Below are 72,089 nucleotides of genomic sequence, written 5' to 3' on the forward strand. Positions count from 1 at the left end.
AAAACCCAAAAATAAATTGATAAAGGCCTTGAATTTTTGTTTTGTTTTGGGTCTCTAAAATGGTTGAGTCGGCTCTGCATTCATGGGAGTGACGTTCGTGAGAGTTGAAGACCATGCTGCAAGTGGTCTTATAACGATCGTACCAAGGTGTAAATGGTTAATGGGAAATCACATATATAAACATATAAATGTCATAAATTTTACTAAAAATAAACCTTTGATTATTCTAGTTTATTGTGTAAATATCAACCAAGAACAACCAATGGCCATTGAGACTATTGGTGGCAGCGACAACGTCAACGTCAACATTGACACCAAGTGGTGGTTAAAGTAGTAGCAGTGGCGGTGTTCAAGGACAATGACAATGACAGTGCCAATAACAACTGTGGCTGGGGTTGAGGCAACAACGATGGCGATGATCGTATATGTCTCGATAGTAGTGGTGGTGGCGAGGAAGGAAGTGAGAGATTTCAACTTTCTTCATTGAATTTCTTAACAATTTTGAAGAAACACTAAATTAACTTACATGTAAGAATTTGTGAAATATTTCCAGCCAGACATGTTATCGCTTGTTCTAACGCGTTATGTGAAACAAATAGGTATGGAATGAAACATTAAATTCTAACAAACCAACCACCATTATAAAAGTGGCTTCAAGGTTACGAAATTTGTTGCTTCTTGATGTCACTTAGCATTGATTAGGTACCTGGTATATACTTTTTTTTTGAACGGCAAATTTGGATCACTGACGGATCATTGGAGTATCATCGTGCCACCAGGGAAACCACCCGATCATATCCATCTCCACTAGGCATAATGACTATACACCAATCCAAGAGGAAACCCAATAAATATGGGAAAAACCCCCTTGTGAGAATCGAACACAAGACCTATTGGTCCAAAGTCTTATCTCACCCCCAAGATACCACTAGGCTATAAAGCCATGGGTGGTACCTGGTATATACTAATTTGCATATTAACATCTCGTTGTATTATAAATATTGTTATGCTTGATTCCTAGGAAAAGGACCAACTACCTCTAAAAATGACTAAATAAGCAATGGACCCAATAGAAATAACTTCGGCTTGAATAAAAAGAAAAAGAACATAGAACTAAATTTGGGGATAATGACCCACTAACCAATACAATGGCAGACTTGAGTACACAGCATTTGGGTCCACTTAAATGAATCGATGTTAGAATGGGCCGATTTAAATTAAATAACATGTTATAATGGATCGTTTTAAAAATTAAATAACATGTTATAATGGATCGTTTTAAAACACTAGCTTAAAATAATTTCAAATGAACGAGTAACACTCAGGTGGTGTTTGTTTTTTGGCCAAAAGCTCTTCTGAGCACTTATGTCTGCGTCGCACAGACGCGCGCAGACATAAGGGTCCTGCAGCTTGTTTGTTTTCTTGAAGATCTGCAGAGCTTTTACCTCTGCCTCACCTCTTCCCCAAGCAGACCCTTCCCCATGTCTTCAAACCTCTGCCAACCTCTTCTCCCTCTCTCCCTCTTCAAAACATCCATCTGCTCCAAAACGCTCCACCTCCACCTGCCGACACCACCTCCACCTGCCGACAACCTCTTCAGCCGGCGACCGGAGCCGCCTTTCCGGTGAGCTTCTCCAGCCGTTCAACACCGCTAAACACCCACCCACTACACCCTTCTCCTCCCTCAGTGTTAGGCCCTAAAGTGTGAGACTGACGCATCAAATTAATACAACGGGCTATGGTTACGAACTGGGCCTTACCGGGTTAGTTTATATTAAGTTGTGGACCTTTATAGGTCACTTGGGCCAAGCTTTAGGCCATGTGGGCCAAGCAGGCCCAAGGGGAGCCCATGTGGGAAGTGGGCTTGTCTATGTATATAAACAAGTTTTCAACTTGTTTTTAGGTTTGAGCCTCATAGTTTCAAAATTTCCTACAGAGAGAGAGAGAGATAGAGGCGATTGGTTGTGAAAACACTTGTACCAGACGATTTTGCTTTGATAGTAATAGAATCGTGTGCAAGTTGAAAAGTGATTTTCGGTATTGTGTTCTTCATATTTCATATTTTTCGGTTTTTCTTGAATCACCTATTTATTGAAGGTGATAGGCCACTCGAGATCCTAGTGCTTGTCTTATATCAGTCATCGTGACAAAGGTGTTTGCTGAATTATCGGAAGTTTGTTGAGGATAAAAATTCAAAGATTTCATATCTTTGAATTTTTGGAAGCTGCTGAAAATCAGGGATCACAGTTACTTTTATCTCACAAATCTGTTTTGCAGGGTCTTGATTCGCAATCAGCTTAGTCTCGACTCAAGATCATCAGTCTCGTGTGCTAAATTCTTCCGTCTCGAGTGGAAATCTCGTTCTTGTCTCGACTCGCAACCGCATCCACCGTTCCGACTCGCAACCATCTCACTGTTAATCTTCATTCCGAGTCTGACGTTTTCGAGATCAAGTGTTCCAGTCTGTTGATCATTCCAGTCATCATCGGACATTGCCATTCACCGTACACCTTCTCCGACAACCATCGACCTCAATTCATCACCACCACCAAGCACCATCATTCTCTGTCATCGTCGTTATCAACACCTCCAGTCCTCCGATCATCGTTCTTCATTTGCCATTAATCATCTTACCGCCATTCATCACCTCCGTCGTGATTTTTGAAGGGTTTCAGTTTGTTTTTATTTTAAAAATGAAGAAGACGTACAGACTGATTCATTTAAGTTTTTATTAAAATAATTATAATATTTATAATCATTAGTATAATCATTACTTTATCATTAGGTTTTAATAATAATAATACTTATAATAATAATAATAATAATAATAGTAATAATAATAATAATTATAATTAGGTTTTCTTTTAATAATAAAAATTAAAAAAAGGGGTTTGTTTGTTTTGGGAGTAAGTTTTGACAGGGTTTTGAGGTGCGGTTTAGAAAGCAGGTTCGTTCTTTTGTGTGCAAAAGATTTGAGTTAGCGAGTACACGGGTTCTTGTTTGGTTTATGTTTTGAGGAGAAGAACAAAAGTATCACCTACCCACTGAAATTATGGCATTCATCACTAAAGAAGAACTACTTTCTGTCTTTTGCACTCCTGAATGTAAGGGCAGAGTAGAATATTACCGGTTACACAACGCTGAGCTAATACAAGATTACCAAGATATTAAAAATAAAAATTTTACTTTATCGAAAAATGAGAAACTTTATAAAGAAAAAATTGAAGCTCAGCGAAAAGACATCATCCAACTCAAAGATGATGTAAGTGTAAAAACAACCCAACTCTTATATGTTCAGGAGAAATTATGCACTGTGACTAAAGAACTGGAAGATATCAGAGATAGATATCAAATAAATGAACTCAATATTAAGAAATTTCATTCTTCCAGCAAACTAGTTAAAAACTTGTGTGATCAACAACTTGCATATAAGAAAAAGAAAGGGTGTGGACTAGGCTACAATCAGGCTCCTCCTCCTTACAATGACAATTACACATATTTACCTTTGACTGAGGAGGAGCTGATGAATGAAAGTAAAATGACTTATGGTTCGAAAAACAATAATTCATTGGTTAATGGCAGACCTGTTGAGAATCCAAAATCCACTCCAATAAATTTTGTTTCCAAAGGTTCAATTGATCCTAACGCTTCGTCTTCATGTGCAGATGAAGTTCCTAAAGTAAAGTGTGGAGATGTACTTGGGAGTGAACCAGTTTTTCATTCTGATTTTTTTGAAACTTATTGTGAACAAACTGAGTCTGAAATTGCCTTTGGAAAAACTTTGTTTGAGTCGTTTTGTGCTTATGTGTCGTCAAGTGAGCCTGATGTTTGGGGCAAGACTGATGATGTTTGTGTTGAATCCTTGAACAATAAATGTGGTGATGATTGTTTTTCAGTTAATACTTGTGATTGTGATGTTTCTAACCCTTCAGTTGATGATTGTGTTACAGGTGAGGTCTCTCAGGATACATTCAGTGAAACCACTGAAACTACTTCTAAAGAAAATCAAGAATATCCTGATTCTTCTTCTGAATCGATCTCAGTGGACGTCCCTAATGTTGAATCTAGTGGGACCCCATTGGTAACTGTAGCTGAAAGTAAACCACAAGTAGATTCACATGATACATGTGTTGACGAAACATGTGTTGATGAAGCTTCTACATCTTCTGAAATTAAAATTGAACCAGATTTTGAAAAAGAAGATGTGGTCACTATAAATGAACAGTCACTAGAAGATGTTTTTGAAAAAGAAGTTAAAGCAGAAACTGAATCGTCTTCTAAAGGTCAAATGGTCCGTGATCTACCAATCAAAGACTTCATGCTGATAGAAAAGTGTGTTGCTTGCGCAAAAGGAAAGGCTCATCGAAAGCCTCATAAGTCCAAGTCTACACCTTCGACAAAAGTCGTGCTTGAATTACTACACATGGATCTTTTTGGTCCTGTAAATGTGGTGAGCATTGACAAGAAGGCATATTATCTTGTGATCGTAGATGACTACTCTCGTTACACATGGGTATACTTTCTTAGTCACAAGAACGAGGCTGCGAGTTTGATCAAACAATTTGTCACTCTAGTTGAAAATCAAGCTACTACAAGGGTGAAAGCAATTCGATCAGACAATGGCACAAAATTCAAGAATATCACCTTAGATACATTCTGTGTAGAAAAGGGAATCGAACGACAGTACAGTGCACCACGAACTCCACAACAAAATGGAGTGGCTGAAAGACGAAATCGTACTCTTATAGAGGCGGCACGAACCATGCTGGCCGACTCAAAGCTTCCTAGTTTCTTCTGGGCCGAAGCAGTTAGCATGGCTTGTTACATCTAGAATCATGCTTTAGTAAACAAACGTCATATGAAAACTCCATACGAGATTCTGGAAGGGCGTAAACTCTCGGTCTCACACTTCCGTAACTTTGGTTGTCCGTGTGTCTTGTTGCTCATGGACACTAATGGGAAGTTTGAGGTCAAAGGGGACGAATGTTTCTTTATTGGATACGCTAAAGGATCCTCCTATAGAGTGTACAATAAAGTAACCAAGAAAGTCGTTGAGTCGTGCAACATTGAATGGCTCGAAGAAAATACTACGGATGCTAGAGTTGGTCCAGATTGGCTATATGATTATGCTGATTTGTTCAAATCCTTTAACATTTTGTCTAGTGTTTCCCCTGATGCAGGTGTGTCGACTCCGAAACAACCAGTTTCGTTTGGTGATACAGAAGAAGAGAAACATGATGAAGGGAGCTCGCGAAATCATACACCGTTGGTACAGAAGAACTCAGAAAAGGCACATGGAACACAAGCAAAGCAATCAAAGCAATCTAAACCCATCAGATTAGCTACTGCTGCTGGATCTTCGAGTCTCCATATATTGAAGCGACAAACATGTTTCAACTGTGAAATTCTTGGACACATTGCTAGAAATTGTGTTCATCGTCCAAAGGTGCAACAAAATGCTAATATTCACTCTTGTGCTGGTGTTTGTGAGCCGGTTCACAACACGCAAAAGGAGCCAAAACGAGCGGATAAAAGTCGAGGATATAAGAAGTCTGCCCATCAAGGACAATCACGATCCCATAAGGCTCGTGACAAGGTGATTGAAAGCTCTAATCAAGGAGAAAAGACGAAGAATGGTGCTCAAAGCAACAAGAATTCTGCAACGAGCAAATACAAGCACCCAAATTCGTCTTCGTCTGAAAGTAAAGTGCAGGCGCATCCAACGCAAAAAGGACCGGTTTGTCCTTCAGGACCTGCTAGAGCAAATCAAGCTGCTCAAAATGTCTTTCCGATGAAAAGACAAACATGCTACAATTGTGGCATTGCGGGTCACATTGCTCGGAACTGCACAAGGCGTCCCTACGTACCCTATTATATGCAAAATCAGAGGGTTACACCAAACGGTAACTACCATTCCAAGCCGATGAAGGTATCTTCACCTAAGGCAATGAAGAATGTGAATCCCAAGGTTAAACCTTCTGATGGGGATTGGAACGCTGCTAAAAACAAACACAAAGCTTTTCAGGAACAAAAACGTTTTTCTAAAACTAACAAGCCTGAATCAGCTAAAGTTGCTCAACTGAAGGCAACAAACACGTTTGTTAAACTGAAACAGATTTGGAAACCCAAATCCAAAGCAGCAATTTCTCCAATCCTTGAAACTAAAGGGGACTTATGTTTAAAGGAAGTGTCTTATTTTGATGCTTCAGGAAATCCCAGGACCACGATGGCCTGGGTACCCATGTCTTACTAATCTCCTTACTTTTCAGGAACAACTAAGGAGGAGCTGTTGACAATCTCTGGAATGTTGATAGCGGTTGTTCCAGAGATAAAAACGGGTAACATTTCACTGTTGCAAAAAGTTCAATTTTTTTTTTTTACAGATGATATGTTTCCTTTGGAGGAGATTAGAGAAGTAAGATAAGATCAACAAAAGGTACCGTTTAAATTCAGTACTTTGATTTGAATTTGATTAGTCTTCAATCTGATGACAGAACGGTTAAGCAAAAATATTTTTTTCTCTTTTTCTTAGTTTATAACTTTGTACATAAAGTGTCGTTTCTCTAGTAAATGGTAAATTTGCTCAAAAATACAAGATTTATGCACAAATTTAGGGGGGAGAGGAACATATAGATAGATATAGAGTTTAGGGGAGAAAACTCAGAAAAGAAAAATTCAAAAAGAGTTTGCTGTATATATATGTATTGCTTTACGGGGAGAAAATGAGAAAAATACAAAAACATTAGAAAAATGAAAAAGCCAAAAAGATAAATTGCATGATATGGGAAGTGAAATAAATGTTTGTGTTAAAGGGTTTGACTAACACATGTAAGGTGCCATAGCTGAAAAGACTAGGATCTACTGCGATATGTCGATAGGCTTGACGCTCAAAAGGATAATAGATACTAAGTGATATAAACATAACGAACTATGTACCATGTGGGTAACATACCAACGGCGTATGATTTTATGGTCTTAAATCTTGCGTTGATAGATAGCCAACGTCTGAGGTTTTGGGTCTTTATATTGTTGAATCATCCGGGGATATCTTGGCTGTCCTTCTGTTGCATCCAGATTATACGCAGACCTAGACACAGTCAGGATATCTTAAAAGATCCCAAAGAGGACAAAAACCTTAAGGAATAAAATCTCAAAATGAGAAAATTCCCAATGCTCAAAGAGCCAAATTCGTACCAAAATGGTATTTGCCTCGCCCTCCTTGGACACAATCATTGGTCGCTCTGCTGTACGAAAATACTGACTTGTCACCAATGGTCTAACGTTGTAAATAAAAAATGTTGACATCAATATACTCACCTGTTACGATGAATCGTTGTGCTTACCTTGATCGCGGGGGTATGCCTTGGAATGGGACACACGGGTATAATAGTATAATATTACCTTAAGCATACCACGAAGTTGAAAAATTGAAAGTTGAGCGTTAAAGTTTAAGTGGACAAACATATTGGCAATCACATAGACCAGTTTGATTAGGTTCGTACTGAAAAGTGTTCTTTAGTCTGCCTAAGAACGAATTTTGATCCCATTACAATTGTAATTGTATATTATGGTAGTTGTTTATATTTTGAGTTCTTATTTGTTTCTTGCTCTTAAAATTTAAAAAAAATAAAAAAAAATTCAAAAATTCAAAAATACAAAAATAGTGTCTTGTTTTTCTATAAAATCAAAAATCCAAAAATAGAGTGCTTATTTGTTTTTCTTAAAATTAAAAAAATATAACCGTTCTTGAAGATTTGACTGATAATCAAAAGTTGAAAGAATTTAAATTGTGAAATTTGATGTACCTAGTGTTCATATGGTATTCTCCCTGTTGCATAAGAAATGTTTGCTTATGAGTTTGTGAGCATGTGCAGAACTTGATTTCAATCAAGAACAGGGGTTGATGAAGATTGAGATGTTGTTTGCTGTTGACGAAGCCTGAAGCAGCACAACAACAAGATGTACCTGAGTCAGAAGAACTGGATACAAAACGTTGTCTGACAGTGAAAGTACATTTAAAGAAGTACCTGTGAACCTGCTTGAAAGAAAAAGACTGAAGAAGAAAAGAGCTGTTGAGAATCCTCCTCTCACATTCTTTTTGACAAAGATTTTCAAGCAAAGCTGATCAAGATCTTGATATGAAGCTAACCACAAGAGCTGAAGAAAGAGACCCAGTGCTGAGAGTTCAGAAGTCAAGAACTTCCATAACATCTGCAGCATAGCGACAACCACAGACTTTGTTGAATACGTTGATGAATTCATGTTATGAAGACAATTTGATGGCATCAGTCTAGGGGGAGATTGTTATGCCCTAAAGTGTGAGACTGACGCATCAAATTAATACAACGGGCTATGGTTATGAACTGGGCCTTACCGGGTTAGTTTATATTAGGTTGTGGACCTTTATAGGTCACTTGGGCCAAGCTTTAGGCCATGTGGGCCAAGCAGGCCCAAGGGGAGCCCATGTGGGAAGTGGGCTTGTCTATGTATATAAACAAGTTTTCAACTTGTTTTTAGGTTTGAGCCTCATAGTTTCAGAATTTCCTATAGAGAGAGAGAGAGAGAGAGAGAGAGAGAGAGAGGGAGAGATGCGATTGGTTGTGAAAACACTTGTACCAGACGATTTTGCTTTGATAGTAATAGAATCGTGTGCAAGTGTTGAAAGGTGATTCGTATTGTTCTTCGTATTTCTTGCTTTTCGTGTTTATTCTTGAATCTCACCAAGTTTGGATTCCGCACAAACTTGGTGATTGTTTGATATCATTGAAAGATCCGGTTTCACGGGACTTACACTCAGCCGCACACAAACATCCCTCCCCTCACCCACTTACTGGCGACGAATACACAACCCCTCCTTCATCTCCGGTGAATCACACTCCACACAATACCCCCATGTTACAGATTAAACGGCCGACCACCATTAACGGTGGCGTGCGGCGGCGACAGTGGAAGAAAGGAGAGAGAGAGAGAGATAGAGAGCGAGATCGGTGAGAGAGAGAGACCGTAGAGAGAGAGGCGGTGGTGTGATGGCGGTGGTGTGATGGTGGTGGTATGATGGCAGAGGTGGTGCGGTGGTGGTGGTGCTATGGGCGGTGGTGGTGACAGATTGTAGAGAGAGAGAGTTTGTAGAGAGAGAGTTCAAGGCAGAGCTGTTGTGTGTATTGTGTGTGTGAAGTGGTTTTTGTAGAAAAAAAAAACAAACCCTCTTCTCCTTGCAGATTGCAGACATTTGGTTCACCTCTTCTTCTGAAGATGCCTGCAGATGTGGTCCGCAGACTGCAGACCTTTTACCTATGAAAAAACAAACAGCACCTCAGGGCCATTGTTGACACCACCTACTGTCGTCACCTTAACTACCTATCACATGTGGCCACCCACCACCACCCTAGCCACCACCATTGTCGGCGACACCTCACCACCCCAACCACAACTGAAACCACTGCCGCGACGCAACCTTCTATGTCGCCATCGCATCTGTCGCCGTCTTCTACGACTCTACCGCTTCGGTCACCCCCACCATCGCTATGGCTTCGGTAGCGACCCATTAATGATAAAATTACAATATCAACTAGGGAGGTACGGACGATCTCAAGGGGTGGTCTGGAGGAGATCTAAAGTTGAAAGACTGAAAGAGTAAAATAATAATTGTTGTTTGAATTATCCTAAGTATTAGTTTTATTTGGTTTCTAATTGTTTAGGGATAAGTACGAGTTCTAGTAGTAGTAGATTTTTTTAGTATTTATATTCCTTACGTCTACGCCCCGCTTGCGGTATGCGCATATAATGTATATATGTGTGGGCCATCGCGCGGGGGGGGGGGGGGGGGCAAAAGTGAAAGTGCACTAATTTTAACGTTATTTTACTAATTTCGTGAAAATAACGTTAAAAGCCGAGGACGGTTAATCATGCATCATGTGGTGGCGTTGATAGCTGAAAGACAAAAGGGTACATGCATTAATCGGTCTTTGTCCCGATTGCTGAGTGTTATGTGCCTTATGTCCAAGGCTTGATGCAAAACTATTATCGAGCCGGGGGTCTCACTGGAAGCAGCCTCTTTATTCGTAGGGGTAGAGGTAAAGTTGTCTACATCTTACCGTCCTCAGAACCCTATCTTTGCTTTGGTATTGGTGGGATTTACTGAGTATGATGATGATGATGATGATTCCTTACGTCATGTATTTTATTCATTCACAAAAACTAATAGAAGGAATTAGTGAATCTCATTTGTATTTACCTCGCTGATCTCGTACGTAGATTTAACAATTATTACCGCCTCCTCCACTAGGTTCTCCACCGCTATGCCCAATACCCGTCACCACTAGCTGCCATATGAATAAATATAGTGCAACCTATTTTAAAACTTTCTTTTTCTAAAACAACTTGTTTTAGCCCAATCAATTTTGACATGAACCATACTTCTACTTTTTAAATTGGCCGTTCTTACCCAAACTCGTTATGACTCGAACCTGTCTTGACCTGAGACCTAAACCGACTTGACGCGTCATCCTGCCAGACATATATAGAACAAAACCAGTGAATTATATAACTCTTTGATTAAACCAGATTCATCCAAAATGTAAGATACCAATTTAGGAGATGAACATATTTTGTCCCCCAATGAGTAAAATAATAATTATGCATTGAAAGTTCAACATCCAGCATTCCAGCCACTTTGTTTGAAAATGTTCCTTTTATTATGATCCACAACTAAGAATCTGGGATTCTATCTTATATCCAGGGTGACATAGTGTTGATCCAATATATATTCAGACAAAATTGTACTAGATCCGGATTAATTTTTATCAATCGGGTCCATCAAGTATTCTTTTTTTTTTTTGGTTTCTTTTAGGGGGGCGCACCCTCTTCTTTGTCTGATAAAGATTAAAGAGACTTGTGTTCTGTACTTCTTTTCACTATGTTTTATGCAAGACTGCAACTATCAATCAAATATAATTTTTTTTTATTTATTATTATTATTATTTTTTTGGGATGCTCGTACTCAGCTAGTTATTTTTCAGCAAATTTTACTATTGGAAAAGCCGATGGTAAATTAAATTTTATGCAAGTCGGTCACTAAATTTAGTGAACGACTTACACGTAAATTTAAACATATCAGTGTCACAAAATTTGTGAGCGTTTCATTTCGGTCATAAATCAGTCCTAAATACAAATTATGAATAGTTATCAAATTCTAACTATAAATAACACAACACAACAGTAATAAACTTAAAATATAAATAATATATTATGTTAAAAAGATAAAAATAAGGGAATCTCAAAAGTGTGCTTTATATAAAAAAAGGTAAAAAAACTGCCATATTTGACTCTGCTCGATTTAGAAAAATATTTGTATAAATGCGTAGCTAAAAAAAATAACTCGCAACAGTGTATTGTGCTATAACTGCATAAAATATAAAAAAGAAAGAGAAACGTTAAAAATATTACAAGTTAAACAAAAGAAAATACAGGACATGTGTCAAGTGATGTACGGTGGTGTAATATACAAAACATAGAAAAATAAAGAAAAAATAAAAATATAAAAAAATAAAAAGAACACGCGTCAAGTGTTGCGTGATGATTGTATTCACAAGCCATACTTTTTAATAGATATAACAATAACGTCAATAGCAAAATGGTCAAGAAAATGAAGAAAACAAATATAGGACATAAATCGTCACTTAAGAAACAACCACAAATGGATCATTAATATGCCATCATAAAAATGTTGTCATAAACCAGTCACTAAAAGTGGTTGATAATGCGATCGCAGGATTTGAGACCAAAATATTAGTGGCAAAATACTTCCCGGTTGCAAATCGATCGCAAATTTGGTTTGCAACCAACATTTTCTTTTCCGCAATTCTAGTAGCAAACTTGTCCCAAAAAAGAGACAACAATACCGAAATTGGGGTAGTAAATATTATTTTTCTTCTAGTAGTGTAAATTTATGATCATTCCTTGGTTTATAAATCTTCTTCTTGTTCAGAAACTTATATTGTGTATCAGGTTGTTCCTGTTTATGTTGTGACTGCAATCTCACTGGTTTCTTATTTAACTAAATTCCCACAAAATCCAATGTGTTCCAACTTCCATTCCAAACACCTGCAGTTAAATATAGGAAGATATCATGGGTCCCACTTGATCCTATGGCAAAGTTCTTCGGTGGGCCCAACCTAAACCTAAAGAAACAACACTTACCAAAGTTATATAATGTTAGAGCATTCTCATCCAAATCACCAAAATCTGTGTGGGGGGTTTTTAAAATATAAGAAGTATAAAAAGTGGTTGTGAGTGGAGGAGAGAGAAAATGTTACTGTTCATCTGTATATTTGGGGGGGACACTGTTCACCCCCTATATTTTTTTAATATATATTGAAAGTGGTTGTGAGTGGAGGAGAGAGAAAATGTAATATATATTGAAAAGGAGAGAGAAAAAGTGTTTGTTTTTAGTGGAAATATATTGATATAGGGGTTGTTTTTTAGTGGAATGTATGTATATTTTTAGTGGATTGGATGTGAATGCTCTTATTTGCAACTTTTTATTTTATAAAAATAAACTTCTTACAATATTCCATCTATAAAGATAAGTGGCACTCTCACTTCACAAGTTACAAAACCACATATAGCTTCCTCAAATCTCCTTTGCAGCCCCCCCCCCCCCCCCCTCCCAAACACACCAAAAAAATTCATTGTTTGTGAATTCGGATACGAATATGCTCGTTACAAGTTCATCTTCATCCTAAAGTGTGATGGAGAGAAACAGTTTCAGGGTGGTGGTGTTGGTGGGATTTTGCTGGTTTTTGTTGTTTGCGGTTTTGAAGTCACGAGGCGCAACGAGGCAAGATGGTTTAGTTGTCAACTATGTGAGCAAGAGACGAGTGCCAAATGGCCCTGATCCAATCCACAACAGGTATGTAACAATATTACTAGAAGTGCGCGTTTTAAGTACATTTTGACAGGCAGTTACATGTTTAAAATGTATGTACTTTTTTGTGTGGTATTTATATGGGGTATGTATATATGTTTCCAGGAGAACAAGAAACACGAGGCAACCTCCTGATCGCGCCTAGGCAAAGGACATGTCGATTTCCTTTCGATTCTAGAGATCCATACGCGTTTATATTGCTTGTTTTGTTGTGTAGAATTTACATGAAGAAAGGTAGTTTAATGGATGTTAAGTTTTTTTTAAAAGTTTTGCATGAATTAATCCAAATATTGTATTAATGTTTATTATTCGTAGTATCACAGAAGCCAAGAATTGAACATGCATTATATCTTTAGGGTCCCTTTTTCATACATTTTTTGTAGGTGGTATGCAAAGATGCATTGTTAAAGGGTTATGGTCTTTGCTTTAGCTTTGAGCTTTGAACTTTAAGAGGGTTGGCTTTATTCCTCTTGTTAAGTGGGTTGTGTTCCCTAAAAAAGCATATTCAATCTGTTAAAGCTTCTCTTCTTTCAAACATATCTTTTCTTTTTTGAATGAAAGAAAGAATAAGAGAGATGATGACCAACTTCTTTCTTTTGAATGTGTATATATATGGTCTTCATTCAAAGCCATCACTATGCTTTACAATTTACATCAACACTATGCCATAGGACACGTATTGGTAATTCAGGTCCCATAGTAGAATAGTGTTTCTCGTACTCGCCAGGCGTTTGCCTTTAGGCCGTTACTCATTATTTATCAGGTTCGTGGGTACCCATGGGCATCAGGTTTCGTCGTTTGTAATCTTATGTGAATACAAATTACCGCTAATATGAAATAAAAAAATCTAAAATTTTCCTATACTAATAAATGAAAATCTCTTATGGACACATCACTTTTTGCTGTTTTCTCATCTTATTTTTCTATTTATTTCTTATATTAAATACTAATATCTCTTATATGAGATAATAATAATAATTTTAGACATAAAAATTTTACTATTTGAAAATACTATTAAACCGATATATTGATCACAAAAGAAATTCAAACTGAAATTATTAAGTAGACAAATGATTAATTTACTTAATATATAAAAAGTAACAAATGAAAAAAATTCTAAACTGAACGAATGAAATAAATAAATCTTCCTATACAATGAAATTTTTTTCTAGACACGTGTCACTTTCTGGTGATTTGTCATCTTATTTTCCTATTTGTCTCTTATATTAAATAATAATAATAATAATAATAATAATAATAATAATAATAATAATAATTTTAAACAAAATTAGATAAGGATAAATACTTGTTTTTCTATAAATAATTTTAAACAAATATTTAGATAAGAATAAACATTTGTTTTTTTATATAATTATAAAGTTATATCCCAGGTAATTTTGTTTTGAACGGCCAACAAAATCAATCCCGAGTACTCTTGGGGCATCCACTAGACCAAACGGAGTACTCTGAGAGTAACCCGAGTCCACAATATACTTTGGAGTTCGGTGATTAAAATTATGCTAAATTAGGAATCAAAGATTCCCATTTGAAACTGAAATGTTATAATAAGTGAATAGTACACCAAAGTTCATTTTTAAAAGATAAATCTTGACGACTGTAAGTGTTAACATATGACATTATATTTAATCAACACGTGCGATACATGAGTTTTTTTTAAATATATATTTTTTATTATTTATTATATAAAATTAAATTTATGCAAGAAATATAGTATAACGACCCCTTTATTGTTGTCTGTATTGTGCGAAGTACGTTTATGTGATTATGATTTGCAAATCATGGGTGGAGATACAATAGGAAGTTTATTTGGCTAGGAAGGCTTGACCATCCATTAAGTTAATCAAGGGCTAAGATTAAATCAGGGAAACTGAAAGGAAGAAAAGAGGCGCGTGAGTTTGTTCAAAGGCATTCTAGTCAATCCAAGCCAATAGTTTCTCTCTCCTCCAATTCCCCCCCCCCATTTTTTAAACGTTAATAACTCTTTCATACGACATTATTTTTTTATAAAAAAGTGCACCAAAAAAACGAGCGTTTTTTTTATCTTTAAAACGAGTATACTATTGCTATATTTAAAAAAAAATTAAAACCCAGTTGCGTAAAACGCAATAGAAAAACCACCAGTTACGTAAAACGCAATGAAAAAAAAAACCTAAAAAATGACATTTTTCTAAAACGCAATGCACCAAAAACACAAAGAAATGACTTTTTTTGTAAAACGCAATGGCCAGAAAACACATAAAAATGTGTTTTACCTAAAACGCAATGCACCAAAAACACATAAAAAGGTGTTTTACCTAAAACGCAATGCACCAAAAACACAAAGAAATGTCTTATTTATAAAACGCAATGGCCAGAAAGCACTTAAAATGTCTGTTTTCTAAAACGCAATGAACTGAAAACACATAAAAAATGTTTTACCTAAAAAGCAATGCACCAAAAACACAAAGAAATGTCTTATTTGTAAAACGCAATGGCCAGAAAACACTTAAAAATGACTCATTCTAAAACGCAATGGACTGAAAACACCTAAAAAATGTGTTTTACCTAAAACGCAATGACTAAAAACACTTAAAAATGTGTTTTCTTCTAAAACGCAATAGCCAGAAACCACATAAAACTCTCATATTTCTAAAACGCAATGGACACATAAAACTGTCTGTCACTGTGAACTGTCTGAATTGTCTACGAATTACTGTCTTCGAAATGAGCCAATTTCTGGAAAATTAATTTTTCTGATGCATTTTTACTACGAATTAATTTTTCTGATGCAGCTCAACCCCAGCCAGGGGCTCTGCCCCTTGGACCCCGCCAGGGGCTGCCACCCCCGGACCCCCGCCAAGATCGTAAAACGCAATAACTAAATAAAAAACCCAGATCGTGAAAATGAAATTAAAGAATTTCTTACATGGATCGAAGTCGGTTTCTTCATCAATTGACGAAATTTGAATCATAGAAACACTTATCAACGCTCGAATCGAACGAATCGAGTGATTATCTCCAAAATCACCGGAAAAAACAAGATTTTTTTATGAAATTAAACTGGGTGTTCTTCAAAAAAAAGCTGAAGGACACGTTGATCGGGTTTTGAATCATTGATTGGTGATGAAAATCGCACTATAATGTAGTGATTATTGAGATAGAAAGTGAAGAAATGGTTGAAGATGGTGGGTTTTGAAAATGGTGGGTTTGAAGTTACTGGGTTTTGAAAAAGGGAGAAGAAGGAGTTGGATTGACTAAAATACTCTTTTTCTTTATTTTAAATGTTGTCACATGTCATAATTCTATGGCTTCCTATCCTTCCTAGCAAAAATTAACTTCCTATTTAATCTTTTCCATCCAAATCATATCCAAATGAGTAGAAAACAGTATATTTTTTTTCTTGCAAATGGATAGAACCTTTTTCTTTATTTAAAGATTTAGATCACATATCACATATAATATTGAAAACGTAATTAGTATCTCAACGAAATGGATAAAAATATACCCGACTACCCGAGATAGTCATGGGGTGGCACAACCATGTGGCAACTGAAGTCCGTTTACTTTGAGGCCTCTTAATATTTAAAGTAATTGATCAAATTTATATGGTTTTTATATTTATTATATATAAAAAACCCATTTAAAAAAATAAAATAATTTACTATTTAGTCATTTTTATGTTCTATTTAGAAAAAAAAGTTATAAAAACTTTTTTTAGAAAAAAAAGTTATAAAAACTTTATAATAGATCGTGTCGTTACATAGTACGAAATAATAGATCATGTATGTATGTATAGTAAATCAAATTATATCATATTAAAACTCCCTGCTCTTGAAATTCAAAAAGTGTATAGATAAGACAATTCTAACTTAGAATTTGTTTTGAGTAATTTATACATAGATTTAATTTATGCATGATCATATATTTTAAAATTGACATATTTAAGTAGATGGTATAAAATTCCTAACCATACATTGAAAGTTAAGAACTTATTTAAGACTAATTACGGCATAAAAATATATGTTTTTTTTTTAACGGCAAAGATTACATAATCACTATTCCTAAATTACACGAAGTTTACCCTATATTAGGAATTATAAAAACAAGTATTTTATAGTTGGATTATATACAACCAAGAGAATTAATATGAAACTTAATGAAGAATTAAAGTAAGGTCTAGTTTTTAGACTCGTTTCATGTCTTCAAATTTTTTCTTCTAGTTATTTTTATTTTTGAACGCCAAACACACCCCTTAAAATCTACTACTAAAAGTCATCTAATACCTGCTTTGTAGAACTCGAATCCACATCACTTTTGTAGGATAAACATCTGATGCTACTAGACCAATACGTTGACATTCTCATAATCATCATTAGAGTTTTGTGGATAAGTTGGTTTTGAGCATGGGGTCTTAACAATATGAATCACTTTGGTAGTCATGTTATCACTTGAAACATAAAGGGAATTGGGAAATGCATGCATCACTTTGGTAGTCATCTTCATTACTACCATTCTACCGAGATATTTATATTAGGAATAATCTCTCTCAAAAGCCAATGTGTATAATGTTGTTTTATTATTATCAACAACTTCCAGTATCGATAATCATACACATAAATCATAATATGTATATGTTTGTATGATGCATAAACCGTCCCTAATTTAATTTTACAATATTTGTATCTTCTTTCCTTACACTCTACATCACTCCTATAATTTTGTATTAACAAAACAAAAACAATAAAAGCATATAGTTCTGTTTTATCATTTGGTTTTCTTTCCCATCTTATCCTTTCTTGTTTTTATTATTTGGGATTTTACTTTTTGAGAATTTGATTTTTCACATTTCAAGAAATATTATTCTCTATTTCTTAAAGTAAACAAGATTCAAATTTTAAAGGTGCCTTTTGTTTTTTGAGTTTGCATGCATGAGTGGTACACATACAAAATAAAACTTACTTTCATCTTCATTTCCTTTCTCATGAATCATGTGCTTCACCACTTTTTACTTTTTGATTATCATCAAAACAACAATACATACAATTGTATTCTTCATTTTACTTTCAAAATTTTAAAACACAAAGAACCCCAATTGGGAATTTATATACTAAATGCATATCACAAAAACCAAATAACTAAACCATAACCGATCTAACCGAAAAAAAAAAAACACATGAAATTAATCTCTCTCACATACATAAACATTGATTAATCTAACTAAACAACACATCTATTTAACCGACACAAGTTTAAACAAACAAAATTTCGGTTAACAGAACAAAAACACTGAACCACCTTTTGAAAACCGTTAACCGAATTAACTAAAACTGATTGGTTATGGCTTTATGATAACCAAAGTGTTCGGTTATGGTTCAGTTTAAGGTAATAGCCTAACCGACACCGTGAAGTAGCTCAGTTCAATTCTACAGTACATATTCACACATACATATAGGTTAAGAAAGAACTTAGAGGTTAAGGAAATCAACATTTATTTAGTAAATTCACTAGGGGGAAAAGTAGAAAATCATCTTTTTTGGGAGTTTATCTTTTTTGACTTCTTTTGAGAGTAGCCTTTATCATGAACTTTAGGACTCAAGCACTACCTAATATACCTTCATAAGCATGCTGAGGCTAACTTTTTGTACCCAAAACACTACTAGTGTTTGACCTTTGACCAACTTCAGGGTCCTAATTATATGATACCAGGAGAAATAATGAAATACGCATGAGACTATACACTTATATTTAACAAATATTAAATGTACCACGACAGCCAGCAAGAATAAGGAGTACATAACTTACAACAAACATACCTCGGTAGAACAATAAGATAACACAAAGCTTTTCGAGGTCGGGTTTGACCATGTGGTCAAAACTTCTTCACAAATCTTCATCACCACGGATCAAACAGTCTCATCCAAATCATTTAAGTTGAAAAGAAGCGGAAACTCATCATAATGTTGTGAGACACCTGGTTCTTTTGCCATGCCAGTCAGTGCTTCAGAAACCCGATACATTGACCATCTTGACCGCGGTTGAGCGGCCACACAATTACCTGCAATTCGAAGAACTTGAATAATTTCGTCATCATGACCCGTACCATACAGATTCCTATCGATGGCATCTTCAATTCTTCCCGAGCTGGAGAGTTGGTTTACCCAATCTACTAAATTACCCTTATACCCTTCTCCAGCAGCAGTTGGTTTAAGGGGATTCTCCCCAGTTGCTAATTCCATGAGCACTACACCAAAACCATATGTATCACCTTTTGCAGAACACTCACCCAAATCGCCTTTAGCAAAACTAATCTCATTTGGTTGATCAGAAGAGGAAGTCAAAAGTCTAGCCAATCCAAAGTCAACAATCCTTGCATTGTAATCCTCGTCTAGAAATATAGCATCAGAACTAACATCTTGAAGTAATATCGCAGGGCGACAACCATGGTGAAGCCAAGCAAGCCCTCGAGCTGCACTCAGCGCAATCCTGAGCCTAGTGGGCCAATCTAACAACTTCCCATTTTTATGCAAAACCGACGATAAAGTCCCATTAGACATGTACTTATAAACCAACAGTTTTTCCTCTTCCGCTATGCAATAACCCAACAAAGGAGTTAAATTAGGATGTCTAAGCTGACCTAACTGGTTCATCTCCACCCGAAACTGTCGTTCATGAATCTTACAACTGTTAAGTCGCTTAATCGCAAGCGTAGAGCCATCAGACAAATCAGCTCTATAAGTTGTTCCTGTTTTCGTCGACACTATAACATTCGCTCTACTAAAATTATTCGTCGCAATCATCAAATCCACAAGCTTTACCTTAACCAACGGTTTCTGAAACAACGAAACTTGAACAAGCTTATACGGTCTCAACTTATCCGCCCAACTACTACTATCATCATCTCTATCAACACCATTTCTTTTCATCCTATTTGCCCTAACACACCACCACCACAACCCGAACCCTAACAACAATGATCCCACAGCCCCAAACACACCAGCAGCAACAATAACTATCAAACTCTTGTTACTCAAACCACCACACTTCCCAACCGGCTTCCCGCAAAGTCCACTATTTCCATCGAAGCTCGATGAATCAAAATGCGACAAACTCGAAGGAATCGAACCGGATAGATCATTATCCGCAACCGAAAACTTATTCAACCTACCTAACTTAGAGAACTGTTCCGGAATCCTACCGGACAACTTATTTCCCGAAAGAACTATCGAATTCAAAAAAGAACAATTACCTAGGGTTTCCGGAATCTCCCCAGTGAATTCATTATTCGATAGATCTAGGTTAACTAAATACGGCAACCAGCTACAAATTTCACGAGGAATCGAACCGGTGAGATTATTACCTGACAGATCTAGGTTCTGTAAGCTCGCACAGAACTGTAACTCCGACGAAATCGTTCCGGCGAGTCCGAAATCACGAAGTGTGAGCGAAATTAAGCGGTTTTCCTGATCGTTCCAGCAGGATGCTCCGGTGAAGCTGCAGATGGATCCTCGAGTGTTGTTCGAGAAGTTCCAGTTCGATAACTCCGATCGTGAATCACTGATCGATCGATAAACACCTCGTAAACACTGAATATCGTCCTCCGCGGCGGTTAACGGTGGATCGGTGGTTAATAACAGCAGAATCGTGATGAATAAGACGGTGAGATGAGTGAATTTGATCGGATTCATGGAGTTATGGAGGTATGGAGCTAGGGTTTTGATCGGAATTTGGGGGTTTTTCCGATGGTTGACTTTTTTTGGGTGTGATTTTGACTTTATGGTGGTTCGATTGGCGGGTTTTAATTTATTTAAGCAGGAATTAGGGAGTAATTAAGAGTTTAAATTCCACGCGCTATGAATGTGGGTCCATGGAATGATTAAGCCACTTGTAGTGTAGTTTGCAATTGTAAGTTGTAACCTATTATTATTGCTTTTGATGATTATATACTTCTTAAACGTGTGATTAATAAATATTTTGGGTTGGTTAGTAATGATTTATGATTAATAAATTGGGTAGTCAGCTTCTTTTTGGAACATGAAGGAGCCTTTGTGTTCTCAATAAGAGCCATTCCAATAATCCCATGACCCTTTAGTGTCTAATACCGTGTTTAGATAGCGATTTATTTTAATACAACTTAATTTAGTAATTCATGCTTTTTTTTTCTTGTTGAATATGGTCCAATCCTTTGATTAAAGTATTTGTCACTTTCTTATCATGATGTTTCTTTCATTCTAGTTTTTTTTTTTTTTTTTTTTTTTTTTTTTTGAAAAGTAACTTTCATTAAACACAAACGCTAACCCAAGATAGGCCAGTTACAAAATACCAAACAATTACATATTTACAAAAGAAACCCAATCTTTCCAAACTACCCCTTTATGCTTCGATCTACAAGAGTACCATAAGAAACTTAACGCTTTAATTTCACTAATTATACTATCAATTCTAACAAAAGCATTAGAAAATTTAACACTGTTTCTTGCGTGCCAAATACTCCACATACCAATCAAAATTATTCCTTGTACCGCTTCTTTCTTCTTCTCCGAACCGTTGATGTCCTTGTACAGTGTGAGAAGGTCCTTGATTGAAAAAGCAAATATATTAGAGATTTTACACCAAGAGTTTATACCGTTCCAAACGTTCGCTGCAACGAAGCATGCGTTAAAAACATGATCCGAAGTCTCCTCCTCCGAGTTGCATAAAGGACAAATAGGATCACCGATGTTGATGTTTCTTTTTCTTAGCGCTTCCACTGTCGGTATTTTATCCATTTCCGACCTCCAAGCGTGAATGTTTACTTTGGCGGGGACCCGCTTGCACCAATCCAAAACAAAGGAGTTGTCAGTATTTGCTTCGACTTTCAGCAAACTTTTGACTGAATTAACCGAGAAAATGACTTCCCGATCTGCTCCCCACTTCCAGCAATCCATATCAGCCAAGATCTGAACCGAACTCAACGCATCAGACAAAAGATTGAGGTTTGCCAGTGATTCAGCATCGGAAATATCCGATCTCCAATGCCAATTCAGCCGTGTTTCGAATCCTTCCTGCTGAAGTCTATCCGCCACCAAACACTTCTTGTTAGCTTCAAAACTGAAGAGGTCCGAGAACTTAGATTTCAGCGGCTCATTGAAGAGCCAAGAGTCGAGCCAGAAAGCAATTTTTCCCCGTTTCCCATTGAACCCATCAAGTAATTCCTTAGTGGCTTACCTTCAACCTTAGTAAAAACAAAATTTTTTGCAATATTAACCCAAACCCCATTAAAAGCTTTTTTGAAAGGAATACATTCCAATCCTGTCCGGCTAGTATGAATAGCGTCAATTACTTTTCTCCAAAGGCAATGGCCTTTTCAGTTAATTCTTTTTCCTTAAACACAGTGCAACAACTATATGTAGAAGGGACTAGGGTGTCACCACCACTAAGTTTCTCTCACTACACCTTTATAACCAATGCAACAACTATCAAAGGTATGTAATAACCGAATCGTTAACCGAAACCGAACAAAAAATCGATAAAATTGAACCGAAATTAACCGAAACCGAATTAACCGAAAGTCGGTTAACGGATATTGTTTTACCATCGGTTAACCAAAATTAACCGAACCGAACCAAATCATTTTTTTTTGTATATTTCTAGCTTTTATACCTCTATTTCATGTATTTTATGTAATAATACCTCTATTTCATTTATTTATGCCTTCATTTCATTTGTTTATACCTTCATTTCATTTAATTATACCTCCTTTTTATGTATTTAAATATCTATTTATGCATTTATACCTCCATTTCATTTATTTATACATCCATTTTATGTATTTATACATCTATTTCATGTATTTATACCTCCATTACTTGTAATTCTAAGCAAAAAAATTAGACCTTGTTTGAATTGGTTATTAACCAAAAATTAACAGAACCGAACCGAAAACCGACAAATGAACCAAATTAACCGAATCAATTAACCGATGACTTCGGTTACGGTTATGGATAATGCTAATAACCGAACCAAACTGAACCGTGCACGCCCCTAACAACTATTGACAAGATCAAGTGTTCAACCAACTTATCCGTTTACTGACTGCCAAACTTCAATATTGTAATAAAAGGAAAAATTACACGTTTTGTCCTTTATCTTGATACTCATTTTCAGGTGATATCCTTTTCAACGAATTTTGATAGGTTTTGCCCTTTATAGGGAATTTTGTTGCACATTTTGTCCTTTGACCCTAACCAAGTTAGGTTTTTTTGTTAAGTCTGGTTACCCAAGGGTATTTTAGTCTTTTTACCCTTTTATTTAATATTATATAAAAAATAAAACAAAACATTTATAAAAATAAAACCACCATCTTTCTCTCTACCACACACTCTCTCTCTCACACACACAACCAACTTAGACCCACAACCTCCCACCACCACCATCAACCCACCACAAATCAGCCAACGCCTCCACCAAAACACATCATTTACTTATTCATTCATATATTGAGAAAAAGTAAACTCTACAAAGATCCAACTGACACCACCACTATTAACCAATCGCCACCGTTCACCACCGTCCCCCACCGTCACCATGGATCCCACCACCACCATCACCACCCCCTCCACAACCTCCCCAATATCCACTCATGCCTCTCCACCATCCACCACATCCTCTCCACTTCCCTCACCACCAACACCATCATCTCCACCTTGGTTTTAATAGCGTGATGCGCTCTGATGCGTTTTCATCCAAAAATCTGATGCACGATGCGTGATGCGCACGCATCACGTATACAAGTTGTTTCTTGTTATAAAAATACTAAAAAATATGTTCACATATAAAATCATACTTAGTCTTAAACAACACACTTAAAAACATACTCAGTCTTAAACAACACACTTATAAAACATACTTAGTCTTAAACATAACAACATACTTAAAAGCTAAACATACTCATACATACTACTAGTCTCTAATTATATTTATCATATCATCATCACAATGCCTAGGTTCATCTCGTTCACCATCATACTCTCCAATATCTTCCTCAATATCTTCCTCAATTTCATCTTCATCATACAAAGCACGTCGTTTTCCTTTGTCCCTTGATAGCCCGAACCAATCATCCCTTGCTCTAACATTTGATGCTCGAGTATTACGAATGGGCTCATTTGCTCCCGTAGTTCTACGTATTTTGCTCCATCTCAAATCTTCACCTTCAAAAACTAGATCATCTTCATAATTAGCATCTTGAGTATCATCTTCCATTTTCCCTATCAACCACTCGTTGCAATCATCAATGTCTCCAATTCGATAGGATCGGAGGTTCCTTCACTTCTATGTCGACGTTCCAAAGCACGCTTGAATTTCACATACACCTAGAGGTGTACAAAAAACCGGTTTTAGAACCGAAACCGGAAAAAAAACCGAAATCGGTTTTTTTTAACCGGTTTTTTATAACCTGTCCGGTTTTATAACCGAACCGCCGGTTGGTGACCGGTTACTATTATTGATCCCGAAAACCGGTTAACAACCGAAACCGGTTTTACGAAAACCGGTTAAAACCGGTAAAAACCGTTTTTTTTTTAAAAGCGGTTAAAAACCAGTCCCAACCAGTTACACCGGTTACTGTTTTGGACTTGAAAAACCGGTTAGTAACCGAAACCGGTTATTAAAAAAACTGGTTTTTGTTTTGAACGAAAAAAACCGGTCCGGTTAATAACCGTAACCGGTTAAAAAAAACGATTTGTACACCTCTACATACACCATGTTATTCAATTTTTCTTGTGCTAATTTATTTCTCTTCTTGGTGTGAAGGTGGTGGAAAACGCCCAAATTAGAAGCCGAGTATCCAAATAGTGTCCACCACTCCGCTAACTTAGACTAAGGGTAATACTCTTGAAATGCTCTTCCACACGTCACTCACATGCCAAAGACCGTGCACATGCAAGTCACATTCATATTCCACCATATACACTGATCATAAGAGCTTAAGATATGTTTTCGGGCAAAAAGAGTTAAATATGAGACAAAGACGCTGGATGGAAATGCTTAGTGATTATGATTGTGATATTCAGTATCATGCAGGAAAAGCAAATGTACTGGCAGATGCTTTAAGTCGAAAGTATCATGAAAAGCCAAAAAGGGTATGTTCTCTTAAATTAAATCTACAAGTAGATTTAAACGATCAGATTAGAAAAACACAAGAGTCAGTAATCAAGGACGATACTGAAAAATTAAAAGGTATGATTAAAGAATTAAAACAAGGAACAGATGGAATTTGGAGATTTCATGAAAAAAGAATGTGGATACATAACTTAGGAAACCTACGTCACCGTATATTAGAAGAAGCTCATAAGTCTAAATACACGATACATCCAGGAAGTGATAAAATGTTTCAGGATTTAAGGAAAAATTTCTGGTGGATAGGAATGAAAAAGGACATAGCAGTCTACGTTTCTAAATGTTTAACTTGTTCACAAGTAAAAGCTGAACACCAGAAACCCTCAGGTTTGTTACAGCAATTAGAAATGCCAGTTTGGAAATGGGAATTAGTAACAATGGATTTTGTTACCAAATTACCCAAAACAAGAAAAGGTAATGATACAATCTGGGTGATTGTAGATAGGCTAACCAAGTCAGGTCATTTCTTACCGATGAAGGAAACTTTTAGCATGGAACAATTAGCCAAATTATATGTAAATGAAATTGTTTCATTACATGGAATACCTTTATCAATTGTTTCTGATAGGGATAGTCGTTTTACCTCTCATTTTTGGTCAAGTTTCCAAAAATCAATGGGAACCAAGTTGAATCTAAGCACAGCTTACTATCCTCAAACGGACGGGCAAAGTGAAAGGACAATTCAGACCATGGAAGACATGCTTAGAGCTTGTGTAATTAATTTCGGAGGTAATTGGGACGATCATTTACCCTTAATAGAATTTTCTTATAATAACAGTTATCACACAAGTATTAATGTTGCACCATTCGAAGCACTTTATGGACGAAAGTCCAGAACCCTAGTCTGTTGGGCAGAACTCGGGGAAAAGCAACTATCTGGACCTGAGATAGTGCAGGAAACAACCGATAAGATCATTCAAGTCAAGGAACGACTGAAATGTCACACCCCGAAAAATCAGAGCTGGCGTGACCGGACTGGTAACTTCATTGCACAGCGGAAGCAAATAAGCTAAGACTTCTAAATAGTGAACGCCCGCTAAGTACTCAAATCACCATGGGTTCTCCTATTCCAACCGTTCCATATTTTTGAAAATGCAACCTGAGAAAGAACATGCGAAAAATCAACATAAAGTTGAGCGAGTTCATAGTTTGTTTTGAAAAGATTTAAAATAAATCTTTTTGATAACCGGTTTAAAAGTTGGGGAGAAAATTTAGTAAAAATCATTTTCTCGGCATGATATATGAAAAATGTGAGTCTAGCCCACGAAAATCTTTGTGCATTATACGAGAGAGAATGGGCCAAGCCCAAAAGAGTATTTGTAAGCAGGACCAACATGTCCTCTTACTTGTACATAAGTTGAAAACATTATCAAAGTTTGTAAATACATGTATTATGAGTTTGCGTCAAATGAATATTAAAAACATTTGAAAGTTATAGTGTTGTAAGTTGGTATGTAAGCGTCTATGAACATGTTGATCATTAATGTTTCGCGAGGACATTAATATATGTGACGACATAGGAGGTACTCAACCCGCGTAGGCAATTTAAGTGTCGAACTCTCGACGCTGGACACAACAGCACTCTAAGTGGTCACCCATGGACCGTGAGTGGGGCTCGCCCATACCCATTAGATCTAACCTTTGTTCCTTGGTCCTCAAAAGGATTAATGGCACCTCAGTTACAGCCTATGCTCACATGATCTAAGAGTTCATTCCATAACTTAATCATACCTAAGTTTGACATGTATTTCCCCTTGAAAGTTGTTAACCGAAACGTTGAAAGAAAAGGGGGACATGGTCTCACTGAGTTGTCTCGTTTTTCGTACGCAGGCCAACCCAGTCCCGTTGTTGTAACTAGGACATTCTCGTCACTGGTCATGAAAATCATGCATGTTTTGTAAAACCGGTATGTTTAGTATAATCGTTCGTAAACCATTCAAGTTCGTTGAAAATCATTTGCAACATGGTTTATAAATATGTGTTTTCATTCATCGAAATAGTGTTTTCTTTTGCAAAAACTTGCATGTCTTTCCACCCCCGAAAACATTTATAAAAATGTAAAACAGTAAAAAGTGGGGGTTATGAACTCACCTTGATATTCCCGTGCAAAGCTATCGTAGCGTGATTCCGTAGTGTCGTTCCAAAAACGTGCATTAGCTAGCGTGCAACTATGGTATTCCTAACAGGGAATAACTTATCAGTTTCTAAAATAGCGTAGTTAAACTACGTGTCCGAGCTCTACCGAGTCGTTAACAAAACGACTCTACGAGGGAAGGTGTGAATATTTCTGTTTTGAAATAACCAAACTATTGTTAGTTGATCCCGTTCATAATCGGGATGACGCTAAGTCTCAGAAACGACTTAGTTTCCGAGTGATTTAGGATATATATATTTATATATTTAAATATAAATATACTAAGTCGTGTTAGTTGTCATGAATAGAAAGGCGTATTAGAAATAGTAAGACAACTCTTCGTAGTTTTTATAAACTAGTAGCTCGTGTTTTGTCGAGATGTTATGCATCCATTTCGTAAGTCGTAAAACGTCGCCAAAAGTATAGATATACTTTATATTTATTTCGCGAAAATACTTTCATAGGTGTCGCTTATACAATATAAATATGTTTGGTATTTCGGATTTTTACGGAAAATCGGGCAGAGGTTCCTCTGTTTTTGGACGATCCCGACAACTAAAGTGTCGATTTACTTTCCAAATTCAATCAATAATTCAATGCAATGTACTCAATCATATATAGTTTTCGTCAAGGTAACCAAACATGAACTAATATATATAATTTTCGTCGAAAGTGTCGAAAGCAAACTAACTTATAAGCGTTTTAATCGGTCGAGCTCGATTCGCGTAGTCTAATGATAAAAAAAAACTATATCAATCTAAAACTAATTTTCGCGTCATTAACTTTACCGGATCGTGCGTTGACTGGTTTTGACCATCTTTGACCGAACCGTTGACCAGTTGACCCGAACCTCGGACCTGTCGAATCGAGGTGAAACCTGAACCGAACTGAACCAAGTCAAGTCGTGTTGAACCATAACTGAATCAAATCCGAACCTGCTGAACCGAGATACCTGTTTGACCGCGACCCAAACCAAAACTCGAAACTGACACGTGAATCTGACTTGAACCGTTGTCTGCGACCGGTTTGAACCGAACAACTCGGAACTGAAATGTAACGTGACCCAGGCTGACCCAAGCGCCCGAACCCAAGCCAGATTTGCACCACCGTCGCCGCCATACGGTGGTGTCTCCGATGTCGTCCGTCGTCATCGTCAAAATCAACACATCAAAATAAAAAAATAAAAAAAACACCTCCTGTTGGTTACAACTGAACCTAAAAAAATAAAAAAACTTCAAAAGAACGAGAGAGGTGGGAAAGGTTACCGGATCTTGTCGGACTGAGACACAGACCGCCGTCGGCGGCTGTGCTCCGCCGTCGGCCACCACTACCAAGATCGTCGCCATCTTCAACCGCTCGTCGCCGTCATATACCCGCCGCTCAGATCTGTACCAGAGGGGGGTCGACATCTCAATAATTATCATCATCTCCTTTGATACCAATACATTATCATCATCATCAAATCACATCCTCAACCGTCTCCGCTCACCACCACCGTCGGGTGGTGGTGTTTTTTGACCGATGAAAACGAGTGGGGGTGGGGTATTGTAGAGATGATGGAGTGTGGATGCGTGCTGTTCACCGGTAAAGAATCCGCCGTCGGCAGCCGCCCGGAGGGCTCCGACGACCGGATTCGGGAGAGAACGAGAGGGAATTGGGCTGTAGTGAACCAGATAGTATGATTGGTCTAGTAACTCAAGAGTATTATATTCTCATTCTTATACTGTTTTGTGGGCATAGGAGTTATGGTGTTAATTTAATAAGGAATGCAAGAGATGGAGTATACAGTTGGTTTCAATGATTAAAAAAACATGTCTTGGATTTCTTTTGCTTGTCCAACGACAACTAAAAATATAAGGAAAAATGATGCTATCTTTGACTTATCTTGCATATTTCAAACTTCAAGTATGAGATTTACATTTAAATAAATAATTAACATATGGGAACTTTGGACTAGGAATCGGTTTGGGAGGGTGATCGTTGGGTGTGGGTTGGGTTTGTACTAGTGTTCACAAATGTTGGTAGCATGATTATGGAAAGATGGTCTTATATGATAAAATAATGCAAGCATGTTCAGTTGCGTGTGAAAATGGTCCAATTTTCACAAAAGAGAACAGAGGCCATGAAAGTTGGTAAAAGGACAAGGGTTAGGTTGATCTTACACAACATTAGATGCAACATATGAAATTTCTATTTTAATAATGCAACGAGAATTAGTTACTAGATGACTAATATTTTTAAAACTTGGAAAGTTTGATAAAAATAAAGTTCTATCCCTATAGTAACTTGGTTTATAGTAATTTAGGATACATAAAACTATAACTTTACATATCCATATGTCTAGCGCGTATGTATATGTATATATGAGTGTACGCACTTGAGCTCCGACATCTTTAAAATGTGACGTCACGTATATAAATATTTATCTGACGCATTTTAGAAATATTAAATATCGATCTCTAGCGATAGAATCATGGATAGACAAAATGATATTCAAATTTCAGATTCTCTAGTTTTTTATAATCACAAATCATTCGCGTTCGTACCATTTCAACGTTACGTAACGTGACGATATCTAACATTTACTAAATGCAAACCCATGTAAACGTTGATTAAGTCTAAACACATGAAATTCATTTATTAAACAGTGATTAAGTCGTACGGATTAAACAATAATCTCTTTTTTTTGCCGGTTGTCACATGAAAGCGGCACGTGATCGGCAGAAGAGCTACGCTGATAACAGTAGATCTCGAGGACGAGCTCTAAAACAGGGAGCTTGAATCAGAAATGCAAAAGAAATATCCACACTTGTTCCAGTAGATCTCGAGGACGAGCTCTAAAACAGGGTCGGGAGGATATAACAATCCTCGGTAAAACCAACACCCTCATAATAATTCCGACATCCTAATATATATTAAAATGTCCCAATATGTACTATATTACGTCCCGTATGTGAAAACCGAGCCCAAAATAGATCCTAACATACAAAATAAATTAAGAACAAGTTTATTCAAGTTGAGGCGGGCCGCGTAGGACCTCACCTCAACTTTACGCGGGCGGTATCAAGGCTCATAGCTGAATTCAGTGAAACTTAAGTTCGGGCGGGCCGCGTAAGACCCTGTTTAAGTGTACGCGGGCCGCGAGAGACCTACAACGCGGCAGAACCCGGTGCTGACACGTGTCCCCTGCGTGTTGAACCTAGGTGGTGACCCGGACCAGCTACGGCCTAAAACTCCTACGACGTGGGCCGCGTAAGGCCTTGCCTTACCTTTACGCGGGCCGCGAGAAAGTCCAGTATCAGCACTATAAATAGAAGGCATCAACTTCCGTTTTCCGTCGTTCACAATTCAATCTCAAATCACAATTTCTGTAGGAAAGTTATAATACTCGGGTATTATACCCCTCATTAGCGAAGTTCTGCTCTGTTGTAAGTATTATAACCCCTGGATACATATTAGATACGCTGCCCGATTGATCTAGGGTTCCGTAATGGCTGTCGTGGTTCTGCCCGACGTAGTCGTTGGAATGCCGTCTCGGGGAGGGTATTACTAATGTTAAAATGGGTTATTATACTAACACATGTGCTTTTGTGTAAATTATAGATTGTCACCAGGAAACCTTACGAAAAACCTAAAACAGCAATGTGAGTTTATCCGCTTTTTGTTAATAGTTTTTACAAAACCTTAACTATTTTACAATGCAATTTAGCAGTGATTGAGTCTTTGTAATTCTACAATTACTGCTGGTATGTTGGGGTTTTGTATACAAAATGTGAGTAACGTTACCATTGGACAAAGAGTTAGCCAATGTGTAATATGACCCTCTAGTCAGACTTGACACTACTGGATGAGTAATTGGGTAGATATAAACATTGTAATCGCCCTCAATACTGTTAAGTGATATTAAATGTTCTTGATTAAACTGGGATTCACTCACCAGTATTTCCCACTGACAAAATATTTTTAAAACGCGTTTCAGGTAACAAAATGTGAAAGCCAATTAGAAGCCAGCTGGACAGCACTGAAGGCTTGGAAAAGTGGCTATAAAAGTTACCTAAATAAAGAAGGCGTTTTAATTAAATAAAAATGGGATTTATTCCTATAGACTTATTGTAATAAGAAACTTGGGTTTTACCCCATTGTTTAATATTATAAAAAGGTGGTTTTTACTCTGATAAACATTTACTAACTACGGTCCCGATGAAAAATTCCGCTGCCAAATTAGACAAAACCAGATACCACCGAAACTGGCTCGCGGCCGCCCATTCCCGGGAATCAGGGATCGGGGGCTGTGACAGAAGGTGGTATCAGAGCTATGCCACTGATTCAGCCACAAAAGTGTTCTGCTGACATCAAAATTCAAAGTGTTAGGAAATAAATTACAAAAATACGTGCATAATTGTATTTTCTTGTTATGTGTTATCTGACTATCTGTTAGTTTACAGTATGAGCGACGAAGGACCATCTGACGCGTATCGTCAATTGTCTGGTTTGCCTAGGAGCGAAGGCACCTCCTCTTCTCAGCCCGCCCTCTCGGGGTACTCTGCTGATACGGAAGAAGGAATCTTTGTATTTAAGGCTCAGTCTGAAGAGCCATTTCCTCAGAAAAAGAGGGGATGGTTCAGTAGGGGAGCTCATGAGCGTAGAAAGCGTATGAAAAAGTGGCAGGAACAGCAAGTGTTAGCCGCAACTAAAAGAGAAACCGATGCCTATGCCCAGGATATGCTTAATAGGGGTATAGCCAATATCCATATTTTAGCAACCACTGCAGCTGACCCAAACTTGGAACAAATGCTAGCACCCCAACCCCAACCACCAATTCCTGATCAACCCATGGAAATAAAAAACCTTGAAAACCAAATAGAAATGCCTGATTTCAACCCGGAGGAGATACCTAGGGTACCTGCACCAAATCCCCTAGACCCAAACGATTACGACCCCTGGTGGGACGATGTTAGGGACTATGTGCAACGTTACCCAATACAGGAAAATGTGCCAATACCCAACTTAGGAGCTTACGCAGGGTTAGATCCTCAAGATCCCTATTACGTTAGTGATGCCTACATTAGGGAGATCTTAGAGAATTCTTACTCATACCAGGCCCCTATACCTCCATACCAGGAACCCACACCCCAGATTCTGAACCCAGTCCTAGAACCTGCACCCCCAATGAGTGCAGAAAACGTACAAGAACTTAGGACTTTCGGTGAGGAAATTTTAGAAAGTAGTGAGATAATGCGACAGGTGGGAGAGCGTCTCGTATGGAAATACGACGAACGCAATATGGATTTTTGGATGAATCCATATCCCTGAATGTGATGGTGGGAACGGTAGTAATAATAATATAATATAATAATAATATATGTGTGTATGTGTTAGAAAAAAAAACTACGGATGCATACTACTAGAATTGTAGCTTTACATTTCAGTCGGTATTGTAATTTCAAATTCAGTACTGGTGTGTAATGATGCATACTATATGAATAGAGTAAAAGTCGCAATGCTTGACGCTTTTGACCAAAAGTGCTTGTCATGTGATTGGCTATATTCAAATATTATTTGTGATATTAATATGTGGTAAATGTTTAAAATTTAGATGCCCGACGAGGGAAATCAAGATAATCTGAATAACGATAACCAGAGTAACATTAACGTGGTTAATGAGAATCCAAACAACAATGGAAACCAAATGGATAATAGTGTCGTTCAGCACATAGTGGCATAAGGAATCATAGATGCAATGCCATTTATTATTCAAACGGTTCAAGAAGCGAATAATAAAAGTAAGCATAGCAGTAAGCGACCAAGTGAACCGGAACACAACGTGAACAATGGACCCTTGCTTCAAGCACCCATTCTTAAAAGAAGAAGAACCATGCCATATGGTTGTTCTTACAAAGAATTCTGGTCATGCAAACCAATAGAATTCTCGGGCAATGAAGGACCCATTGCAGCCCTACGCTGGTTAGAGAAAACAGAGGCTGTTCTAAAGATAAGCAAATGTGCTGAAGAAGATAAGATAATGTTTGCTTCGAATCTGTTTAAAAATGCAGTCTTAGAATGGTGGAACACTATCCTCCAGTCAAGAGGAAGTGATAGGATATATAACATGGAATGGGAGGAATTCAAAAATATGGTAGAAAGGAAATTCTGCCCTCCCAATGAAAAAGAACAGATAGCAAATAAGTTTCTGAATCTTAGAATGACCGGGGTAGACAGTTGTCACACCCCGATATTTCCACGTTTCACCGGTGGGCCCGGTGGGGGATTATCGTGACGTAGTTGGTAACATTATAGTCAAACAACACAATATTAAATATGCACAACGGAAGCAAAAGATATATATATTTCAACTTTAATAAATTGTAATATCGAGTATCACAACAGTTGAAAGTAATCCACAGGGGGATCAAAATAAATAGGAAACATTGTTCAACAGTTTTGACATCCAAGCTTGCGAGACTTATTGTGGACGCTAGGAGAAAGCCAGCCTAGTTCGCGTAGTACCTGCACTTAACCTTTTTGGGAAAATACGTCAGTTTACACTGGTAAATACATTCAACCGACTCATTTTGAAAAGTTTAATAAAATTGATTTGAATGCACGAGGCACAAACTTTTTATAACTTGGGATAATTATTTGAAGATAATCCTGTAAAAGAATTACATGTTTCTTATGCGTTCAGTAGCCCGATCCGTAGACCGAGTTAAAGATCAATGGACACACCACATTATTTTTTTTATGCACTGACGGGTGTACGCCTACACCCCGTGCTCAGGTCGTGGCCATCTCGTAAGATGATGCTAAGGATATCCAGGACATGGTCATTAACCCCCCAAAGGCTTTATGTAACACCTCGAAATTTTGAGTCCAATAATGTGTTAACACGTGTCATGAGATTACACGTGGCATTAAATATTAAATAAAGGACTAAAGTTGACAAACCTTGAAAGTATGTAAATTCGAGGGTTATAAATGTCAACAAAGGGTAAATATACTGTATAGTAACCCTAAACGATGCTCGTACCTTCAAACGAATAAATCATGGATCGTACGGAGCGAAACGCGGAAGAAAGTGAGAGATTACAAGCTACAGGGGTTAGCTGTGTCAACATGTTTAATTATACCTCTGAGTGACCCTTTGACGAACCCGAGGCTTTGTAACAGTAAAATACGCTCACTAGAATATACTACGCAAATCTCGCGAAGTTCCGTTTTAAAACGAGAAAGTTATGATCAAATTCGTATGCGAGGGGTTAAAAGCGTCAACAATAAAAGTTAAGGCTTTTCGGATACTAATTAAACTAACCAGGGACTTAACAGTGCGGGTAAAAGGCACGAGGCCCTTAACTGTAATTAACCGAGGGCCAAATCGCAAAGTTACCCCTTCGAAACCGAAAGGTCAGGTTAATGATTACAAAAGATTTGGTTAATGATTACAAAAGATTTAAAAATCTTGAAAATCAAGTCTAATGCGGGTCGCGTTAAGGTTATACATGATTTAATGCGGGCCGCGAGCCAGGTGAAGATACGTTTTCTGACATTAGGTTCCATGCGGCTCGCGTGTGAGTTGCTTGATCCTAATGCGGGCCGCGTACAAGTCCCAGATGCAGAAACTTTGGACAGACTTGTTGTTTGAAGTTGTGAACGATCATTTGAGCAATAAGTGAAGCATGGGCGCCCTCTACATGACCCCTAGAACCCAGGGCCACCTGCTGAACATCCATGCTCCATGGAAGGGTGATGTGTAATGATCTTGACTCCATTTTTTCACTATAAAAGGCACCTCATTGTGCATAAGTGAAACACACCTCAAAACTTGCCTTCTGATCATTTCTAGAGCTCTCAAGCATTCCTCTATCATTCTAACTCGTGCACCAAGCTTCTGTAAGTATGCCAACCCTTTTGTGGCTTAGTTATTGCTTAGTTTAACTTAAAAGTCAATCCGTCGTAATTAACGATTGACTTTGCGATAAATCACGAATGGTCCAGTGGTTTGTCGAATCAAAGATAGTTATATGTTGGTAATCATGTGGGCTTTAAACCCCTAAAAGGGCACCCTCTGATTCCCACTCTAACTAGTCCAAATGTCGAGTCAAACGTGCTTAGAAAAAATCAACAGAAATGTCATTTTGCGATTTCTTGCATAATCTGCAATGTAGATGATATGTAACCTGTTTGAACACTCATAAAATATGATAATAAGTATATAAACTAGTCTAAGCTTGTTTGATCCGACCATTTTCTGCTTTGACCCGGTTCGGAGCCAAAAGTCGCAAAAGTTTGACTTTTGCATTGACTTCAGTTCTGACCCGTTAAAGTTTGATTTAGATTTGCCTTAGGACTCTCTTAGGACCAGGTTACATGATGGTATAACCCTTTGTGACCGGTTCGTTGTTTGTCCGAGTCTTTTACACATTTCCGTTAAATGCTTAAAAGTTGACCGTAACGCCCTTTTTAAATTAAAACGAGTATTTAGGACACGTGAACGGATCATAACCTTGGTTACTGGTTTCTAAGCATGTCCCTAAAATTTCACGTCAATCCGCGGTCCAGAATGAGAGTTATGCTAAATAGCGCAAATTACGAAACTTTAGTAATTTAATAGCGCAATTAGCATAACGCCTATCTAAACCCGGATTTCGACACCAAACCTTTTACTCACTGATGTAAAATAATATTTTGGAATTTTTAAAGATTTTTAATTATTTTTTACCTGCTCATAACCTGCGGTTATGGCAACGGTTCGGTAAATACCGAATATACCCTTTTCGGCTATAACTTGAGTTCTACAAGGTCTTTTGACCCGATTCCAGTTACTACTGATTTTAAATAATAAATAAAGTATTTTAGACTTTATAAACTGTTCGGGAAACTCAAATTTCCTGTAGAACTCGGAAACCTCTTTTATAATCTTTAAAAAGACCGAAATACCCCTACGGGGCATAAAATGAACTTAAACTCGTTACGGGCATTATGGAAGGTATCCTACTGATACCACAACCTCTTTAAAGCATATTGACTTAGGAAAACAGTGTAGGACTCTTACGGTTACCCGTTGCGCCTTTCGCGCGCACGGTTCGGCTTATGTAACTAGTTTACATAAATTAGCCGAAACGGGTCAAACCATATTGTTTTGACCCCAAAATCCAGAGTATGATTATTATACCCATATAAAACAAGTCTTCAAACTTGTCGGGTCAAAATCACACTCCATTCCCGGTTTTCGCCTTTCCCGCGATTAACCGTAACTATCCATTGAAACTGACCGGTCTAAGCTACGGCTAAATTAAAGACCCGTTAGGATTCTAATAGGTTATTTTTAAACCTTCGTTCCAGAATAGGAGACCAGTAAAAGCTATCCGCAATTTATTTCAATTTAGGAATTATACTTGCAAAGGTAAATACTTTTAACTTATTTTCCGTTATACGGGCTTGGGTTACGGTATTTAAAATACCGCTTGGTCGGGCAATTGACCCCAACTCATTAGTAGTTGGGTATTATCAATGTGACCCGTTTAAAAACTTCTTTTGTTGACTTTACGCCTTTGGGGGCTTAATGACCATGTCCCGGATATCCTTGGCAGCATTTACGAATGGCCACGACCTCGACATTCGGGTGTAGGCGTACACCCGACATTATGTCTATGACTATAAAAGTGTAGCCGTTGGTTTACCCGCCACGGTTTTATGCTATGTGGTGTGTCTATTAAACTTTAACCCGGCACGACCCGGGCGACCGAACGCATAGTAACATGTAATTCTTTACAAGATTTGATTATAAATTATCCCAAGTTATAAAGAGTTTGTGCCTTGAGCATTTAAACCAATTTTATTAAACATTTTACAAAAGTGTCAGTTGAATGTATTTACCAGTGTAAACTGACGTATTTTCCCCAAAAAGACTAAATGCAGGTACTAGGCGTAATTGGCTGGGATTTCTCCTTAGCATCATTAGAAGTCTCGCAAGCTTAAGATGCCTGAAGTCTGTTGAACAATACTTTTATTATTTATTATTTTGATCCCCTGTGGATTTTATTTCAACAATGGTGACACTTCGATATTACACTTAACGTTGAAATATATTATCTTTATGCTTCCGCTGTGCATTCATATATATTGTGTGGTTTGACTATAATGTTGCCAACTACGTCACGGTAATCCCCCACTGGGCCCACCGGTGAGACACGTGGAAATCGGGGTGTGACAGGTTGGTATCAGAGCCAACATTGAGTGAATTGAACACTATCCTAATGTGTTTAACCTCAATGACATAATTGCACATACTTGAGTCTAGACAAGAACATAGGACAAATTCGAATTGTTATTCCAGTTTGTCTTTTTATTGTTTATTGTTATTTAAAGTTTTGAAAGCAGGAAATTATGCCACCTGCAATCAGACGAGGAAGAGGAGGAAGAGGCAAAGGGACGATCATTACTCACAATGATCACGAGGCTGGACCTTCGAACATGCGAGCTCCTTCCAGTACAAGGAGTGAAGAACCACAAAGACGAAGAAGAAACCTCTTTGAACCTGCGAGACATTCTACCTCGCATAGCTCAACACCCTCATACCGTCATTCGTTTGGACCAGATTCGGAAAACAATCCCAATAACCCTCAACCATCCTTTATACCTCTTCAGCGATCTGCTTCACACCGTTCTTATGGCGATCCATCACCTTTCTTCATAGGACAGTTTAACCCGGCGGATTATGTCCAGGAGCCAATAGGGTATAACCCTTTAGGACCAGAGGATCACTTTTCTGAAGATAATGCAGTGGATATGGACGAGGATACAGACCCCGTCGAGCCTGCAAGGGGTACTTCCAACCATCCGATCGAGATTTCTGATGGGCCATCCTTCCATGGGACACCCTATCAAGGTCCCGATAGTTACCAGGCGAGGTTTGACCAATGTAATTGGTACTTTACACCTTCACATCATTACTCGCCTCATGATCAACAGCAACAACAGGATCCTTCTGAGGATTCGCGGTTCGTGGCCGTTACGCCACCACCACCGCCACCGGTTCAACCAGTAATTCCAGATCCGCCAAGGCGTAGAAGATCAGGAGCACGAATGTCTACCCGAGGAGGGGAATTTCATTTCAGCACCCCTCGCCACTCGAGTGCTAGTCACTTTCCGTCAGTACCTGAAGAAGAACCACAATTAGGGGAACCTTCTGGTCACCCTGTAGAGGTGAATTCTGCACCAGTTGCACCACCTCCGCCACCATTCGGATATGACAATCCGATACCAGCGTACGGCGCTTCCACGGCATACAATCCGTTTGAGCAGCCGACTCATACGCACTACAACTATAACTATGATGCTTACCCATATGTGATAACGGCTAATTATAATGCCCTCCATGGAACCTCTTGGAGAGCAGATTACTCAGCTCATGGGTATCCAATACCCTCTAGACCTCCGGTCCCGCAACCGTCGCAGCAGCCACGTTTTTCTCCACCGGAGCAAGAAGAAATACTCCACCGTTTAAACCGTGTGGAACGAGACTTCGAACTTGAGTGAAAGAGTAATCGCGGATTTCTCAAAGGCTTAGCAAACCTACTGAAGGGAAGGAAGAAACGAGACCATTAGTCTCCTTATGTAATGTTGTATTTGCAATTTAGTCCCTGCGTGGACATTTATCGTATTTCAGTCCCTACGTGGACTTATCTTTATAGTCCCTGTGCGGACATCTATCTTGTATTTGATCCCTGCGTGGATATGTTTTGTTATAAACCTCTGCGTAGGTAGTTACTTATTTAAAAAGTCCCGTTTAGGGCAGCGTGTAATCGTATTTGAAGTTTATGGAATGTTATGTTATAAATTTCATTTTTGTTATTACTATATGTGAAATAAATCAAAAATCATTCCTCTTAAATTTAAATCTGCCTAAATAAAGAATCTTAAGAGTGAAACCTAGCCAGGTGTCTTTATAAGATCCGACCAAGATGGTAAGACCTGATTAAAAGATTCAGATTTCTTGTTAACCTCTGTAATCATGTTAACGTTCATGGCAGATGTGATTCGCTAAAAATCGCACGCGTCATTCTTATACAAGAATCCTTCTAAGGATTCCAAAGCCCAAATAAATGATTTATAAATCATGGGTTAAATCATCAATAAAGATGATCATTTATTAAAACATCCATTAGCGATGTAGTGCCTGTTTTGGTCAAAAATCACACAAGGATAATGTAACCAAACTTTATGTAAACGGGGTATGATGCTTGGTTAGCTATGAAAGTAAAGGATCACTTCCGTGATAAAGATACAAAGACACAGTGATTTATACGAGGAAAAAGCCCTTGATCAATGTATGATCTCCGGCATAAAAAACCTCGGGTGATGGCAACTACCGATCACCAATTTCAATATAATAAAAATGTAGTTACAACTTCGGATGATAATGAGCTGAGTACAAGGATCACTGAGTGTCTAAGTGTTGAGAGTTGTGTCGTATGTTGTGTGTGTTCTTCCGAATGAGGAAGATGGGTACTTATACATGTGTAGGTAACTTATTTTAGGTAGATAGACCACTAATCAGCTCATTACCCCTTTAGAAATAAAGATAATCTAGCCTAAATTGCTGCCCTTAGATCAAGCCATGTTTCCATATCCGGCACAACGTTCATCTTCAATTCAGCTCTTGCCATATTTGTAAAAGCGCGTCCCTGGATCATGATATGTAGGGCATATCCTGCTAGATATTCCTGCAAAATAATATTGTAGTAATCGAAAATGACCGTTAGTACTAGGATCACCTCAATGTCCCGTGATCCTGATCCTGAGGTCCGGCTGAGGATCACTGCTTGCCAAAGAAATAAGGATCACTGGTTAGGATCACGTATAAGGATCATTCATAGTAAAAATCCAGCCCTAACAATTGCCCCCAAAATATAAGGAGTTAAATGTAAATGGATGAGTTATATTTTGTTTTGAGCTTATCTCTAACGGACGATTCCGATTTACTAGCCGTTGCACATGGACTAGCCGTTATGATATTTACGTCACTGATGTGACAATCCCTGCGAATCATCATTATAAATAGGAGATAGGGTTAGGATCACTTTGTATTTAAATTCGAAGTATCTCCCTTTATAATCGTCACCGAAGGCTTTGATCAGGTATCATTCTCCTCTTTCTCTTCTTTGCTCTGTTCTTTCGTGCTTTTACTCTGTTTTCATCTCGAATATGCTTCTTCGGAATTCACCGCACAAAGGCTCTAAGAAGGATAGTCCCTTGAAAAGCCAGGGGATTATCAAAGATTCTCCTATGGAGAGATGCTGTTTTACCGATATCCAAATAGACAAGATTCGCCATTGTTTCCCAGCGAATGTTGTTTTCAAACCCTTTGATCCTACTGCTCTGAGTGATTTTGTTTCGGACACTTGGGTGGCCTTTCCTGCTACTCCTTTCCTCATCGGGTATTCATATCCTTTTCCGACATTTACCCAATCTTTCTTTTCTCTTACCGGCATCTCATTTATCCAAGCTATGCCGATGATCTGGAGGGTTCTATATACCTTTGAGAGGATCATCGAGCAAGAAGGGATTGATTTGGGGATGTCAGAGTTAGCTGAGCTCTATGATCTCACCACCTTTGGTTCTCACCGGTACTTGTTGAAACGGAAATCTGGGGAGGATCACCCTATCTTCAAAGTTACCAAGAATGATAAAAACTGGAAACGTCGGTTTTTCTTTGTTAAGAGGGATTCCATCCCGGATGGGAAGGATCTGCCCGAGGAATGGGTCACTCATGGTAGGGTAGAGGATCCTTGAAGGATCACTATCAGTCCTGTCTCGTATGATGAGGATCACTGATATCTTTTCTTTTTTGTCTTTTTATGCAGCTATCTCCGTTGCTCACTTAAGGTTGACCCCTGCTGCCAAAGAAAGAGTGTTAGCTTTCAAGAAGCTTGATCCTGAAGTTCGAAGCTTTCAGATTATTATCCAAGATTCTCAAGAGATATCCTCTGCATCTGCCACAATGTCAAGTAAGTATCTTCATAAAAAAATAAGTCTTATGTGAAAGTATTCAATTTAATAAGGGAACTTATCTTGTTTTTGAATTGTGTAGGTGCCGGAAAGTCTGCCAGGTCCGTTAAGTCTGCCTCCATGTTTGGGATAAGTGACCTTGCCAATGTCACGTCTTCTAAGAAGAAGAAGGCTCCTGCTGCCAGCCCTTCAGTCTCAGCTCCTAAAGCGTCCATTCGGGGTAAGGGAAAAAAGAGGAAAGCCTCTGATGAACTCCAAGGATTCCCTCTCCTTCGTCAGCAATTTCTTGACTATGTGAACGAGGTGAGGATCACTGCCCCTGTTGGTTATCTAGTATCTTTCGAGGATCACCTGATTCCGAGCTTGTCTTTATTTCTTTTGTTTGCAGAAACTTGCTGAGATTGAAACTTATCTTGGCAATGTTGAGGACCAGGAGAGCCAGATTGCCGATCTTCAGCAAATGGGTGTGTTGAAGGATCTCAAGATAGCGGATCTTGAGAAGGAACTCCAGGCCACCAAGGATGAAGCTGCTCAGAGGCTGATTGACATGGATAATGAGAAGCAGGAGATCATCCAGGATGCCAAGGTCTCTGCCGCAACTGCTATGTACAAGATACAACTACAAATGGCTGCGGAGGCTCAGGATCCTGCCTTTGACAAGAGCTCATGGGATGTTGAAGGTTGGAAGGCAAGGCTGGTAGACTTGGATGATGAGGAGGATGCTGAGGATATCCCAAGGCTGGAGGGAGGTGATGCTGGCAAGGATCATGGTGAAGATGCTGGTGGAGATGGAGCAGCGGAGAAGTAGGCTGCATGATTGGGCGATGATGGATATTGTTGACTAGGCCGGAGCCCAATTTTTTAGGTTTTTTGGTAGTGGTTTGTGGTTTGTGAACAATTATGGTCTGTAATCTCTGAACAGTAGTTTCTTTAGGGTTAAGGATCCTGGATCCTTTGAACAATAGGTAGGATTACACATGGTGGAGGGATCCTCTGTTTGGGGGATGAAGCCGTTGTGATCCTGCCGCCTTCTAATTTCCCTGCAATACTTTTGAACCTATTATCATGGACACCCTTTACCTACCCCAGCGGACGGGCCACGTATTGCTGGTAGAAGCTTTGGGTAGGTAATTTTGACAACTTTTTTGAAAGGGTTAATGATCCTTTGGTTTAATAATATAACTTCAATCTTTCTGGCTTATCTTGTGTTGTTATCCTTTTTGATTTTCAATTGTTTTGACACATGTTTGTTTGAAAAGTTTGAGCAAATTATGTTTAAGAAATTTAGGATATGATCCTGGATCAAATATCCTATAATCGAAAGTTTCCAAGATAGTTTATTTTAAGGATCATAGGTTCAGTTGTCAAGGTCTAAAGGTTATTCAAATGAATAATGAAATTAAAAGTAGTTAAGGATCATACCTGAGGATCCAAGTTAGGATCCTAACCTTTAATCGAAATTACCATAGGTAAAACTTTAATGGATAATAAGGATTAAGGATCCTTAATCGTTTAACTTCGAAAACCTGAAAAAATGGAATATAACTTGGGACTAAGCCAATATAAAAGATAAGTTAGTAACTGGGGACAAGCCCAAAGGATAACTGAGAATGATCCCGGAGGATCACTGGGGACAAGCCCAAAGGATAACTGGGGACGATCCCGGAGGATCACTGGGGACAAGCCCAAAGGATAACTGGTGATGATCCCGGAGGATCACTGGGGACAAGCCCAAAGGATAACTGGTGATGATCCCGGAGGATCACTGGGGACAAGCCCAAAGGATAACTGGGGACAAGCCCAAAGGATCGTATGTAAACTGGAGTATGGCCCTTTCTGGCAACTATCCAAACTTAGTGACATGAAAATGTCAAAACCTTAGCTAACGTGAAAACGTTAGAAACCTTAGGAACGGATGTATGGTGCGTCCACCATTATACGTAGGATCCCAAGTATAGCCAGTACGATGAGGTCGCCAGCCCCGAAAATGGGTACTGATCCCAAAGACATGAACTATATCAGGATCATCGTGCGCTGCTGGCGGAAACTGGGGATAATCCCAAGGATAACTGGGGTTGGACCCGAGGATCTGTGATGCTTTTGAAGATCTTTGATGATATGCTGGAGATACCTGAACTATCATAACTCAAATGGTTTGTGAGTAGAGGATGAAGGATACATGATCCTTATCCTTAGGCAAAAGGTAAGAAAATGCAATAGTTTTAGGATAAGCATATTACCTGAGTAGGGATCAACGATATCTCCAGGATCCTTCAAGGATATTTCAATGTAAGGATCACATGCAGGAGGGATCATGTTCACATGAAATATTTCTTTAAGTGAACAGCATTCCAGGCTCTTGGTAACAAGTTTCCTTCCATGGTTAGCAACCTGTATGCCCCCTTTCCTGCTTTAGCTTCAATCAAGTAGGGACCTTCCCATTTTGGTGCTAGCTTCCCGTCAGCAGGATTGATGGTGTTTTGAAATGCTTTTCTCAACACCATATCTCCGACTTGGAACTTCCTTATCCTGACATTCTTGTTGTAGGCACCAGCCATCCTTTGTTGGTAGCTTGCCATCCTTATCCTAGCTAGATCCCTGTTTTCCTCAATAGTATCCAAATCCTGAGCTAGGATTGTAGCGTTTTCTTCAGGATCACGAGCACTTGTTCTAGCGGTTGGGATCACCATCTCTGTTGGGATCACTGCTTCTGCCCCAAATACTAAAGAGAAAGGTGTTTGGCCAGTGGCATTCTTGGGAGTTGTCCTATCAGCCCATAGCACATAAGGTAACTCCTCTGCCCATTTTCCTTTCTTGGATCCTAGCTTCTTCTTCAGATTGTTGATGATGATCTTGTTGGATGATTCTGCTTGACCATTGGCTTGTGGATGAACTGGTGTTGATGTTATCATCTTGATTCCCCAACTGTCACAAAAGTTAGTGGTTCTCCTTCCAATGAATTGAGAACCATTATCACATATAATTTCAGAGGGGATGCCAAATCTGGTTATAATGTTTCTTTTAATGAAGGATATGACTTCCTTTTCTCTGACTTGAGCGAAGGCTTCAGCTTCTATCCACTTGGAAAAATAGTCAGTCATGGCAAGCATAAATACTTTTCCACCAGGTGCTTTAGGGAGCTTGCCAACTATATCCATTCCCCATCTCATGAATGGCCAAGAGGATGGTATGGGGTGTAGTAATTCAGCTGGTTGGTGAAGGATATTGCTATGTCTTTGGCAAGGATCACATTTCTTAGCATACTCTACAGCATCCCTTTTCATGGTTGGCCAGTAGTATCCTGTTCTAAGGATCCTTGAGAATAATGCCCTGCCCCCAGTGTGGTTTCCACAATCTCCTTCATGGAAATCCTTCAACACCTCTTCAATTTCAGGATCCTCGATACATCTCAAATATGGTCCTGCAAGAGATCGCTTATATAATACATTATTCAGAATTGTGAATTGAGATACCTTAATCCTGAAAGCTCTAGGATTTTCTCCCATCGGGATCTCCCCGTGTTGCAAATATCCCATGATCGGTGAGATCCATGATCCTGAATTAGGTTGGGCTTCTTCACTAGGGATCATTGCAGTATCCTCTTCTATTTCCATGGCCACCTGTTTTTCAATAGCAGGAGCCAGGATATGGATGATAGGGATACTTATATCTTCTGGAATCTTCAAAGATGATCCTAGGTTGGCCAATGCGTCAGCTTCCGTGTTATCCTCCCTTGGTACCTGTGTTAAGCTAAAAGAAACAAAAGAGAGTGCCAATTCTTTGACTATCTCTAAATATTTGGTTAGTTTTTCACCTTTAACAGCATAGGATCCATTAAAGTGATTGGTGATCAATAATGAATCTACATATACTTCGAGATACTTTACCCCCATATCCTTAGCAATTTGTAAGCCAGCAATTAAGGCTTCATACTCAGCCTCATTGTTAGTTGCCTGGAACTCACAAGCTATAGAGTGGGGTATTATGTCCCCCTGTGGCGATTTTAGTAGGATCCCTAGCCCTGTGCCTTTGATGTTTGAGGATCCGTCAGTGTGTAGGATCCAAGGATCCTTGGTCTCATCCAGCTGCTGGACCTCCAATTCTGCTTCCTTTTGTAGATCACTACTGAAATCAGCCACAAAGTCAGCTAGTGCTTGAGATTTAATGGCTGTTCTTGGTTCGTATCTTATATCATGGGCACTAAGCTTCACTGCCCACTTAGCCATTCTCCCTGACATATCCGGTTTCCTGAGGACATTCTTAATTGGAAAATTAGTTTTAACAATAATAGTATGAGTTTCAAAATAATGCCTTAACTTCGTGGATGCCATGATTAATGCAAGGATGAGTTTTTCGAGGTGTGAGTACCTGGATTCGGAATCAAGTAGACTTTTACTTACATAGTAGATAGGATATTGTGTACCTTCGTGATCCTTAACGAGGACAGCACTTACAGCGGTTGAGGATACCGCCAGATATAAGGATAACACATCTCCTTTTTCCGGTTTTGCTAATGCTGGTGCTGAGGACATATACTCTTTTAGGGCTTGTAAAGCATTTTCATGCTTCTCAGTCCATTCGAACTTCTTATTCTTCCTTAGGATATCGTAGAATTCTTTGCACTTTTCTGAGGATTTCGATATGAACCTGTTCAAAGCTGCTATCCTGCCTGTTAGTCTTTGAACATCCTTGGCATTGGCAGGAGACTTGATATTTATTAATGCTTTGATTTGTTCCGGGCTTGCTTCAATGCCCCTCTGGGTTACCATGTATCCTAAGAACTTTCCTGCCTTAACACCAAAATGGCATTTTGAAGGATTAAGTTTCATGTTGTAACTATCAAGGATATCGAATGCTTCTTCCATGTCCCTTAGGTGATCCTCAGCTTTCTTTGACTTGACCACCATATCATCTATGTACACCTCCATAGTTTTTCCAATTTGATCTTTGAACATCATATTTACCAGCCTTTGATAGGTTGCACCTGCATTTCTTAGTCCAAAAGGCATGGCAATATAACAATATAAACCGGTTGGGGTCATAAAGGCTGTATCCTCTTGGTCAGATGGTTCCATCTGGATTTGTTGGAATCCAGATGATGCATCCATAAAAGTTAACAGTTCATGCCCCGCTGTTGCATCCACCATGGAGTCAATGTGGGGTAATGGGAAAGGATCCTTGGGACATGCCTTATTCAAATCGGTGAAATCGACACATACCCTCCACTTTCCGTTTTTCTTTTGGACAACAACCACATTGGCTAACCATTTAGGATACTTTACCTCTCTGATCATACCTGCTCGAAGTAGTCTCTCTACTTCTTCTTTGGATAATGGCATTCCTTTCTGGTGCAAACTTCCTCCTTTTTTGATGGATTGGCTTGATAGACCTGTCAATGCCAAGTTTGTGAGTAATAATATCCTTAGATATACCTGTCATATCTTCATGTTTCCAAGCAAAGGTAGATTTTCTTCTTTTGAGGAAGGATATCATGTCTTCTTTCATCTTGCCAAGGATCCCTGATCCGATATAGATTTTTGATTCAGGATCACTAGGGTCCAAGAGGATTTCATCTACATCTTGTTCCCTTGCCTCCAAGACGTTCCTCGGAGGATACTGTAATTGCTATTGCTCCCTTGGCTTCGAGGTTGGCTTCATGGATGAGGTATAGCAATCCTTAGCTTCCTGCTGGTCACTGTCGATCTTGATTATCCCCCATGGGCTAGGGAGCTTCACACATTGATGGTAGGTAGATGGAACTGCTTTCATGTCATGTATCCAAGGCCTGCCAAGGATAACGTTGCAACAAGATAAACAGTCAATAACACAAAATTTTTGGTAATTATGTAATCCTTCCACGTAGATTGGGAGTTTGATGTCCCCCAGAGTTTTCTTCGTTTCTCCACTGAATCCTACAAGCACGGAGGATCTTGGTGTGATGTCTGATTCTGGGATTCCCATCTTCTTCAAGACATCAAGCTGGATTATGTTCACTGAGCTCCCTCCATCGATAAGGATCCTGCGGACAAAATGGTTAGAGATAAAGAGAGTGATAACTAAACTATCATGATGAGGATCCTGGATGTTGATGCGATCATCCTCATCAAATGTTATCATCTTTCCTTCTGAGACGCTTGAGGTTCTAATAGGCCTTTCTCCATTATCCATTTTTGATTCTTTTGCATGTCTTTTGGCCGCTGAGAAGGATGTTCCACAAATGTCTGATCCTCCGGATATGAAGTTAATCACTTGTGCATTTGCCGGAGGTGCTGGAGCCTTTTCAGGGATCCTTTCAGGATCCTGGGTCCTTTGCTTTTTTCTTCCCAACAATTCCTTTAGATGCCCCTTGCTTAGCAGGTATCCAATTTCTTTTCTTAAGGCTATGCAATCTTCAGTTAGATGGCCGAAATCCTCATGGTATGCACACCATTTGGACTTGTCTTTAGTCCCGGATGGTTTATCATTCTTCCTGGGCCACCTAGCCTTTTCACCTAGATTCTGCATTGCAAGGATTAGTTCGTGATTGTCAACGGAAAAACAATATTCTGAGATTGGAGGATATTCTTCATCATCCTCTTCTTGGTCGACAGCATGCACATTCTTGTTCTCGTTTCTATGGTAGGATTTGAACTTGTTGTTTTTGAAGGAGGATCCTTGCTTATCTTGTTTTGAGGATCCTACTTGTCTCTCCTGGATCCTCTTGTCATCCTCTAGCCGGATAAACCTGAGTGCTCGAGTTCTTACTTCATCTAAATTCCTGCAAGGTGTCATAACAAGATCATCATAGAATAATGAATCCTTAAGAAGTCCCATTTTGAAGGCTTCAACAGTCGTAGCCATATCCAAGTTGGGAATATCCAAGGATTCTTTACTAAATTTAGTTATATAATCCCTTAATGATTCATTATTATTTTGAGTTATCCTGTACAAATCACTGGTTAATTTTTCAAATTTTCTACTACAAGAGAATTGGTTATTGAATAAATTAACTAAATTAGCAAATGAAGTAATAGAGTAAGGGGGAAGACTTAGCAGCCATTTAAGGGCTGATCCAGTAAGAGTAGATCCAAATCCTTTGCATAGGCATGCTTCCTTCAATTTTTCTGGGATAGGATTGATCTCCATCCTTTCCCTGTATTGTGCTATATGTTCCTCTGGATCCGTTGTGCCGTCATACAACTTCATGGTAGGGATATGGAACCTTTTGGGTACCTCTGCATCACAGATTGGTGGTGCAAAGCGAGATACCTTGTGGCTCCCATCTGCAATCTCTGGGATAGGCTTGACTACCCCTGGAACACTTGAGATCATGTCCTTTAGTTTCTGTAGTTCCCTGGCCATAACATGATTGGTACCTGTATCCTGCATGAATCCATGGTTAGTGGTAGGATAATTATTTAAAGTGTTACCTCCCATTGGGTTCAAGTTAGGGAATCCGTATTGCTGGGATTCTGGAATAACGGAGGGACCAGTGGAAGCAATGGTCTGCATTGGAATGAAGTCCCCTTGATGGACATCTAGATTCCCTGCTTGCAAACTTTTTAGGGATCCTGGCATCTGTAAGGATCCTGGTATCTGGGATGATCCTGGAACGAAGGAGGATCCTTGAACCTGGGATGATCCTGGAACAAAGGAGGATCCTTGGCCCTGGAACGATCCTGGAATTAAGTAGGATCCTTGAAACTGCTGTGCCCCCGGATAGGCTCCCGGATTCATGAAGGATCCCATATACTGAGGATAGGATCCTGCTGGCTGAAAATACGAGCCCGATGTCTGAGTCATTGCTGCTGACTTGAGATGTAATCCTCTCGTCTCCCCTGTGATCTGTACGTCTGGGATCCCTGATGGCTGAGAGGTGACCATTGGAGTCTCAAAACTCAAGGATTTTGGCATCAGTGGGGAATGATCCTCTGCCGCTTTCTTTTGTCTTTTGAGATCTCCAATCTCCCTGAGGATCCTGTCATTAGTTTCATCCTGCCGCTGCATACGATCCTTCATCTGCAAAATTAAAGCAAACACATCACTAGTACTGGGAATAGAAGAATTCATAGCAGAAGAAGATGGAGGTTTAGAGAAAGAAGGGGTTGGTCTCTTCTCAGCATTTCTCTGGGATCCTGTCGGTGGAGGAGGTAGAGTGGTTTGTGCTGAGGTGACTGCAGACATCGCCGTGGAAGTGTTCTTCGATGATGAAGCCATGTAACTCTTTGAAATGATTTCGAACAAAAGATTTTCTTTATGAATGAAGCACCAATTGCCCCACGGTGGGCGCCAAACTGTTTTGGTCAAAAATCACACAAGGATAATGTAACCAAACTTTATGTAAACGGGGTATGATGCTTGGTTAGCTATGAAAGTAAAGGATCACTTCCGTGATAAAGATACAAAGACACAGTGATTTATACGAGGAAAAAGCCCTTGATCAATGTATGATCTCCGGCATAAAAAACCTCGGGTGATGGCAACTACCGATCACCAATTTCAATATAATAAAAATGTAGTTACAACTTCGGATGATAATGAGCTGAGTACAAGGATCACTGAGTGTCTAAGTGTTGAGAGTTGTGTCGTATGTTGTGTGTGTTCTTCCGAATGAGGAAGATGGGTACTTATACATGTGTAGGTAACTTATTTTAGGTAGATAGACCACTAATCAGCTCATTACCCCTTTAGAAATAAAGATAATCTAGCCTAAATTGCTGCCCTTAGATCAAGCCATGTTTCCATATCCGGCACAACGTTCATCTTCAATTCAGCTCTTGCCATATTTGTAAAAGCGCGTCCCTGGATCATGATATGTAGGGCATATCCTGCTAGATATTCCTGCAAAATAATATTGTAGTAATCGAAAATGACCGTTAGTACTAGGATCACCTCAATGTCCCGTGATCCTGATCCTGAGGTCCGGCTGAGGATCACTGCTTGCCAAAGAAATAAGGATCACTGGTTAGGATCACGTATAAGGATCATTCATAGTAAAAATCCAGCCCTAACAGTGCCTACGGGCCAAACTTATTATTAAGCATCCATTAGTGATGTAGTGCCTATGGGCCATAATTATTGTCATATAAGACAAAAGACAGTGGTGGTCTATGACTTCCTGTCAGAAAGGGTAAAAGGACTACGGTTCAAACCTTCATACCTTGATTCTCTGTAATCTCGGCTAATATTATAAAAACGTCCTCGTGACTAGGCTTTTATGCCAATAACAATATTGTTTGTAATTAGGATAAGTTATGTTCAAATCCTAAATAAATGTGAGTAACAAATTAACCAGATATGGTCTCTGTTACCATGGTTAATGAATTGCCATAAAAGACAATTCCATAATAAACTCCTAAATAAAATTTTCGTTATCTTCTGTAGCAGATTCAAAGTTACCATGGCTGATCCTAGTGGGGAAAATAGCCACTCGAAAGAAGACGAATATGATAATGCCCAGGTTCATTTGACTGGCGCATAATTGAAAGCTCTTGTCGACAATGCTGTTAAGGCAGCTCTGGATCGACAATACGAGGAGTATACTAAATCTCGGAGCCGAACCATATCCAAACCACCCTCAAAGCCGAAAACCCACTCAAAATCTCACAGCAAACCACTGTCCAAGCCTAAAAAGGACGATGATAATCACTCGTCTAATGAAAACAGTGTCCGTCAAGAGAGAGTGTATACTGATGTATCCCGCGCCAGGGGCTGTACCTACAAGTATTTTGTATCTTGTAAACCCCGAGACTTCACTGGGGAGAAAGGAGCGGTTGACTGTATGACGTGGCTAGACGAGATGGACACCGTGGTGGACATCAGTGGGTGTGCAGAGAAGGATGTGGTAAAGTATGTGTCACAATCATTCAAGGGCGAGGCCCTGGCTTGGTGGAGGGCTTTGGTTCAGGCCTCGGGAAAGGCTGTGCAATACAGCATGACATGGGAGGAATTCATTTCTCTCATAAAGGAGAATTACTGCCCTCAACATGAGGTTGAAAAGATAGAGACTGACTTCCTGTCGTTAGTGATGACGAACCTTGACTGTCAGGCTTACTTAACGAGCTTCAACACGATGTCCCGGTTGGTTCCATATCTGGTAACCCCGGAGCCAAAAAGGATCGCTCGTTTTATCGGTGGGTTAGCCCCCGAAATAAAGGCAAGCGTGAAGGCCTCTCGGCCGGCGACCTTTAGATCTGTAGCCGACATTTCTTTGTCCCTCACTCAGGATGCGGTCCGGCAAAGAGCGCTGAGGAACAAGGAGGCTGAGAAGAGAAAGCGTGAAGACGATACTTCACGGAGGTCGGGCAAGAAGCACCGTGGAAACGGTGATAACAAGAGAGGGTCGAAGTCAAGGAAGGATGGGCAACAGTCTGGTGAGAAGCCCAAGTGCAAGAACTGCAAGAGACATCACTTTGGAAAGTGTAGACTCGATTCAAACTCGCAGACTCAGTCGAAGTCATATGCTTGCGGGTTATGCAAATCCAAGGACCACAAGACCGTGGATTGCAAAAAGATAAAGGATGCAACTTGCTATAACTGCAGCGAGAAATGGCACATTAAAAGCAACTGCCCTAAGTATGCCAAGAAGCCTGAAGAAGCCAAGAAGAACAATGCAAGAGTCTTCAGGATGGAAGCGAAAGAAGCAGTGCTAGATGATAACGTGATCACAGGTACTTTTCTCGTAAATGATATCTTTGCAAGAGTACTTTTTGATTCGGGCGCTAATAAGTCTTTCGTAGATCATAAATTTTGCAAATTGCTGAATATGCCTGTCAAAACCTTAAATGTGAATTACGAGGTAGAGCTAGTAGATGGCACCATAGAAACCGTCTCCACTGTGTTAGATGGATGTGTGATATCCATTAAGAACCACTCTTTTCCTCTATCTCTACTTCCCTTTAATTTGGCTGGTTTTGACATAGTTCTGGGTATGGACTGGTTATCTCACAACCAGGCCCAAATCGTCTGCAACAGAAAGCAAGTGGTGATAAAGACTCCGTCGGGCGAATCGCTTACCATTCGAGGAGATACCCAGCACGGATTGCCTGAGCAAGTGACTATGCTCAAGGCTTCAAAATGTCTAAAGAAGGGTTGTGTCATTTACATGGCACGGGTGATTTTTGAAGAGCCTAAACCGAAGATAGAAGACATTCCCGTCATTTCGGAATATCCAGAAGTTTTCCCTGAAGATCTACCTGGTTTGCCACCAGATAGGCAAGTGGAATTCAGGATCGATATCATCCCTGGAGCAGCACCTATTGCTAGAGCACCTTACAGGCTAGCACCAACCGAAATGAAGGAGTTAAGGGCCCAGCTGGATGAACTGCTGGCTAAAGGTTTCATCAAACCTAGTTCGTCTCCCTGGGGAGCACCTGTCCTGTTTGTCAAGAAGAAGGACGGATCGATGCGTCCGTGCATCGATTATCGCGAACTTAATAAGGTCACGATAAAGAATAGATATCCCTTGCCGAGGATCGACGATTTGTTCGATCAGTTACAAGGGGCAAGTTATTTCTCGACGATTGACTTGAGGTCAGGCTACCATCAACTGAAAGTCAGAGATGAAGACGTACATAAAACAGCATTTAGGACTCGCTACGGTCACTACGAGTTCCTAGTGATGCCTTTTGGGCTCACAAATGCACCGGCTGCGTTCATGGATCTCATGAATCGCGTCTGCAAGCCGTACTTGGACAAATTCGTCATCGTTTTCATCAACGACATTCTTATCTACTCGAAGAACCGAGCTGACCATTAGAAACACCTTCGCTGTATTCTCAAACTTCTGCATAATGAGAAACTCTATGCCAAATTCTCCAAGTGCGAATTTTGGCTACGACAAGTCCAATTTCTTGGACATGTTGTCAGCGAGCGTGGTATCCAGGTGGATCCCGCTAAAGTAGAGGCTGTCATGAATTGGCAAGAGCCAAAGACGCCTACAGAGATTCGTAGTTTCCTGGGGTTAGCAGGATACTACAGGCGATTCATTGAAAATTTTTCAAGGATTGCTGCGCCCTTAACTTCCCTGACCAAGAAGAAGATAAAATTTGTTTGGGGCCCTAAGCAGCAAGAGTCCTTTGATATTCTAAAGCAAAAGCTGAGCAACGCTCCTGTGCTGACACTACCGGAAGGTAGCGAGGAGTTCGTAGTTTACTGCGACGCATCACACACTGGCATGGGATGTGTGCTCATGCAGAAAGGCAAGGTCATTGCCTATGCTTCGAGACAGTTAAAGGTGCACGAGAAGAATTACACCACCCATGACTTGGAGCTGGGTGCCGTTGTGTTCGCACTAAAGCTGTGGAGGCATTATCTTTATGGTATCAAGTTTGTGATCTATTCTGATCACAAGAGCCTTCAACATCTGTTTAATCAGAAGGAGTTAAATATGAGGTAACGCCGTTGGATGGAGACTTTAAATGATTATGATTGTGAGATCAGGTATCATCCCGGCAAAGCGAATGTAGTCGCTGATGCCTTAAGTCGGAAAGAAAGGGTGAAACCCATCCGAATCAATGCTAAGAGCATTGAAGTGAAGAATAATTTGATAGAAAAGTTGTTAGCTGCACAGCGAGAAGCTGTGTTGGAAGCTAACTATCCTAAAGAGAAGCTGGGAGTAACTGAGGAGCAGTTAACTCTTAGCAAAGACGGAATTTTACGATTGAATGGGCGAATATGGGTTCCTATCTATGGAGGACTACGGATGTTATCCTCCAGGAAGCCCATAGTTCCAAATATTCTGTCCATCCTGGAGCAGATAAAATGTATCAGGATCTAAAGACAAATTATTGGTGGATAGGCTTGAAAAAGTCTGTAGCCTCTTATGTAGCCAAATGCTTAACTTGTGCGCAAGTCAAGGCTGAGCATCAGAAGCCGTCTGGCTTGCTACAACAGCCTGAACTTCCGGAATGGAAGTGGGAATGTGTAACTATGGATTTTATTACCAAGTTACCCAAGACGAGGAAAGGAAATGACACGATATGGGTTATAGTCGATAGACTGACTAAGTCAGCTCATTTCTTACCCATCAAGGAGACTTATAGCTCCGACATGTTAGCCCAGTTATACGTTGATAAGATTGTAGCCTTACATGGCATACCTGTGTCTATTATCTCTGATAGAGATACTAGATACACGTCACATTTCTGGAAAAGTTTCCAGCAATCGTTGGGCACACGTCTGAATTTTAGTACGGCTTACCATCCTCAGATAGACGGTCAGAGTGAGCGTACTATTCAAACGTTGGAAGACATGCTGCGTGCATGTGCTATCGATTTGGGTGGTAGTTGGGATAAGAACCTACCACTAATCGAATTCTCCTACAACAATAGCTACCATACCAGCATAAAGGCTGCGCCTTTCGAGGCATTATACGGTAGAAAGTGTAGATCGCCTGTTTGTTGGGCGAAAGTTGGAGATGTCCAATTATCAGGACCAGAGATAATCTTCGAAACGACGGACAAGATTGTCCAGATTCAAGACCGTCTCAAGGCTGCCCGAGATAGGCAGAAGAGTTACGCGGATCTGAAGCGTAAATATTTTCACTTCGAAGTAGGTGAAAAGGTGTTACTTAAAGTGTCACCCTGGAAGGGGGTGATGCGTTTCGGTAAGAAAGGCAAACTAAGCCCGAGATATATAGGACCTTTCGAGGTTATCGAACGGGTCGGGTCCGTTGCCTACAAGTTAAACTTGCCAGAAGAGCTCAATGGAATTCACAATGTGTTCCACATCTGCAATCTAAAGAAGTGCTTCGCTGATGAATCATTGGTGATACCTCATATAGATGTGCATATAGATAAGAGCTTGAAATTTGTGGAGAAGCCTTTGTCGATTGAAGATCGACAGGTAAAGAAGCTTCGAAGGAAGCATGTACCTATAGTAAAGGTCAAGTGGGATGCCCGTAGAGGTCCCGAATTCACGTGGGAGGTTGAAGCCACGATGAAAGAAAAATACCCTTATTTGTTTGAGTAAATCTCGGGTCGAGATTTATTTTAAGGGGGTGAGGATGTAACACCTCGAAATTTTGAGTCCAATAATGTGTTAACACGTGTCATGAGATTACACGTGGCATTAAATATTAAATAAAGGTCTAAAGTTGACAAACCTTGAAAGTATGTAAATTCGAGGGTTATATATGTCAACAAAGGGTAAATATACTGTATAGTAACCCTAAACGATGCTCGTACCTTTAAACGAATAAATCATGGATCGTACGGAGCGAAACGCGGAAGAAAGTGAGAGATTACAAGCTACAGGGGTTAACTGTGTCAACATGTTTAATTATACCTCTGAGTGACCCTTTGACGAACCCGAGGCTTAGATAGGCTTTATGCTAAGTGTGCCGTTTAATTAACGAAAGCTTCTTATTTGCGCTATTTAGCATAACTCCTATTCTGGACCTCGAACTGTTATGAAACTTTAGGGACATGTTTATAAACTAGTAATAAATATTTTTGCTCTCTCAAATTTTCAAAATTCTCGTTTTATGGTCAAAAGGGCATTATGGTCAACATTTAAGCATTTAACGGAAACGTGTAATTTAATCGGACCAACGAACCAGTCACAGAGGGTTATAATATCATGTAACCTGGTCCTAAGGAAGTCCTAAGGCATTTCTAAACTCTACTAAAACGGATCAGAACTGAAGTAAAAGCAAAAGTCAAAGTTTTGCGACTTTCGGTTCCGAACCGGGTCAAAACAGAAAAAAAATTGCCGGACCAAACAAGCTTAGACCATTTCTTATACTTGTTACCAAGTTATATGAGTGATAAAATAGGTTACACGCCTTCTACATTGCTAATTATGCGTTAATTCGAAAATTAGCATTCTGTTGACTTTTTCTAAACAACTTTGACCCGACATTTGATCTAGTTAGAGTGGGAATCAGAGGGTGCCCTTTTGAGGGTTTAATGCCCACATAATTACCAATTATAACTGCCTTTGATTCGACTAATCACTAGACCATTAATGATTAATCTTTAAGTCAACCGTTAATTACGACGGTTTGACTTCTAAGCTATAAACTAAGAAAAACTCAATTAAGAAAGGTCAAGCATACTTACTGAAGTCCTATGCACGATTTGGGATGCTTAGGGTCTGCTCTTATGCTCCAGGAAGCTCCAAGAATGCAGATGGAATGAATGATCCTAGAGTTGCAACAATGTGGCTTTATATAGTGATTAAATCACCTTAGATCTTTGCCAAGCAAGTCTACCCCTGCTCCCTGGTGTCCTAGGGTCTAAAAAGCATGTAGGGGGCGCCCATTCTGTGAAAATAATTGATCTAAGTCGGTTAAAAAGCTAAACAGGTTGCTGCCAATGATTTCTGTATCTGGGCAAGTCAGGCGGCCCACGTAAGGCCTTTACAATGCTTACGCGGCCCGCGTGGGCCTTCTGATCTGGTTTCCAAACTTTTCAATTATTGCAGGTTGGCTCTTGGTTCTTCGAAAGGGCAATCCTATTTATTTCTTGCACTTTGACCCCTTCATATTTACTTACAAGGGCTCCAAGACTTTTACCCATTACGTTAAGTCCTTGGTTACCTTACATTTACCCGAAAAGTCATAATTTTCAACGTTGACGCTTTAACCCCTCCTTATACGAATTTGATCATAACTTTCTCATACGATTACGAAACTTTATGAAATTTTTATCGTGCATTCTAGTGAGCATAATTAATCGTTACATAGCTTCGGGTTTGCTAAAAGGTCACTCAGAGGTATAACTTAAACATGTTGACACAATTAACCCCTGTAATTTGTAATCTCGCACTTTCTTTCATATTTAGCCCCGTATGATCCATGATTTATTCGTTTGAAGGTATATACATTTTGTAGGACCATTCTAGAATATATTTATCCATCGTTGACGTTTTGAACCCTTATATTCACATACTTCCGATGTTTGTCAACTTTAGTCCCTCTAAAGTATTCTTTCTCACGATCAAGCTTGTGACACGTGTCAATACATTATAGGACGTAAATTTTTGAGGTGTTACAACAGTAAGGGTTACACTACCACATTCTTTGAATATGCTAGGATAGTACCAACCCTTGCGTCACCTGAACCGGTGTTAATCTTCCGTTACATCTGGGGATTAATTGGAGAAATTAGACATGTAGTCAAGGCAGCTAGACCTCAAACCATAGAAGAAGCTGTAGAACTAGCCAATACCTTGACAGATGAACTAATTCGTACTAGAGAAGAAGACCAGAAGAAAAACCTAGCACAAAGGCTTACTCAAGCTTTCCGTTCTGGGAATTTCAACCGTAAGAATATGGGTTCTACATCCGCACCTTATTGCAAGTATTGCAAAAGGAAGCATTCTGGAAAATGCTCCATCTATTGCAATTTCTGCAAAATATCAGGTCACAAGGAAGAAGACTGCAGGAAGAAAGCCAATAGCAGGGTATGCTTCAACTGTGGGGAACAAGGCCACATCAAGACCAACTGTCCGAAATTGGCCCCAGCTGCAAACAACAAGAACACTAAAAATGCTAGAGCATTTGTTTTGACTGCAGATAAAGCCAAGATGATTCCAGACGTGATAGCTGGTACGTTTTTAGTTAATGATGTATTTGCTAAAGTATTATTTGACTCTGGTGCGAACCAAAGTTTTATTAATACTTCGTTTTGCAAAATTCTAAATCAGTCATTAACTAAACTACCACAAGATTGTCTAGTAGAGACAACTAATGGAGAAACCATTAGGATTTCTGAAATCTTGCAGGGAGCAAGAATAGAAATTTCAAACCAAAAGTTTAGGGCAAATCTTTACCCAATGAATCTGGCAGGATTTGATGTCGTCTTAGGAATGGATTGGTTAATAGCTAATAAAGCCAGTATTTTATGTGATCAAAAGTCAATTCAAGTAAAATCACCAAAAGGTAAAATGATCACAATCAAAGGAAATAAGTTATCTAGATCCACAAAATTCATCTCTGTAATGAAAACTGCAAGTGATATAAGAAAAGGTTCTATAGTGTATTTGATTTCTATAATCACTAACACTAAAGGAAAATAACTAAAAGACATTCCAGTAGTATCTCAGTTTTCAGATGTCTTTCCAGAAGAATTACCAGGACTACCTCAAGATAGAGAAGTTGAATTCAGGATTCACCTGCTACCAGGAACAGCACCAATTGCCAAAGCACCTTACCGGTTGGCACCTGCTGAAATGCAGGAACTGAAGAAACAATTAGATGAATTGTTAGAAAAAGCATTCATACAGCCAAGCTCATTACCTTGGGGAGCGCCAATACTATTTGTTAAAAAGAAGGATGGATCAATGCGTATGTGCATTGACTACCGTGAATTAAACAAGGTTACGATTAAGAATCGGTATCCATTACCGAGAATCGATGATCTGTTTGATCAACTGCAAGGAGCTCGATTTTTCTCTAAAATTGATTTAAGATCAGGATATCATCAATTAAAGGTACAGGAAGAGGACATTCCTAAAATCGCATTTAGAACAAGGTATGGTCATTATGAATTTACTGTCATGCCATTTGGTATAACCAATGCCCCAGCCACATTTATGGACATGATGAACCGAATATGTAAGCCATATTTGGATAAATTCATAATTGTCTTCATAGATGATATTCTAATTTACTCTAAGAGCAAAGAGGAGCATGCAAAGCACTTGCACTTACTTTTAAGTCTATTAAGAAAGGAAAAGCTTTACGCTAAGTTTTCAAAGTGCGAGTTTTGGTTAGATCAGGTACAATTTCTTGGACATTTAGTTAACCATGAAGGAATCCATGTGGATCCAACAAAGATCGAGGCGATTACCAAATGGAAAACCCCTGAGTCGCCAACCGAGGTTAGAAGTTTCTTAGGATTGGCCGGTTATTATAGAAGATTTATTCGAGATTTCTCTAGAATAGCCATTCCTTTAACTAAGTTAACCTGTAAATCCATTAAGTTTGAATGGGGACCAAAACAAGAAGAAGCCTTTAGAATCCTTAAGCAAAAATTGACCCATGCACCCATACTAACGTTACCAGAAGGAACTGAAGACTTTGTAGTCTTTTGCGATGCTTCTAAGTTAGGTTATGGATGTGTATTGATGCAACGTCAAAAAGTTATAGCTTATGCATCCAGACAACTTAAGAATCATGAAGAAAATTATTCAACCCATGATCTAGAACTAGGAGCCATAATTTTTGCTCTTAAGATTTGGAGACATTAACTTTATGGTGGTAAGTTTACCATATACACTGATCATAAGAGCTTAAGATATGTTTTCGGGCAAAAAGAGTTAAATATGAGACAAAGACGCTGGATGGAAATGCTTAGTGATTATGATTGTGATATCCAGTATCATGCAGGAAAAACAAATGTAGTGGCAGATGCTTTAAGTCGAAAGTATCATGAAAAGCCAAAAAGGGTACGTTCTCTTAAATTAAATCTACAAGTAGATTTAAACGATCAGATTAGAAAAACACAAGAGTCAGTAATCAAGGACGATACTGAAAAATTAAAAGGTATGATTAAAGAATTAAAACAAGGAACAGATGGAATTTGGAGATTTCATGAAAAGAGAATGTGGATACCTAAATTAGGAAACCTACGTCACCGTATATTAGAAGAAGCCCATAAGTCTAAATACACAATGCATCCAGGAAGTGATAAAATGTTTTGAGGATTTAAGGAAAAATTTATGGTGGATAGGAATGAAAAAGGACATAGCAGTCTACGTTTCTAAATGTTTAACTTGTTCACAAGTAAAAGCTGAACACCTGAAACCCTCAGGTTTGTTACAGCAATTAGAAATGCCAGTTTGGAAATGGGAATTAGTAACAATGGATTTTGTTACCAAATTACCCAAAACAAGAAAAGGTAATGATACAATCTGGGTGATTGTAGATAGGCTAACCAAGTCAGCTCATTTCTTACCGATGAAGGAAACTTTTAGCATGGAACAATTAGCCAAATTATGTGTAAATGAAATTGTTTCATTACATGGAATACCTTTATCAATTGTTTCTGATAGGGATAGCCGTTTTACCTCTCATTTTTGGTCAAGTTTCCAAAAAGCAATGGGAACCAAGTTGAATCTGAGCACATCTTACCATCCTCAAACGGACGGGCAAAGTGAAAGGACAATTCAGACCATGGAAGACATGCTTAGAGCTTGTGTGATTAATTTCGGAGGTAATTGGGACGATCACTTACCCTTAATAGAATTTTCTTACAATAACAGTTATCACACAAGTATTAATGTTGCACCATTCGAAGCACTTTATGGACGAAAGTGCAGAACCCCAGTATGTTGGGCAGAAATTGGGGAAAAGCAACTATCTGGACCTGAGATAGTGCATGAAACAACCGATAAGATCATTCAAGTCAAGGAACGACTGAAAGCGGCATGTGATCGGCAGAAGAGCTACGCTGATAACAGTAGATCTCGAGGACGAGCTCTAAAACAGGGAGCTTGAATCAGAAATGCAAAAGAAATATCCACACTTGTTCCAGTAGATCTCGAGGACGAGCTCTAAAACAGGGTGGGGAGGATATAACAATCCTCGGTAAAACCAACACCCTCATAATAATTCCGATACCCTAATATATCTTAAAATGTCCCAATATGTACTATATTACGTCCCGTATGTGAAAACCGAGCCCAAAATAGATCATAACATACAAAATAAATTAAGAACAAGTTTATTCAAGTTGAGGCGGGCCGCGTAGGACCTCACCTCAACTTTACGCGGGCAGTATCAAGGCTCATAGCTGAATTCAGTGAAACTTAAGTTCAGACGGGCCGCGTAAGACCCTGTTTAAGTGTACGCGGGCCGCGAGAGACCTACAACGCGGCAGAACCCGGTGCTGACACGTGTCCCCTGCGTGTTGAACCTAGGTGGTGACCCGGACCAGCTACGGCCTAAACCTCCTACGACGCGGGCCGCGAGAAAGTCCAGTATCAGCACTATAAATAGAAGGCATCAACTTCCGTTTTTCGTTGTGCACAATTCAATCTCAAATCACAATTTCTGTAGGAAAGTTATAATACTCGGGTATTATACCCCTAATTAGTGAAGTTTTGCTCCGTTGTAAGTATTATAACCCCTGGATACATATTAGATACGCTGCCCGATTGATCTAGGGTTCCGTAACGGCTGTCGTGGTTCTGCCCGACGTAGTCATTGGAATGCCGTCTCGGGGAGGGTATTACTAATGTTAAAATGGGTTATTATACTAACACGTGTGCTTTTGTGTAAATTATAGATTGTCACCAGGAAACCATACGAAAAACCTAAAACAGCAATGTGAGTTGATCCGCTTTTTGTTAATAGTTTTTACAAAACCTTAACTATTTTACAATGCAATTTAGCAGTGATTGAGTCTTTGTAATTCTACAATTACTGCCGGTATGTTGGGGTTTTGTATACAAAATGTGAGTAACATTACCATTGGACGAAGAGTTAGCCAATGTGTAATATGACCCTCTAGTCAGACTTGACACTACTGGATGAGTAATTGGGTAGATATAAACATTGTAATCGCCCTCAATACTATTAAGTGAAATTAAATGTTCTTGATTAAACTGGGATTCACTCACCAGTATTTCCCACTGACAAAATGTTTTTAAAATGCATTTCAGGTAACAAAATGTGAAAGCCAATTAGAAGCCAGCTGGACAGCAGTGAAGGCTTGGAAAAGTGGCTATAAAAGTTACCTAAATAAAGAAGGCGTTTTAATTAAATAAAAATGGGATTTATTCCTATAGACTTATTGTAATAAGAAACTTGGGTTTTACCCCATTGTTTAATATTATAAAAAGGTGGTTTTTACTCTGATAAACATTTCCTAACTACGGTCCTGATGAAAAATTCCGCTGCCAAATTAGACAAAACGAGATACCACCGAAACTGGCTCGCGGCCGCCCGTTCCCGGGAATCAGGGATCGGGGGCTGTGACAATCTTGATATGTAATAATACCACACAATAATACGCAACACAACGCTTAATCTGACTCGCAAAACGAACCAAAGACGGAAAAGTTGCAAAACGGATTGGACTGTCAGGATGACCAGCCGACCGGATGACCACCCGACTGGATGACCATCCGATCGGAGGGCTATTCGACCGAACAGCCATCCGATCCATCTAATGCACTGCCTTACTTCTCCTCTGACACTATAAATAGGACCTGTCACATCATTCTTCACTGATGTGACAGAGCCCTCCAATCTAGGCGCACGCACTACACTATTCTTCCATTCTAGGCCGATTCTTGTAAGTTTTCTCTTAGATTCTTGTACAACCTTGACCATTACACAATTCCTCATCTAAATCTTGGTCGAATCTGTTAGGAAACTTTATTTGTAAGTATTGAAGAAAATCACAATCAACTGGATCTATGAAGAGATAACAGTCCTGAAGATCACAGCAAGAAGAAGAAGATCAGATAGGAAAACTGAAATGCACAACATCTACTTCAAAGAATCACAAGTTGATCAAGAGCTGATTTGGATTATCAGAGAATGTCATTTCTGATGGATCTGATGATATTTCTAATGAAATATCATCAGTTTCTGACGATTCTGATCATCAGATTTTCTGATGATTTGTTCACCAGAATTTCTGATGAAGTGGTTTATCAGAAATTCTGATAAATACCCCACTTGTTTAAAACTCAGCTCTATCCTGCCACAATAACCAAAGCAACTTGACGTTATTGAATATCATGATTACAAAGGCAACTTGAACGTTGGATTCAATGAATATGTCAAATTGCTACTTTTTGCAGGACTTATTGCATGAATAAACTATTGTTTATTCATGTACCCAGCCTTCTATAAATATAAGGCTCAACCAGCAGAAGACAATTGAGTTTGAAGCTTAGCATTCATATACACTACACAAACTCCATTGCCCTCTCACCCACAGAATTCAAGATTCATTTGTATTAGATAATAATCTTACAATCACCTTGTAAACTATTTTGTTTCAAAGTGATATAAACTTGATAATTCTGTAGGTCTTGTTTCTGAAAGTCTGATTTCCATTTCCGCACATCTTTTTCACATCTACTGAAATCACTTGCCATATTACGTGAAAAGAAGTTGCTTAGGCCATACTGGGTCCAACAATTGGTATCAGAGTAGATTGAATAAACTATTTTCAGACGATCAATCGCTCATCTTCTTTTCTCTAAATACGGCCAGCTTTCAATCCTGGAATAATGCTTTTAATATTGGTTCTATGTCTTAACATCCGACTCTGGTCAGAGAGGAATACCCCCAATGGAAAATCAGGATGGTCAATTTCCTAAATGGTCATGACCGAGCTCTGTTTCAATCCATTGAAAGGGGTCCACAAGCAACTGACCAAACACCAGGAATCCCTGCCCCCGTGCTCTTAAAAGTGAAATAAACTGGAGCGCGGAAGACAAGGATCTGGTAGCTGGGGATGAAAGGGCAAAGTCACTCTTAATAATGGCCATCCCCAATGACATATTTTCACAAGTTGATGCATGTGCATCAGCTAAGAAAATATGGGATCAGTTGGAAAATCTTTGTGAAGGAGGAGAAAGGATGAGAAGAAACAAGAGAATAAATAATGTTTCCTCATATGAGAGGTTTAAAAGTTTACCAAATGAAAGATTAAATGATACATATTAAAGATTTACAAAACTTTTAAACGAGCTAAAGAAATTTGGAATAACAAAGTCAAATGATGAAAGAAACATAAATTTTCTTGATGCTTTACCTAGAGAATGGAGAAGTCTAACCATGACTTTGTCCTCAACCTTAGAACTAGGAAACATGAGTCTTCATGACTTATACAGCATCTTGATCCCCAGAGAGGAAGAAATATTTGAAGAAACCATTCAAAGAGGGGGATCTTTAGTCCTTATCTCAAACTCACAAAGACCAACACCTACCAATGATCCACAACCTTCAAATAGCCAAAGTTTTGAAATTTCTGATACTTCATCAGATTTTTCAGCTTTTGCTGAAGCAATAGCACTGCTCACCAAAACATTTGAGCATAGGTTGAGGGGAAGAGGCCAGAGATACCAGAGAATTGACAAAGGGAGGATGGATGGAAGATCTAAGGAAGAAGTTAGATCTAAGGGTAAAGGGAAGGCTAAGGTTGCGTGTTACAAGTGCAAGCAAAGATGTCACTATGCACCAGAATGCAAGACCAAGAAGCTGAAAGATGTTGCTTATTATGAGAAGAAGCTAGAAGAAGCTAAGAAGCAGCAGCAGCAAGTCAGCTTAACTGCAGGGACAGATACATGGCTATCTGATGACTCTTCTGAAGAAGAAGAAGAAATGGCAAATTTCTGCCTCATGGCACTTTCTGATGACATACCAGAAACTTCAGGACAACAGATAAATTTAGACAATCTTGATCTTGAACACAAGCTAAATGAGCTTGTGTCAGATTTTCTAAATCTGCAAGTTAAACATCAATCAGATAGTAAAAAAATCTGATGAGTTGCAAAGGACCATGAACAAAATCATTCTTGAAAACCAACTATTGATAGAAGAAAGTTTAGATCAAAGAGCTAAAATTGAGTTCTATGAAAATGAAAGAAAAGATCTTCACAAAAAGATCAATGATAAAGAAATTAATGTAAAAGGTTTTCAACAAGCCAAAGAATTTATAAACTTCATTGAGTCCACACCAAAGAACAAAGGATAGGGTTTAGGATATGTAAAAACAAAAGAAAGTAAACCCACTGTCTTTGTAAAAGTAACTCAACAGATCTCTGATAAATTTTCATCAGAATCTGATTCTGAAACTTGCAAGTCAACCTTTCTGAATACTCTTTTGATAAACCCAACTTTGAACCAAAAAGAAGTGAATGCAAACAAGAGTCTGTAAAAACTCCAGAAGCAGTTCACTTATTTCTTCAAAATTATCCCATCATTCCATCACAAGAAAGAATATCAGAAAATTCTGATAAATCTTGTATGTGTGTTGACATACTGAAGCCTGTTCAACACCATCTCAAAAAAAAAGGAAAAATCTGTTTATGGCTCAGCATATAACAGAATTTCTGATGAAAAGACAACAAGAGAAAATAATTTGTTTAAAATCTCATCAGAAAGAGTACCCAAGCAAGCCTGGGTACCAAAAACCCTCTAATCATTCCATTTCAGGACCATCATGTGCAGCAGATCTGGTACTGCGATTCAGGAAGCTCCAAGCACATGACTGTGGATAGGAGCTTACTCAGCAACTTTGTTCCAAAGCTGGGTAGATTGGTAAATTTTGGAAATGGAGTGAAAGGGAGGATCATGGGATACGGATGTATAAGGTATGGATGTCTGACTATAGAGAAAGTAGCCTATGTTGAAGGCTTAAAGTATAATTTGCTAAGTTGTGGTCAATTCTGTGACAAAGGTTTTCAGGTAACCTTTTTACCAGAAAAATGTTTGCTGATAGGTATGGATGATAACAAAATCTATTTAAGTGGAAAAAGAATAAGATAATCAATATACTATTTTGATTTCAAAGAAGAAAATGAACATCCAAAATTATGTTTATTTTCAAAAATCAACAAAGGAAGTAGTTGGTTGTGGCATAAAAGGTTGGCCCACTTAAATTTCAAAAACCTAAGCAAACTAGCAAGCAAGGGTCTGGTAAAAGGATTACCTTTTATATCCTCTAAGAAGGATAAAATTTGTGATGCTTGTGAGATGGGAAAATCCAAAAGAAGCTCAAACAAATCAATTTCTGAGTCTTCTAATACACAAAATTTGGAACTTTTACACATGGATTTGTGTGGACCAATAAGTACAGAAAGTTTTTCTGGGAAGAATATATACTAGTAATAGTTGATGATTTTTCCAAATATTTGGGTCGAATTCTTAAGGAAGAAAAGTGAAACACCTGATCTGATCATTAACTTTATCAAGAAAAATGAAAATCTGTTAAAACTAACAGTCAGAAGGATCAGATCTGACAATGGGACAGAGTTTAAAAATTCAAAAATTGAGAGCTTTCTTGTAAGTAAAGGAATCTCTCATGATTTTTCTGCTCCCAGAACACCTCAACATAATGGGGTTGTTGAAAGAAAGAATAGAACCTTAGTAGAAGTTGTCAGAACAATGCTTGCTTATGCTAAAATGCCCACTCACTTTTGGGCAGAAGCAATAGCAAATGCATGTTTTACTCAAAACAGAACACTAATCAACAAAAGGCTAAACAAAACACCTTACAACATTATAAATGGAAGGATTCCAAGTGTAAAATTTTTACATACATTTGGTTGTAGATGTTTTGTTTTTAATGATTTTGAAAGCCTTGAAAATTTTGATAGAAAAGCAGAAAAAGGTATTTTTCTTGGTTATTCTTTGTCCTCAAAAGCTTATAGAATATTTATTCTTAACACAAGGACAATCAGAGAAAGTTTGTATGTTTCATTTGATAACTCATCAGAAACAGAGGTTTCTGATGAATACATGAAAGAAATAAATTTTTCTGACAAACAAGAAAATTATGAAGATCTCTTTGAAATGATAACTGAAGATTTCTTAGAACATGATAAATCTCTCACATACAAATCAACAGATATTTCATGTACTAACCCTGCAGAACAAGTAAGTAGTACATCAGAAAATCAAAGTTCTGGTGCACTACACACAACTGAGGCAACTGTTCAGGGGGAAACTTCAGATCCATCAGAACCAACAACTTTTCACAACAAGTTAAAAGATGGATCAAAGGACATGTTCATTCTGACATCATTGGCAATCCAGAAGATGGTGTGAGAACAAGATCTACAACTGCACATGAGTGTGCATTTGCTGGGTTCTTAAGCAAAATAGAACCCAAATCTGTCAAAGAAGCTCTGAACGACTCAGACTGGATTCAAGCTATGCAAGAAGAGCTTGATCAGTTCGAAAAGAGCAAGGTATGGGATCTGGTACCCAAGCCAAATGAAAAATCTGTCATAGGCTCAAAATGGGTATTCAGGAATAAATCTGATAAGAATGGCATAATCACCAGGAACAAAGCAAGGTTAGTGGTCAAAGGTTATTGTCAACAAGAAGGTATTGATTATGATGAAACTTTTGCACCAGTAGCCAGATTAGAAGCTGTAAGAATTTTTCTTGCTTATGCTGCATCCAAGGATTTCAAAGTTTATCAAATGGATGTAAAATCAGCTTTCCTGAATGGTAAAATTGAGGAAGAAGTTTATGTGCAGCAACCAGAAGGCTTTGTTGATCCAAAATTTCAAAATCATGTTTACAGATTAAACGAAGACTTGTATGGGTTGAAGCAAGCTCCTAGAGCCTGGTATGAAACACTATCAAACTTCTTACTCAATTCTGGGTTTACTAAAGGAACTATTGACATCACACTTTTCTTCAAAACACACAAAGGTCATACTTTGTTGGTCCAGATATATGTTGATGACAATATATTTTGATCAACAAATGAAAAATTTTGTAAAAAGTTTTAAAAGTTGATGACCAGCCACTTTGAAATGAGTATGATGGGTGAGTTAACTTTTTTTAGGGTTACAAGTTAAAGAAAGAATTGATGGAATATTTTTGAGTCAATCAAAATATGTGAAAACAATTCTACAAAAATACTCACTTGAAAACTGCTCTGTTTCAAAAACTCCCATGGCAACAGGGAACAAATTAGATTCTGATAAAGATGGAATAAGTGTAGATATTAAAACCTATAGGGGGATGATAGGATCATTGCTATATTTAACTGCAATCAGACCAGATATTATGTTTGCAACATGCTTTCCGGCCAGATATCAATGTGATCCTAAAGGATCCCACTTAGAAGCTGTAAAAAGGGTTTTCAAATATCTAAAAGGCACATCAGAACTTGGTCTCTGGTATCCAAAGAATACAAACCCTGAATTAATTGCATACACAGATGCAGATTATGCAGGGTGCAAGATTGACAGAAAAAGCACATCTGCTGCTTGTTAGATTTTGGGAGAAAAATTGGTATGTTGGGCAAGCAAGAAGCAAAACTGTGTTGCCACATCAACAGCAGAATCAGAATATGTAGCAGCAGCAAGTTGCTGTTCACAAGTGCTGTGGATGCAAACTCAACTGAAAGACTATGGACTAAATCTGACAAAAATACCAATCCTATGTGATTCAAATAGTGCAATTGCAATAACAGAAAATCCAGTTCATCACTCAAGAACCAAACACATAGATGTCAGATATCACTTCATAAAAGATCATGTGGAGAAAGGTAACATAGAAATGTATTTTGTTCCAACTGAAAACCAAATTGTTGATATCTTTACAAAGCCCCTTGATGAAAAGAGACACATTTTTTCTATCAGCAAACTTAGCATGGTTAATATAAAAGATGAATTTTTTTCAGAAAACAAAAAGACACAAGTTGAAAACCAAATTGATGATCATCTAAATTCTGATAATCAAAGATTAATTAAACAGGGTTTTGATAAAGAAATCCATCAATCTGATGGAACATCAGAAGGTCTGATAAATCATCAATGAAAATGATGATTTATCAGAAAATCTGAAGAAGTATCAGAAAATCTGATGAAATCGTCAGAAATTCTGATACAACATCAGAAACTTTGTTTAAACATCAAAATGATCACCTATCATCAAAAATCTCTCCATCCTCATGCATATCCCATATGTATAAATTCATAATTGTGCATAGTCTATTTTTGTATTTTTTGTTTGTTTTTAATTAAAAAAAACAAAAAGGGGGAAAAGTAACATGCATTAAGATAAAATTCAATACAGCAGAGAAAAATCAACCATCGCAAGAATTTTTTTGCAGAAAATTGAATTATTCTTACACTACCAATGCATCAACGTCATTTTTCCATAAGAAGTTTAAGAGACACGTAGGCACTAAAATGATTAGGAGCTATGAAAGTAGCCGCCTAGCTATTAAATGCTTACTCAGACATGGGGCTTAGTAGACTGTCATATTCACTGCAACAGATATCGTCTTAATTGAAGAGATGAAAATAAAAACCTTTTGCTGTTAATATCATTTATGAGGAACTATCACTTTCATCTATAAATATTAACAACCTGAAAAGGGCTTTTTTTTTCACACCAAAATCATCTCTTCAAAAGCCCTTCATCAGAAATTTCTTATTTTAGAATGGGTCGCCCAAAATCAATGAAAGTTACACAATTCCCTCTCCCTCTTCACAGACATCATAATCTTAGGCTAAGATCTAACTTGGAAGGACCTGCATGGGAGGACTGCAGGTATGTGTATAATATGATCATGCGAAGTCCCTTGGGCTTTGCTGTATCAACACATGTCACTATATATCCAGAACTTCTTCAAGAATTCTGGTGGAATGCTCAAATCATTTTAAGTGGCACTTCCATGTGGATAGATAACAAGGTTATGGTGAAAACGAGACAGAAAATTTGGAAGTGGCTGGGGGTAAAAATTACCCTAAAGGAGGAAACACTCAGAGATGTCCTCCGGTTGGGTGTTGATCAAGAAAACACCTTCCTGGATAAGGCAGATGTGCAACAGACCTTGACAGAAATGCGCTATCATTCAAACAACGTGTCTAGGCAGGTTAGCAAACCTGGTTTTATACCACATTTCCAATATCTGGTGACACAGCTAAGTGTCTGCTTTTCTAAAAAGATTGGGCACTTCAATGAGCTGTCCCATAGGATGATGGAAGTGATTCATGCTGTTGTACAGGAAAAACCTTACAACTACACTAAGTTTCTCATGGGAGACTTAGAAGCAAACATTCATGACCGTAAACCTTTTCTGATCTACCCTCGATTCGTAACCAAGGTGATCACCAGTCAGCTAGACTTCGGAGGAGTGAGGAGCTGGTATCCAAGGGAAGAGCTGGCACTTCAAGAAAACATAAGAGATCCTACCCTGGTTCCATCAACGAATCACACTAGACGAATAACCAGTCTCTGGTTATATGTGAAGTGCATGTACAACATGCTGGATGAGGAGGAGGAGGAGTAGTTGGTGTTTGCTTGTTTTGTTTGTTTTGTGTGTTTAATGTTTTTTTTTATATATATTAAGTTTGCCTTAATTTTTGGTCTTTCTCTCTACTTAAAAAAAACGACAAAAACATGATCTAGGGGGAACTTAGACAACATGTCTGATAAAAACAAGGAAAATCTGGTGAAAATCAAATGAAATCTGATAGGATTTAGTGAAACTCAGAAAATCTGGAAATTTTTCAGAAAATCCATTAAGCCATCAGAATCTGTTCATTCACCAGAAAATTCTCTAGATAAACTGAAAATCTGATAATATATCAGATAATCAAATTTTTATCAGAAAAATCTCTTGACAACCAGGAAGTTTGACAAATCAACAGAAAGAAACATCAGAAAACATTGTCTTTAACCAGATTCAAAGAAACTTATGACCATCTAAATTTTTGAAATAAGTTTCTTTCAATTTTTTTTTTCTGGGGACTGGAACAAGCTATATGACAAATACTTTCTGAAAATCAGAACAAAGGTGTGGAGTTCAAAACTGCAATGTAAGTAAAAATCTTCGAACTCTAGTTATTCCCTCTCATCTAAAAAAAATGTTGATTTAATTCTGTAAATGAATCAAATGCATTCCGATGATATATAAAGGAAATTCAACTCTCAAAAGCATTACTCAAATATTTTCTGATATATTAATCAAGAAAACTTGGAAGATACTTAATCTCAGAAAAGGTTTTTATTGGACCTTTTTTTTAAACAAAAGGGGTCCCACATGGAGAAAAGGTGCAAGTTGGACATTAGTGTTTATCTGCTAAATCCTTGGTATCTCTAATTTTCATTAAAAAATTTACATTAAATTAGAGATAAACCAAAGGTTTTTTTTTTTTTTTTAAACGGGTGTTTCCTAAATGGATTAAAACATCATTAAGGTGTCATTAACCACCTTGAATACAAACAACCCACGAAAAACACTCAAAGTTCTCTGTCTCTATTCACTATAAATACATCATTCGAAAATAGAGACTTCCATCTTCAACCTTCAAACTCAAAACCCTAAAACCCTTTTCCGAAACAAAAACCCAAATTCTCAAATGGCAGCTATCAACATCAACATACCACCAATCGAACACTCTGTTACTTTCATCACCGAAGCTGAATTTCTTCCATTAAAGAGCAACAATGAAGCAACGAATGATAACATTGAAGAATATAATATAAAGTGTCAAATTCTCATTGAATTTCTGATCAGATGCCCGATAGCTCAAGCTCTTACAAAGGCCAGAGAGGTACCAGAAAAACTCATACAACAAGCTGTAAAAACTCTCAGCGTCTCAAATCAAACAGAGCTAACAGCACATGTCTGGGGAGATATCTTCATTACAATCTCACTGGAGAAAATAAGGGAATGTTTGGAACTACCCTTAAGCCAAAGCTATGAAGAAGCACAAGAAAAAGAAGATATGTTCTCACTACTTGATGTTGTAATGAGTTACAAGACAAAGATTTCAAAGATCAGTGAATTCAAGAGGAATAAGCTACCTGCCTTCTGGCAAGTGTTAATGGAGATTCTGAACAAGTGTTTATCATCAAAAATTAGAGATACAGATCAGATAAATATGAATGTTCTGACAATCATGTTCAGTCTCATTAGTGGGTTGAACATTGATTTTGGAATAGAAATATTTAATCTGATCAGAAGATCAATTCTGACTCACACTGGAAGGATAGATTCACATCTACCCTTTCCCAAATTCCTGTGGGGTTAAGACGCTTCTACTCGATGAAGCTCATAAATCCCGATATTCTATTCATCCGGGTGCGACCAAGATGTACAATGATCTGAAACAAAACTATTGGTGGCCCCGGAATGAAGAGGGATGTAGTAAAATACATGGAGAAGTGCTTGACTTGTTTACAAGTCAAGGCGGAACACCAGAAACCATATGGAAAACTGTAAC

The 72,089-nt window shown here is 38.5% G+C and overlaps 2 protein-coding genes and 1 long non-coding RNA gene across 12 annotated transcripts; 1 reads left to right on the plus strand and 2 right to left on the minus strand.

Moving 5' to 3' along the window:
- Window positions 1-12,654: 12,654 nt before the first annotated feature.
- Window positions 12,655-13,230, plus strand: LOC118487178. Its single transcript, XR_004880659.1, has 2 exons — window positions 12,655-12,910; window positions 13,031-13,230. It is a non-coding gene; the product is annotated as an uncharacterized LOC118487178 (long non-coding RNA).
- Window positions 13,231-18,637: 5,407 nt separating this feature from the next.
- LOC110911155 (inactive LRR receptor-like serine/threonine-protein kinase BIR2) lies at window positions 18,638-20,812 on the minus strand. Its single transcript, XM_022155741.2, has one exon. It carries the CDS (start codon window positions 20,608-20,610, stop codon window positions 18,829-18,831), a length of 1,782 nt encoding a protein of 593 aa, XP_022011433.1. The 5' UTR covers window positions 20,611-20,812; the 3' UTR covers window positions 18,638-18,828.
- Window positions 20,813-21,162: 350 nt separating this feature from the next.
- Window positions 21,163-29,233, minus strand: LOC110911156. Of its 10 annotated transcripts, none has more exons than XM_022155746.2 (4): window positions 28,168-29,221; window positions 28,004-28,092; window positions 27,173-27,260; window positions 21,163-22,136 (listed from the first exon to the last, which is right to left on the minus strand). In XM_022155746.2, exons 1-4 carry the CDS (start codon window positions 28,640-28,642, stop codon window positions 22,132-22,134), a joined length of 657 nt encoding a protein of 218 aa, XP_022011438.1. In that variant the 5' UTR covers window positions 28,643-29,221; the 3' UTR covers window positions 21,163-22,131. The 10 variants fall into 10 exon arrangements, with proteins under 10 accessions (XP_022011438.1, XP_022011437.1, XP_022011440.1 ...); XM_022155745.2 differs by having other exon boundaries at window positions 21,280-21,976; XM_022155748.2 differs by having other exon boundaries at window positions 21,840-21,976; window positions 27,173-27,249; window positions 28,004-28,102; window positions 28,168-29,231.
- Window positions 29,234-72,089: the final 42,856 nt, after the last annotated feature.

The sequence above is a fragment of the Helianthus annuus genome, chromosome 15 (assembly GCF_002127325.2).
Source record: "Helianthus annuus cultivar XRQ/B chromosome 15, HanXRQr2.0-SUNRISE, whole genome shotgun sequence".
Taxonomy (NCBI): Eukaryota; Viridiplantae; Streptophyta; class Magnoliopsida; order Asterales; family Asteraceae; genus Helianthus; species Helianthus annuus.

What these genes read in the sequence shown, in the direction of transcription:
- LOC110911155 (XM_022155741.2), bottom strand. Translation starts at nt 20,610, where the DNA reads ATGAATCCGATCAAATTCACTCATCTCACCGTCTTATTCATCACGATT.
- LOC110911156 (XM_022155742.2), bottom strand. Translation starts at nt 28,642, where the DNA reads ATGATGATAATTATTGAGATGTCGACCCCCCTCTGGTACAGATCTGAG. An exon ending in ACCAGTCAACGCACGATCCG is followed by an intron (nt 27,261 to 28,003) that starts GTAAAGTTAATG and finishes ATTCCCTGTTAG; the next exon opens with GAATACCATAGTTGCACGCT. An exon ending in CTTTGCACGGGAATATCAAG is followed by an intron (nt 22,013 to 27,172) that starts GTGAGTTCATAA and finishes GGACCTCTTCAG; the next exon opens with TTTTGAAGCTAACAAGAAGT.